This window comes from Brassica napus, chromosome C6 (genome assembly GCF_020379485.1).
Source record: "Brassica napus cultivar Da-Ae chromosome C6, Da-Ae, whole genome shotgun sequence".
In the NCBI taxonomy this organism is placed as follows: Eukaryota; Viridiplantae; Streptophyta; class Magnoliopsida; order Brassicales; family Brassicaceae; genus Brassica; species Brassica napus.
This window is the reverse complement of record NC_063449.1, coordinates 12,013,698-12,070,222: the sequence shown is the minus strand read 5'-3', so window position 1 is coordinate 12,070,222 and position 56,525 is coordinate 12,013,698. Positions and strand designations below refer to the sequence as shown.

The following is a 56,525-nucleotide window of genomic DNA, read 5'->3' as shown; positions in this document are numbered from 1 at the left end:
TCTTCCTCATCTCTTTTTCCTCTTCTTCCTTAGATTTCGGCTCATGTTAGGAACTACATCTCCTTGGCTTGGATCAGTGTTTAGTCGTCTTTGAAGTTGTTTTCCTCGTCGTTAGCTTACCATCGATAGTCCTTTCTCGTCTTTGTTTCCAAGATATGGTTTTTGGGGATCTGACTTCTATAGCTCAAGGACGGCTCAACGATTTGATGATTTCGTTTTGTCTACCCTTCCATCTATGTTCCCTCATCTCGTTGCAGCTTTCATCGCTGTTTGCGTCTCTGTGACTCTCTCTTTCGCCATGTTTGTCACTCCAGGTTTGGATAGTGTTCTCCTCTGAGTATGCTCTGTAGATTTGGAAGATTGTTTTTGGTCTCAAGTCTAGGCTCTGGTTTCTCGGGGGTTGGCTTCCGTTCTCCCTCATTCAGGTTGTTCTCTTCTTCCCTTGCTTCCCTTAGTATAAGTATGCGGTATTAGTCTCTTGGAGCTTTGGTCCCTTCTATCCAGAGCTTTGTGGTTCTTCACCGGTATATGTGTCTTGTTTGTGCTTGTTTAGTTTGTGAGGTGCTTCTTACCTCTTAGCTGGTGGTTGTGCTTATCTTTCGTTATGTATGTCTCTTCCTGCTTCGTGGTGATTTTTTCTTTCTGTTGATTATTCTTCCTCTAACCCGCTTTCTTGGTTCTTTGCATTGGTCCTTGATCACACTTTTTCGTGTTCGAGGGATTGCTTTATCTCAAGATTATCTTTCTACCTTTTTCTGACTTTTGATTGTTCTGGCTAAGACACTTTATGATAAAGTGGGGTAAGTTTGTTTTCGTTCTTGATCGCCTTTGAGCTCTGGACCTTTATTGAGTTAGTGTTACTTTGGCATTTTTTCTCTGTGATTATGGAGGTTTTATGTTTAGATTATGTGTTCTCCTTTAGTTTGGTTAATATCAAGATAAATATATAGTTGTAAATGAAATAATGGAAAATAGTAAACAAAAAAATAGCCAAAGTTTATGTTATTTTAGTTGTGAATAAATTAAATATTTAAAATACATTTATATTTTTTTTACTTATTTCTTTATTCGTTTTTTCAAATTTTTGAATAATAAAATAGATTATCAAACTTCAAATGATGATGTTTAGTGTGAGAAAGATTAGATATGACATAATTAGAAAATAGTGAACCAAATTGCAATAATCTAAAAGAAAAAGGATCTAAAATGTAAAAAGACAAAAAAAGAGGACACAACTCAACAAATCCTCCTTCCACATGTCATAAGAAGAGAAAAACGTCTACTTTATATATATAGATGTGAATTATTATTTCCATGGTTCATATTTTTTTAATAATTTTTTCGGTTGAAATTATTTGATATTATGAAATTCAACCTTAGTTTCGTTGAAGTTAACTAAGTTTCATAGTTCAATTCTTAAAAAAAAAAAAAATTAAGGCCATTTATCACTCAAACTTGATGTGATATGGATAATCATACCATAACAGAATAACCGACAAAACATAGAGCCTTGTGAAAAGATCGAGAAATTCTAGCTAAAAAATCAGCAGTCTCATTATGTCCCCGAGGAATATAGGATATCCTGAAATCATTAAATCTTCTCTTCAGTTTTTGTACCTCGTTTAGGTCTGTCAAGAAAGTCGGCCATGCCTGGGACTCATTTATCATCACTATCAGGTCTTTACAATCAGTCCCAAAATGCTGACATGTTGAATGTTGTAACATGCTGTCCATTTCTCAGTTTAGCGCTTCCAGCTCCGAATGTGTTGCATGCTGGAAATCAGGGTGGGCAAGATGGTTGATGGGAGCTTGAATGGATCGACCAAAACGATGATCGGGTGGGCGATATGATTGGAATCAAGTTATAAACCTGAAACAAATGCAAAACGTATGAGATGCTGATGACAATAAAAAATAATAAGAGTAATGATATGAAAGAAAAAGGATAGATAAGGTGGAATCAAGCTGCTGGATGTGTATCACTCTCAGCTTGATCAAAGAATGGACTTGAAGTGGATTTGCGGATGAAGGTTTGATTGAATCTCTCAATCTGATGGAATGATTGAACGAAGTTATTGTCTCTCTCAATCTGTGTACTGAGCTTGTTTGAATTGCACAAACAAACTAGACTCACGAAATCAATAAGAAAACAAAGAATCTCTCTTTGAATCCTAAAGACCGATATTTTATACAAAGAACAACTTTGATAAAACTGAATAATTTTTTTTTAAACTTGGTGATTGAGGGTGCTTTCTACAATGGATGACATTGAGCTTATATAATGCTCAGATACAAGACTCTAAACGTTCTAAAAAGATAGAATAAGAAAGAAATGAATCAAAGCAACAAAATCGGAAACTAGCTGTTGGAGAGATTGATGGGATTTTGGCTTGTCAAGGGGAGCTTGAGTAATCTTGAATCTGGACGGTTTAAGGGGATAAGAGAGATTCCTTGGGATCTTCTGGATGTCTTGGAAGGTGCTGATGTCGTGCATAAACTCAAAGAAAAAGAGCTGTTGGAGTTTGAATGCACGAATCTCCAAATAAGGCAGTTTTGTGTTAATGAGGATCCTCCTGATCCTATGTGGGCTGGTGCATAGGATCATAGAACTCTTCTGGCTCGTGCATAATGTCTTTTGAAGGCCTTAATTTAGTCTGGTTGTCTTCTGGTCGGAATTGATTGGCTTGGAAGAGATTCAACCTAAAGATTGTTCAATCTTTCCATATATGGCTCCGGTTTGGTTTAATGACTTCTTCAAGGATCCGCCTGATCTCCTGGGTTTTGGTGCAGCTAAGGACTTCTGGAATACCTACTGATTGGTTGAAATGATCTCCTCATCGCCAATTCCTGGTTTGAAGCTGATTGAACCGGTTAGCTTCCAATTGAGGCGAGTGTAGAACTGGTTTGGCCGGTTCTGGCAAATTGATCATAACTTCTGATTTCCGTGTCCATTTTCCTGATCTTGGGCTTTATGGAAATATGAGAAATCCCTCTTGAATGCTATTATGGTCTTTGCTTCAGGCTGCTCCTTACTTGGCATTTTTAGTGCACGTATGTCCTGGTTGGCTCCTTGGCTGGTTGAGTAGGGTTTTGGGCTGACCTCTGGTTCAGTTGCTGATCTGATGACCGCATCATACCTTCCCCCTTGACAAATTTTCGACCTCAAAACTGGATAACCTGCACCAAGATGGGGCAAGTCAGCGTTCATTCTCTTTTGAGAGTTTAGAGTCTTTCCTTGATATAATTTTGGTTTAGTGATGCATGATGCATCTGGTGGCTCTTCTTTGGAAAATTTTGAAAGGATCACACGTCTCTGCTATGTTTATGGCCATTGCATCTCTTGTGGACTGGATGGTCCTTCAAATTTGTGGTGGCCACGTTTCTGATCCTCTTTGGAGTTGATCCTCCTAGCAACATAAGATAATCTGGTAGGATTTTTTTAAAGCTTTCTTCTTTGCAACCTGAAAAATTCTCAACTTTTTGGACAAAAAGCAAGTGCATTATATCTGTGTTTGGACACTGATAAAAATAATTTGAAATTTCCAGACTTACATTGATAGCTTCCACAAGTTGAAGAATGATTTTCTTCTTTGGACAACTTGTTTTTGTTTGCTGCCTTCTCTGCAACTTTTGACTTTGGTTTTTATGAACTTCTTCTTGTATTATTCCTGGATCAAAACTTTTTGGCAAAGACAAGTGTATTATACATGGATAATCAAGTGTCTTGGACGTTTTAAGATCAGAGAAACTTACCTTAAGCCTTGGCATTTGAACAACACTTAGTTCAATTTTAGGCTTCCACTTGTGAGGTAGTTCATGGCTGAGCTTATGGTCTGGTTCTTTCCTTGGAACTTCAGTAAGCATATAGCTTTCATTTGTTCCCCCTATACCAAGAGCAAAAACGTCAGCCCTTGTATCTAAAAGTGTTGTTAGATACTTACCTTGGTGTGATACTTTGACTACTGGTTTTGCTTCTTTAAGCAACATGGACTGCATTGTGTCTTGAACCAGCTTATGGTCCATCACAAGGGTGACGCCTGGTGGTTCCTCTCCTTTGAATTCTTGTTCCTTAAGTCCTGTTACAACACCTTTTGACAGAGACAAGTGCATCACACAAGAATTTTGAACCAATAAATCAGATTGAATAAAACTATCACTTTTCATAGATAAATCTATTTTCTTTTCTAGTGATGTTTCTATCAATACTTGCTTACTTGGACAAAATACAGCAAAGTGTCCTCTTTGATGAAATCTATAACTTGTCTGATCATTTAAATTTTTAGAGTTAGAAGACTTGCCTTGGCTTGTTGCCTCTTCTTTGTTTTGGTTTGGAATCTCTTTATTCCTTAGATTTAAATCATGGACAGCTTTTGATTCCAACAAGGATGTTGAGATCGTGTCTTTCTGGACCTCAGGACCTGTCTTAACATTCTTGGACAAAGACAAGTGACTCATACCAGTGGGAGATGATTTATAAAATTTTTTATCAAATATAGGACTTACCTTGGCCTTTTCTTGAAAAATCGGTTTGTCTGATTTTTCTTTGTGTCTGGCCAATGTCTCTTGGCTGACAAAGTTATTCTTCTCCTTGGCCTTTGGGACTTCATAAGGCTGGTATTGATCATATAAAACCGTCGGCCTCTGGTTTGGCCGAATCTGGTCTTGATGTATCAAGCTTCTATGGCCTCCTTTTGGTACATCTCTCTTTGCCTCTTTAAACCCATGGTTAGAGAACCTCCTTGGGTACCTTTCTCTAATATCTGGTGATGGTGATGAGGATACATACTTCCTGATCATGACCCATTTAAGATCTTCCCAGTTGGTGACAACCTTTTTTGGACTTTTACCTTGTGAACAATCTACTCTTTTCCACCATTGGTATGCCTTTCCGGATAATTGTTTGATGGCCTGAGCTAGCCTCTCATTCTTTGGCACGCCTTGGTATGAAAACAAATCATCCATGGTTCTTTCCCATGATAAATAATCATCTGGCCAGCTACTACCTGAAAAAGAATAAATCTTAACTTCATTAGCAGATTTAAATCAAGATAAAAATGAGTTAAGTATTATGAGTTGAAGAAGTATGGTATGGGGTGATCCATGAAGGATCTGGTGGCTTGGGCTCAACATAGCCAGCCTATGGTGCATCTCCAAATCTTCTTTCTCCATGTGCTGGTCGTTTGCCTTGTGGCTTATTTCCTTTTCCCAACTGAGCAATCTTATCATTGAGCTCTTGTATAGCTGCTAAGTGTTGGCTCAGTCTGGTCTTCATGGTTTGGCCATGTTCTTCCTCTGTCATTGCTTCCTGAAAACAATCTCAAAGAGCAAGTGAAGATATGGGAAGTTCTGGTCGAACCAAAATAAGTAACCAAAATGCAATCTATTAAAACCAAACCGAAAATATGCCAATGTGAATGAAATCAATTATGTAAAATTATTTTTCTTTTGGTTTTCTCAATGAAAACACGAAATGAATCAATATGGAATGATATTAAACAAATATGGAAAGAAAATATGGAAAAAACATAGTAACAATGATTTTTTGTTTTTGAATTTTCTTGATATGCAAACAATTAAACAACCAGTATGCAAAATGATATAAACTATGCTCTTAATAACTTTTTTTAATTTTATTTATGTAAGAATGAAATGAAAACAATATGGAATGGTGATAAACACAATGAAATAAATATGAAATGCAAAACTAACACTTATATATTTGTTTTGAATTTTCTTATACAAGTAACCGAAAATGGAAACTAATATGTATGCTTGAACCCAAAATGATATAAAATAAGCTGAATGATTTTTTTTTTTGGAATGCAAATAATAAACTTATGAACCAAATATGGTATGCACGAAATTAATAAAATACTATGCATTTTTATTTTTATTTTTATGCAAGATTCAAGCAAGAACAAATATGGAATGCATAATTTCTTCTTTTTTTTAATGAATGCACAAAATCTAAAAATGGAGAGTGGAGCTGGGGGAATGAATGCAAACAACTAGACAAGAATTTCAAAAGAATTTAGTGGATCAAACTAGACAACTCCTTCAATTTTCTTTTTTTAAGAACAATAACAATGCAAAAACTGTTTTTTTTAATGGATTTTCGGTTTATGAATGGAAAAACAAATGCAAGAAATTATGAATGATGCAAGGATAGAATGACCTGATTCAGGAGTTTGAGCTCTGATAGCAAATGTTGCAGGCTGGAAATCAGGGTGGGCAAGATGGTTGATGGGAGCTTGAATGGATCGACCAAAAAGATGATCGGGTGGGCGATATGACTGGAATCAAGTTATAAACCTGAAACAAATGCAAAACAAATGAGATGCTGATGATAATAACAATAATAAGAGTAATGAAATGAAAGAAAAAGGATAGATAAGGTGGAATCAAGCTGCTGCAAGTGTATCACTCTCAACTTGATCAAAGAATGGACTTGAAGTGGATTTGCGGATGAAGGTTTGATTGAATCTCTCAATCTGATGGAATGTTGGAACGAAATGATTGACTCTCTCAATCTGTGTACTGAGCATTTTTTATTTTCACAAATAAACTAGACTCACGAAATCAATAAGGCAACAAAGAATCTCTCTTTGAATCCTAAAGACCGATATTTTATACAAAGAACAACTTTGATAAAACTGAAGAAATTTTTTATTAACTTGTTGATTGAGGGTGCTTTCTACAATGGACGACATTGGGCTTATATAATTCTCAGATACAAGACTCTAAACGTTCTAAAAAGATAGAATAAGAAAGAAATGAAACAAAGCAACAAAATCGGAAACTAGCCGTTGGAGAGATTGATGGGATTTTGGCTTGTCAAGGGGAGCTTGAGTAATCTTGAATCTGGACGGTTTAAGGGGATAAAAGAGCTTCCTTGGGATCTCCTAGATGGCTTGGAAGGTGCTGATGTCGTGCATAAACTCAAAGAAAAAGAGCTGTTGGAGTTTGAATGCAAGAATCTCCAAATAAGGTAATTTTGTGTTAATGAGGATCCCCCTGATCCTATGTGGGCTGGTGCATGGAATGAACTCATAGAACTCTTCTGGCTCATGCATAATGTCTTCTGAAGGTCTTGGTTTAGTATGAATGTCTTCTGGTCGGAATTGATTGGCTTGGAAGAGATTAAACCGGAAGATTGTCCAATCTTTCCATATATGGCTCCGGTTTGGTTTAATGACTTCTTCAAGGATCCGCCTGATCTCCTGGGTTCTGGTGCAGCTAAGGACTTCTGGAATACCTCCTGATTGGTTGAAATGATCTCCTCGTCGCCAATATCTGGTTTGAAGCTGATTGAACCGGTTAGCTTCCAATTGAGGCGAGTGTAAAACTGGTTTGGCCGGTTCTGGCAAATTGATCATAACTTCTGATTTCAGTGTCCATTTCTCCTGATCTTGGGCTTTATGAAAATCTGAGAGATCCCTCTTGAAAGATATGATGGTCTTTGCTTCAGGCAGCTCCTTACTTGAGTTTGAATCTCTTTCTATAGTCGGGTACTCGCAGATGGACAGGCTGAGAAACTTCTAACTTGTAAAATTCATAACTTCTTGCTCCGTGAATAGTTTGGCCCGATTCTAATTGGCCTGGACTCCTTCTTGACTGTAGAATCCATAAACATTATCCTCGTGATTTAAACCCTCCTGGTTTGTAAGATATGGCATTTTTAGTGCACGTACGTCCTGGTTGGCGCCTTGGCTGGTTGAGTAGGGCTTTGGGTTGACCTCTGGTTTAGTTACTGATCTGGTGACCGCATCAGAATGCAAAGCGGATTCTCTTCGTCTTTGATTTCTTAACCCATAAGTTATGTGTGTCCAAAGCTATCTTCCAAACCCATCGACATCCACTAAAGATTGATGTAAAGGTCCAATAATCATCTATCACTACAAGAAATATGTACATTGTTAGCACTGAAAATATAATATATTAGATGTTTGATAGCTAATTCATAAATGCTATGTATACGTCAATCATCATAACTACCCTTTCTACGATAGCATTTTTTTGGTATGCTACCATAGATTCAGATGCTATAGCATTTACTCGAATGATGTCATTTAATTTATTATAGCACCTCTACTTTTTGTCAGAAATTGATTATAATTCATATTTTGTTCCATGATTGATCCTTCTACAATAGCAATTGGTTATTGCTACTATATTTGAGCCGTAGCCGAGCCATCATTATTATATTTATTTTTTATCAATTGGATTTATATTAAAAAAATATTCAAGATATTCATAAAATAATTGTTTATTATCACAAGTGTGAGTAACAAACATGAAATTTACAAGCTTTCTGACACACGGAAACTTTCAGTTTCTTAGACAAGAGATATCTAAACTAGTGACATCTACAAAAAGCTTAATTACCAAGACTTCGGTTGTTGATGCCAACAAACTACCTCTTCTTTTCATAAGAATCGGGACCTGCAGTAAACCCAAAACAAGACAATAATCAGAATCCAGAAATATGAACACAAAGTTTATAGTAAGCATAACGTTTAAGACAAAGAGGGTCATGAAAACCTTACTGTAAGGAAGACATTCACTCCTTGCTAAAGCTTGATTTCGACTCCATTTTACTGTAAGGAAGACATTCACTCTTTGTCATTATCAGTACTAACATGTATATTCTTTTAGGTTGCTTAGACAGATTATGCCAAGATCCCAAAAACTGAATTAAACAACTTTTGGGTCTGTTTCGATCGAACATACCTCAAGACAATTCTTCCAAGCGATAACGACAAAGTATAGCCTCTTATAACTTGAAGAACCCTGAGAGAACATGGGGGCTTAAATAAGCAATAGTGAAAATTTTAAATAAAGAATCTGAAGAAAGAACAGAGAAAGAAACTTAACTGATTAATAGAGCAGTGCGTTGGAAGAGATTAGTCAGGATGAGACATGGGTACTCCCTCTTCCTAACAAAAAACATAATGTCACTTAGATGATTTGTCTGTGTAAATGTGACCAGAAGTTGGCGAGCAATATATTGGCTAGTTTCGATTGTCCGTCACCATTACACTGTATGAAGGAAAGAATCTCACCTGCAAATTCCAGTCATCACAGTGGAACTGTTTTTTCTCTGTCTAAAACAGGACAAACAGGAGCAATGATTAGAATCAAACACCAAGAAGGAAGAAGATGTTTGACAAAGAAGATTACCAGAGAAAAAAAATAGATGTTTCTAACACAATATTCGACGCAACAATACAACAACTAGTGGAAGTTTGTCTATATCATCTCACAGAAGAAGACCATAGTAGCATTCTGCAGAGTCCATGTAAAATTAATCAAGAACAACCTGTTAAGAGACTTGTGTCTAATCTATCAGTACCAGTGAATTATGTATACTCGCGTAGATAAAGTTTCCAAACCATGGACCTTCAGCCCCGAGAATGTTTTGCGCCAAAACAGACTCCATCCAAATTTCAGACCTTTATGTTCAACTCTAGTTGTTAACCATAAAAGACAGTGAATAAAGTGTAATCAAGTGATGAGAAGTGGTTCATACCTTGAGGATCTTCTTCTTCTTCTTATTCAACAAAGCAAACACATAATTCTTATCATATACCAGGAAGCATTTCTAACAGCCTCCACCAATGGTGATGTCAGCAATCAGACGTTCAAAAACTAGGGTTATAGCTAAAGTTTGTGAGGAAGATTCGAGATCGGAGACAAACCTGAGGGGTTAGAAAGCACGATTTGGTGTAAGAGAAGAAGAGGCTCTGGTTTTGAGAAATTGAGAGAAGAAGAGGCTCTGGTTTTGAGAAATTGAGAGAGAGAAGTGAGGGTGGAGCGGGGACGAACAAGTCCGCTTCTTCTTTCGTCATCTCCGACACCACTCCGCTTCTTCTTCTGTTGTCTCCTCTTCTTCCTCTTGCCATCTCCAAGCAACGTCTCTCTCTCTCTCTCTCTGACCTTTTGATATGTGTCTAAATCGAAAGTCTGAACAAGAAAGAAATCACCTTATAAAGGAGCCACCGGGACAAAAATCCTAGATCTAGGAAAAACAATTCAGATTCAGAACCGGAAAACAATGGATAGATCGAACAGCGTGCCCAGCAAATTAGAATCCACATTAGCAATGATGTATGAGTCACCCCATCAGTTGGTTCCTTTGCTACTTTGCTGTGGTTGTATGAGCCATCCTTCTGAATAGTTTTGTAAGCTCAAGATTCTGAGCGTGTTCGAGCTGAGCTAAGAGTGTGTTACACAGTCCGGTGATTGTGTAACACAGTATTGCGAGTTTGTTACGAGTGATGACGTGTCACAAACTTATGGAAATAGAAGATATTGCTTGGACGTGAAGCAAAGAAGATCTTCTAGTTTGCAAGATTTTAGGAAATATAATATTGTCTTTTTCGTGTCTACTTAATGAGATAATCTAAGAGAGTTTTAGGTTAAGCATTAAGAGAGAAAAAGCTAGAACAAGAGGTTTGTTCTTGTCGGCTACAGAGATCAAGTAACAAGTGTTTAGCTTGGGTCTCTGTGATTTAGAGATTAGAAACTGGTCTGTCGCTAGTCGTGTGTAACTGAGCATAAATCAGATTAAACAGATCTAGGGGATTGTTTAAAAGGTTTCTAATTTACAAGAAAGTGTTCTTGAAATCTCTTGTGTGTGAGTTATAATTTGGGTGTCTCTGAACTTTCATTTGGTATCAGAGCGGGAAGCCTCTGTGGTATCAAGTACTACTTACAGGTTGAGATCCTGCGGATTTCATGGACACCATGAAAGAACTCCTACACACTCACAAGCTTATTATGCTTGACAGTACCAACTTCGGTCACTGGAAGGTGAGGATGCAACACATCATCAGAGGAGTTGATGAGGATGCTTGGACGTCTGTAGAAGATGGTTGGAGTGCGCCTACTGTCATCATGGAAGATAAGACTGTCGGTCCAAAACCTAAAGATCAGTGGACTGATGGTGAGAAGAAAGCATCAAAATTCAATTCCAAAGCCTTGACTGTCATATTCTCATCAGTGGACGTTGAGCAATTCAAGATCATACAAGGATGTGAATCTGCCAAGCAAGCATGGGATACACTCATTAATTACTTTGAGGGAAACACTAGTGTGAGAAGAACTCGTCTTGATCATCTTGCCTCCAAGTTTGAAAACCTGAGAATGAGTGACGATGAGCCAATTGATGGATTCATATGCAAGATCAGTGAACTGGCAAGTGAAGCGTCTGTCCTTGGAAAGAAGTATGAAGAAAAGGATCTGGTAAAGAAACTGCTAAGGTGCTTACCTCCACGGTTTGAAGCTTATAAAGCTGTACTTACACTGGCTGTAGACACAGATGAGATGAAGTTTGATCAACTCTCTGGCATTTTGAAACTGCATGATCTTGAGAAAAACGACCGACAATCTACTAATCAGAAGAGCATTGCTTTCACAGCCGAGCCCAAGGATGATGGTCGAGTTACTAAGATTGAAGAAAACCTGAGTCTAATGGCACGAAACTTCAACAAGTTTATCAAGCGTATGGAGAAAGGTGGTGGTAGATTCAATGGACGCTACCAAAAGGATGATTATGAAAGGAGTAGCTCTCAGCACTCAAAGCATGATTCTAGCAAGAACACAAAGAAGTGTCATGAGTGTGAAGGTTACGGGCACTTCAGGAGCGAGTGTCCCCTTGCTAAGAGAAAAGAGCAAAAATGTATTGAGTGTAATGGAATTGGGCATACACGCAGTGAGTGTCCTAGCATTCTCAAGAAAGAGAAGTCTCTCATGTGTTTCAGTGACACTGAATCTGAAAGCGAGAATGATGAAGGTGAGCTGCATCTAAACTTCATGGCGTTGATTGGTCAAGAAAGTGGAAAAGATACTGATGTTGACAGCGAGAATGACGGTGATCTTGAGCAAGATCTTGAAGCTGAGTACAAGTCCCTCTTCAATAAGTTCTCTGATCTCAGCCATGAAAACCTTGCACTGCTCAAAGAGACTGCAATGCTGAAAGCTCAGGTTAACATACTGGAACTTGATCAGCCTTCTATCAAGACGAAGGAGTACTCGATTAACATAGAATCAGATCAAGAAATACTTGCACTCAAGAGAGCTATGACAGAGCAGGAACGAGTTCGCAAGGAAACTGAAGCTCACGTGCAAAGGCTAAGTGACCTCTTGGCTATGGAGATCGATCGAAGCAGACTATTCGAGAGTCAACTTACTGAAAATCACAAGAAGGTTCGAATGTTGTCAGCTGGTACTGCATCTCTTGATCACATACTGACATTGGGACAGTGTCCAAGTCTCAACATTGGCTTGGGATACAAGGGATCCACCTCCACATCTACAGAAACAAAATTTGTGAAGGAAGCTCCTAAGGAAGAAAAGAAACCTGAAGAGAAACGAGCTCATGTTGAAAGAAACAAGGATGTTCTTCCCAAACAAAGAAGACGTGGAAACGGTTGTCACTTCTGTGGAAAACGAGGACACAATGTTGGGTTATGTTATTTTCGAAGACATCAGTATGAGAGAGCATGGAGGTTGAACTTGTGCTTCACCGAACCAACTACTTACGGTTGTGTATGGATAGCCAAACGTGATCTGTATCCGAACTTCAAAGAGAATACTCATTCTAAGATAAACACCAGTTCTGTTAAGTCACACTCTGAAGCTGAACATGATCTAGTTTGCAACCTGGTGCGAGTGCAAGTAGACACAGAGATCGTGAGTAATGTTGCTTATACCTCTGCTGAAGAAGCATCACAAGCGCAACTCCCATGGTATTTTGATAGTGGTTGCTCAAAGCATATGACTGGAAATGAAGACTACCTTGAGAAACTCGAACTCATCAGAGGTGGAAAAGTTACTTTTGGAGATGGTGGACAAGGCAAAATCCGTGCAATTGGAATAACCTCCAGACCTGATGTGCCTAAACTCTCAAATGTTTACTTTGTTGAGGGTCTTAAGGCAAATCTGATCAGTGTGAGTCAACTTTGTGATGAGGGATTAGAGGTTATCTTCAACAGCAAGGAATGTCGTGCCGTTGACGCAAGAAACAATGTCGTGCTAAGGGGTATTCGTTCCGGAAACAACTGCTATCTTTGGAGACCTTCTAATGTGTGTTTTGCAGCTGCTGAATCCAAACTTGATCTCTGGCACAAGAAACTGGGTCACATGAACACAAATGGACTCTTCAGACTCGTAAATGCTGAAGTAGTAAGAGGTGTCCCTGATTTGGAGAAACAAACAGAGACAGTATGTGGAGCATGCTGTCAAGGAAAGCAAGTCAAGGTACAACACAAACAAATTTCAGAGATCAGATCTACACGGATATTGGAACTGGTTCATATGGATCTCATGGGTCCTATAACTCCTGAAAGCATTGCGGGTAAGCGATATATTTTTGTATTGGTCGATGATTTTTCCAGGTATACATGGGTGGACTTCTTACGCAACAAGTCTGATGCCCTTGAGAGTTTCAGAATCCTTGCTCTTCAGCTCAAACAGGATAAAGGAGGAATCATTCAGATCAAGAGCGATCATGGCGGTGAGTTTCAGAATGAGCAGTTTGACAAGTTCTGTCACAGTCAAGGTATCCGTCATCAGTATGCCGCTCCAAGAACTCCTCAACAAAATGGGGTTGTGGAAAGAAAGAATAGAACATTGCAAGAAATGGCTAGAGCAATGTTGTGTGGAAACAGTGTTCCATCTGGGTTCGGGGCGGAAGCAATCAACATTGCGTGCTATGTGATAAATCGGGTCTATGTCAAGCCAGAGACCAAGACTACTCCCTATGAAATTCTCAAAGGTAAAACACCGAACCTGAGTCACATGCATGTGTTTGGATGCTTGTGCTACATTCTGAATGACAAAGAACATCTGGGAAAGTTTGAAGCAAGAAGTGACGTAGGGATGTTTCTGGGATACTCAGTGAACAGTTCAGCCTACCGTGTGTTTAATCAGCATACAAAGTTTGTAGGCGACAATGTTAACGTAGTCTTTGACGATAGCATTGGATTCTATGAGGCTCGTGTAACACAGACAATAGACGGTGTCACGCCAAGTTCCTCAAGACAAGCTGAGAATGAAGCTGAGAATGAAGTGAAAGAGGAGTCTGAAGAAGACGATGAACCTGAGATGACCAAGGTCGATCTTGATCAAGGAAAAGTACACAAAAACCACTCCTCTTCAGACGTGATTGGCGGACTGCTTGATGAAAGAGTTACAAGAAAGAAACAAATCGACTTCAAAGAGATGTTAAAGTTGGCGTGTTTCGTGGTGAAGATGAATGAAGTGGAATGCTTTGTGTCACTTATTGAGCCTAAGAACATTCAGGAGGCATTGGATGATGAATTCTGGACCGAATCGATGCATCTGGAGCTTGAACAGTTTGAACGACTTCAAGTGTGGGAACTGGTACCAAAACCAAAGAATGTAAACATCATTGGAACCAAGTGGATTCACAATAACAAGACTGATGAGGAAGGGAATATCATTCGAAACAAATCGCGGTTAGTTGGACAGGGATACTCTCAGATCGAAGGAGTAGACTTTGATGAAACCTTTGCTCCAGTTGCACGACTTGAATCAATACGACTACTGTTTGGAATGGCGTGCAATCTGAGAATCAAAATCTATCAGATGGATGTCAAGAGTGCCTTCCTAAACGGTGTATTACAAGAAGAAGTCTACGTAACACAACCAAAAGGGTTTGAGGATCCACATTTTCCGGATCACGTTTACAAACTCAAGAAAGCTCTCTATGGGTTGAAACAAGCTCCACGAGCTTGGTATGACCGTCTGACGGAGTTTCTGTTACAAGCTGGTTTTCAAAGAGGTGGTGTGGACAAGACACTGTTCGTCGGAGAAGATGGAGATGACATGCTGATCATTCAAGTTTACGTGGATGATATCATCTTCGGAGGAACGTCTAAGCAAATGGTTGATGACTTCGTGAAGACTATGACAAAGGAATTTGAAATGAGTATGGTTGGTGAACTGAGCTATTTCCTTGGACTTCAGGTCAAACAACTAACCGATGGAATCACAGTGTCACGGAGTACCTATGCCAAAAATCTCATCAAGCGATTTGGAATGCAGACAAGTAAGACTGCAAAAACTCCTATGAGCACAACAACCAAACTTTCCAGATATAGCGATGGGAAACCAGTTGATGAGAAACTCTACTGAGCCATGATTGGAAGCCTTCTTTACCTCACGGCGAGTCGTCCTGATCTATGCCTCAGTGTGGGGATTTGTGCTCGCTATCAAGCTAAACCAAAAGAGTCTCACATGAATGCAGTAAAGCGTATTATCAAATACGTGAAAGGCACCCTTGACTTTGGTCTTCATTATACATTCGAGACTAATGTGAATCTTGCAGGTTTTTGTGATGCTGATTGGGCAGGTTGCTTAGATGACAGACACAGCACATCGGGTGGTTGCTTTTTCTTGGGAAACAACATGGTCTCATGGCATAGCAAGAAACAAAACTGTGTCTCTCTATCCACAACAGAAGCTGAATACATTGCACTAGGAAGTTGTTGCACGCAGCTCCTTTGGATGCGACAAATGCTTGTTGATTACGGTATCACCTCTGCCCCTATGCTTGTTCATTGTGATAACATGAGTGCTATAAATCTGTCTAAAAATCCAGTTCAGCATTCACGTACTAAACACGTGGATATCAGACATCACTTTGTGCGAGAGTTAGTGGAAATGAGGATTGTGATATTAGAGCATGTCCCAACTGAGAAACAACTTGCAGATCTCTTTACCAAACCATTGGATCACAACACCTTTCTGGGTCTTAGAAAGGCGTTGGGAATCATGGAACTCTGATTAAGACCTGGAGAAGGGGGAAGAGTCACAGTAAAAAGAAGAGTCGATGGACTCCGTACGTCGATGCTACTCCCCCACTAACACCTTGAGTCAACAAGTTCCGCTGTGTAAGTTTGTTTATCTGACTCTGGTTAACTCTCTCTTCTGATTCACTGGTGAAGGGCACTCACCTTGAACTGAGATGTTACCCCATTTTACGTTTGAGGTATTGATCACTGCTTGGATTGAATGAGGAAACACATAAGAGGGTGAGTGTTACATAAGGATAAACGTGTGTCACACGAAAAGGTCAAGAAATAAGACTCGTGTGCAGTCTCATGAAAGAGATGTGTTACTCAACAAAGAAATCAATCGTGAACAAGGCCTGGAATGATAGATACTCATGATGGAGCTGGGTGTTACCCCACTTTGCCTCTAATCTTGATCACTGTCTTGACTAGGCAGGCATGTTACCAATCTCTTGGGATAAATGTTTCGGAGCAGGGTGTCACTCCACTTTGTCTCTGGATTCCATCTCTTTCCTAACAATGGAGTTGTGTATTCATTGCTTGTAAACTGATGATACGTGGTTATTTGTGAAGATGGAGAGACAGACGCACAAGATACCTAACATGTGTTTCCAGACTGTACAGAAGAGTGTGAAAAACAGAGTTGGGGTTAACTGAATGAACACAGCAGAATCTCGTTTGTGACAGCTACTCGGCTGAGAAATAGCTACAGACTTGGGTTGACTCATTGATTTCATTTATAAAAGTTTTGGTAGCTAGATGTGTGGCTAAATCCGTCTTCAGTGACTTTACCCCCGAGATGCAGGCATCATGTTCGTAGATGCCTATGTGTATATGCTGGTTATGTTACGGGACTGGCTCATATCACAATTCACATGACTCCTCTGCTCTTATACGACTGTAAGTGAAGTCTGTGCTCCTGGTTACATGTGTGTATAATGCATCAGTCTTATTGCTTTACACACAGGGTTTTATTTATGATTATTTAATTCAATAAATGGAACTTGATTTGGGACTAATGCTTTAAATTGAGTTCAATAAATGGAATTAGGGTTTTCCGTGTGTCACTCCCAAAAACAGCTTCCGCCACATCTCTTCTTCTCTCCAAAGTCGAAACATGCAACCTTCCCGCAGAAGCTCTCGATTGTCTGAGAAAGTAACATCTGCGCCGGTTTCCTCCGCCGCTGGGCCCTCTGAATCTTCCCGAAAACGAGTCCGCAAGCAGCGCCGAGAAACAACTCCGTCACCACCTGCTGCAGTTACCTCTTCCTCTGATGACGAGGTTGAAGCTTTCCAACCCAAGGAGCCACGCTATCAAGCAAGTCGTGCGTCTTTCCAGGCACGAAATCAGGAGAATCCCGATTTGCTTCGCTCGCACATCACACCGGTCTCGAGTCGGTTTGTCACAAGCAATGCAGCTGAAAGGTATGAAAAGTTGGCTCCATGGGGCTTCGTGATTCAACAAAGGTTAGATGTGAATGATGAGAACTTATCTGATGTGAAAAGAGTGGTAGTTAGGTCCGGACTGATCTATACTCTAATTAACTGCGATTTATTTCAGCCAAATGTCGTGAAAGAGTTCATTGCGAATCTGGGGGCTGCTGAGAATAGAGAGGATGGCGTTTCTGTATTTCTTCGTGGATCTATGGTAGATTTCTCACCTACACTGATCAATGCTCTGTATCTGATTCCGGGATTTGAAGAGGACCCTGACTACATGACTGCTGACATCGACATTGTGTGCTCGTTTTTGACCGATAATCGAGTGCAACGTTGGGAAGACATGAGCTCCAAATACCTATCTCGGAAAAATCAGGTGCTCTACAAGCTCGTGTGTTCCAACTGGATACCTACGACTAACTACACTTCAATGAATCAGGAGCGACTCAAGTTCCTCTACATGCTTCATCATCACAGGAGTTTTGATTTTGGTCAGTCCGTTTATGATCAGATCATCAGTTTTCCAGCTAACGTTAACACTGACAAGTCTCGGAGGATCATCTTCCCTACGCTGATTCAGCAAGTCATTGACTATCAACGAACTGTGTTGTCTTTTGAAGAAGATGATGAGTACACAGGATATCCGAAGCTCGTTGTCAAAGACATCAAGGCAGGTCGAGGACAGGGTGCTGATGCTCGGTCTGTGGATCTTTTGGCTGACATTGAGCGAACCATAGCTGATCTGAAAAACATTCGGATTCGCTTGAGGAGTAAAGGTGTCATACTTGTAGTCATTTCTTGAATTTTATGCGTCTCTAATCTTGTTTGTTTTATCTTAATGTGCATCTACTCAGGGGGAGAATACCCGCAGTACACACAACAGCCTTCACGGGATGAGGAGGTTGTAATGGAGCAGGACAGTGATCAGAGTGAGAGCTTCTGAGCGAATGAAACTCTGTAGTGAGAGTTTCTGAGCGAATGAAAGTCTGTAGTGTTTACGATGTTGCTATGTTGCTTGGATGTTGCTTCATATGTTCTTTTGAATTAATATGGATGTGTAATCTGACACTCTTAAGCTTATCAATATGTTGTGTTTCTGGTTTCTCGAATTTCAAATTTGTTTAATACAGGGGGAGAATGAGAGACAGTAATTCAATAATGCAGGGGGAGCTGCGATCATGAGATGGTGGCTAGAAGAGCTTGAATTGACTCACTAAGAACAGCACTACATTAGCAAGACATTGTTCTGTGCATACGACAGGCTCTGATCATGTGCTATTGGCGACAACGATATCTAGTTGATGTTAGGACAGCTGGTTCTAAGTTGAGTAGAGTGTCACATTCAGATAAAAAGGGGGAGAATGTAAGCTCAAGATTGTGAGCGTGTTCGAGCTGAGCTAAGAGTGTGTTACACAGTGCGGTGATTGTGTAACACAGTATGGCGAGTTTGTTACGAGTGATGACGTGTCACAAACTTATGGAGATAGAAGATATTGTTTGGACGTGAAGCAAAGAAGATCTTCTAGTTTGCAAGATTTTAGGAAATATAATATTGTCTTTTTCGTGTCTACTTAATGAGATAATCTAAGAGAGTTTTAGGTTAAGCATTAAGAGAGAAAAAGCTAGAACAAGAGGTTTGTTCTTGTCGGCTACAGAGATCAAGTAACAAGTGTTTAGCTTGGGTCTCTGTGATTTAGAGATTAGAAACTGGTCTGTCGTTAGTCGTGTGTGACTGAGCATAAATCAGATTAAACAGATCTAGGGGATTGTTTAAAATATTTCTAATTTACAAGAAAGTGTTCTTGAAATCTCTTGTGTGTGAGTTATAATTTGGGTGTCTCTGAACTTTCAAGTTTATCGTTAATTTTTTTTTTGTAAAGATACCAAATTATCCATGGATAAAAGTCTATCTCCATTTACAAGTCTTCAATATTTTTCTTCCTACGAAAAAAGATAATCCATGTTAGTGTATATCATGGGCACATGAGACATATTTGGATGAGAGGGTGTAGCGGCAAGAGACCATGCTTAAGTGGACATTCAAAAATAACATGATTTACATACTAATAAAGTTCTCTATATCTTGGACAAATATCATCACGTCACATTTGGAGACGATTCAAATTCCTTGTCACTACTACATGTCATGTGATTAAATAAATAACAGATTTTTTTAGGAGCATTTACCTTCCAAGTGCCAAGCAAAGGCTTTGAGTTTTGTGATACTCGGATTTGTGTAGATAACATCTTCTTTAGCCTTGAGTATATGTATGGCAACCCATTTCCTGACTTAAATGTATACATACTGTTAGGGAAAATTAATTCAAGAGCAAGAACCTTCATGTTAGAGCAGGACGCCGATCTCTTTGTTATGGGTTCCAGCTTTCAGGTTCCGGCTTCCAGGTCAGATGATTCCTCTTGTCTCCTAGTAAAGAAGAAAACTTACAGACTCAAAAATGTCTAGCACATCAAACACTCTCGCCCGCTAAAAGAAGGCCAATCGACAACTCCCCCGCGCAAATTACAAACCAAAGCACGGAGGCAATCAGATAAGGCTCTGATCTTAAAATATCTGCAATCAACATTCAAATAGAGAACGATGGCTAGGGTTGAAATTTCTTATCGAAACTTCATTCACTTCAAAGAAAAAAAATATTATTTTCTCCATTCATCTCTACGCGGAATCTCTGTGAGGATTTTACAGTTCGTGTGAGGATCGAAACAGAAACTACCCTCGAACCCAATATTCCTCTTGGTAGAACAAATATTGATCACGTTAAAAACAATCAACAGAACCTCCCCCCTCCCCACTTCTCGGGAAAGCACCAGCAGGCCCATGATGTGGCATACCAAATTTGGGGTTATTTGGAAAAAATCTATCCTCAGTCAGCATACGACTTCGGGCAAAAGTGACATAATGGGAAACCAGCCCGCAAGTTTTGAAGAAAATCGAGTGTTCGCACAGAAACCTAGGCTTTGCCCGCTCCAAGGATTTGATAGCTGTCGGAGCCTACAATCGTATCTTGCCAGGAACGTTGAAAGACTGACGAAGAGTGATTAAAGCATCGTCCATCATCTTTAATCGAACGTGAGGGACAAAAAGCTCTCTTTCTTGAATCTTGATGGTTGTGTGTCTCGCCATGTGAGAGTAGAGAAATAGAAGAGGAAAAGTCTATTAATTTTAAGAAAGTAGGAGATATCGTTAACGGAGGAGACGTTGAAGTATAAATAGATGGACATAAAACCTTGAGGTCGCTGAAGTTATCAAGAACATGAGAACTCGCACCACCCATAAATCTCAAAAAAATAAAACCATATATTCGATGATTGGATAAAAACCATCCGATTTCTATAACTATAGATCAAACGGTCATAATAAGCTTTGGGTCTTGTCAAATCCAAACTGACAGATGATGTGCTGGTTTATCTGCCCTTCGAGACGTCGTATCTGATAAAATCAAATCCACGTTGGAAGATTACCTCGAGGAAGACACCATTGATCATTGTGGATCATTCGATCAAAAGTAATTAATAATCATCCAACAAACAAAATCAAAGCGTGTAATAGGTGTACCGTGTTATTGGTTTATATATAGTATTTATAAATCTAAGTAAAATATACACATATGGAAATTTGAGTCTTTGTATTTTTAACTAAAAAATCAAAACAAATCCAGCCTCTTAAAGGCCTAATCAAAACAGATTGAAATGGCAATGAAGACATGATCATTCAGCTAAACCCATCTATTCATGCCTAAAGGCTTACCTCGCAGCCCGAGACAACGAGCTTAGATACACAAAGTAGTTGGAACAAACTGAGAATTATAAAAACACAAGACCAAGATCATTATTGATAGACTCTTTTCGACTTACTCACCCAATATCTAAAATACTTCCTTCTGAATTGTTTTATGTTTTGTTTTGTTCTCTGTATTTATTATATTCATTGTCATTAATATTAAGTCACGTTCTTGCAAACTATTTTAGAGATCCGCTCATAAAAAACTTTTCAACCATTTCCCTAATTTGATTCCGTTCACATTAAAATTATGATTGAGGGTTTAGCTCCCACAATCATTAAACTTAATTGTGTCTGTACTTTTAAGCTTAATACCAAATTTAATATAACTTCAACTCTAATTAATCTTAGGTCAAAACTCTACAGAATCAGCTTGAAGAGAGCAAATAACCTGAAAAAATTGCCTTAATTTTCAGTTTCGTTGTTGATCTCCACACCAAAAACTATAATTATAAAACCTATCATAGCATTATTTAGTTTAGAACTTACAACACAATTAAAGAGATACTTATCTGTGTCTTATGTGCGTGGAGAAATTTAATCAAATATGGCCTTTTGTGTTCAACTTTACAGATATGATGAGAAAATATATATGATCTCTTACGAACTAATGAGGAAAAGTTTTGTTAGTTGACTGACTCGACACTACTAATTCCTCTGATAATGGATCTAGTCTGTGCATGCTTCTTGTGAAAAAACCCGGTAATTGAGGCACTGGTAAAGTAATTGTGTTGCTAGTGAGCATTAAGATGATAGTTGATAACATTGGACGGTCATCTGGATTATCTTGAACACATAAGAGTGCAATATGGATGCATCTAGTGACTTCATTACGCTGATAGTTTCTTCCAATTGCAGGATTCACCAGCTCTAATGGTGACCCCTTCCTCCAAAGCCTCCAAGCCTAACAAAATAAAAAATCAAGAACCTTGGTCATGTGTTTACAGATGTTAGATTGATGGAACATGAGGACTTTATTAATTTATGCTCACATAAGTGACCAAGTTTCCACAAGTACTAGTTTCATCCATCTTGTAAACGCCACTATTTTTCTTGCCGCTTATAATCTCAAGAACTAATACTCCGAAGCTGTAAATGTCAGATTTCATAGAGTATTGACCATGCATTGCGTACTCAGGAGACATGTAAGCACTGAAAACATAAAACTTTGGTTAATATTAATATGCCATAGAAAAAGGTCTAACAAATTCTTTGTGTGTTTCAGCTATTGTGAAACTTACTAGGTTCCAGCAACTCTGTGGGTATTGCCTTGAGTTTGCTCCATTCCAAAGATGGTTGACAATCCGAAATCTGAAATTTTTGGGTTCATGTTGACATCTAAGAGAATGTTGCTGGCTTTGAGGTCACGATGAATGATTGTCAGCTGTGAATCTTGATGAAGATATAAAATCCCTCGAGCAATCCCTCCAATGATCTTGTAACGCCGAGTCCAGTCTAGCTGACTTTGCTTTTCAAGGTCTACAAAATTCAATGTACGACCAATCAGTCTAAAGCTGAGGAAGAATCCTTCGAGTTTGAAAGAGAATCATACCGAATAAGAAGTAGTCAAGGCTTTTGTTGGGAACAAACTCATATATGAGAATCTTTTCTTCTCCTTCCATACAGAATCCAAGAAGCCTAACCAGGTTCCTATGTTGAAGTTTTGACACAAGAACAGCCTCGTTCCTGAACTCTCTTGTGCCCTGCCCTGAATTTTTCGACAGTCGCTTCACAGCTACTTCAGTCCCATTTGGTAACTTACCCTATATAACATTGAATAACACAAAATACCGTACGTTGGTTACTTTTATGACACCTATATTAACTTAAAAACTGTAAAACAGAGAGCTCTTTACCTTGTAAACCTCACCGAATCCACCTTCCCCGAGCTTATTAGTGCTTGAAAACTTATTTGTTGCAGCTTGGATTGTCTTAAAATCATATTGAGATGAATTCTCAGTTGAAATTGCACTATCAGCTGTAAAGCAAGGATACTAGTTATGCTTATTATTTTCTTCTGCTAGAGAAAACTATAAAGAGATGGAACAAGTAACTAACTTTCAATCTCAGTTCTTCGGTATGATTTTCTCCTCCGGCATAGAACAAGACCTAGAACAAGCACTATTAAGATGGTAACAAGAATCGGAACGGTAATGGCCGCAACAATTCCAGCTGAAATTCCTTTGCTACTTTTTTCTAACAAATACAGAAAATAAATGTCAAATATTTCAATTGTGTTTTAACAGTAATTAATTTATCTGTGAAAATACTTACCATTGACGGTCGTGTTTTCATCTCCATCGCCTGCAGCTTGTGGCACATTCACAGGAGGAGGAGAAGAAACCACCGTAATGTTTTCAAAAGACGCCTTAGAGTATGTATACAAATCCCAACGGAAAAAGCAGCTACGCCCCATGACAACGCCTCCTCGCTTTTGACCACAGCATGACTGGTAGTCGCTTGCACTCTGTCGCAGACAATATTCACAATCACCAGATGAAAGATCCGGTGTGCACTGCATCAATGCATATATATCCTGGAAAGTTTCTAAGGCTGCACTATTTGCTGTATAATAGTTATCACTAGAGGACGGCGTGCTTTTTGTTGTGGAGGCTATATCAATCATACGAACAGCCAAGTCTTCCCATATTTTCGTGAACTCTGTTAGATTTGAGGTTAGATCTCCAGTGTTGGTGAGAGCTACACGCGGATCCAGATTTGCAGAACTGGATATAGATGTGTTGGAGTAATGGACAAGGCAAAGCGTGGGCTCACCTCGCCACCAATATGCTTCTGTTTGGTTAGGACAACTCTCCATCAAACCATCAGATGCGGTCTTGATACAATCAGAACAGTCCTCCAAAGTTGATCCTGGGATGCACATCCCTCTTGTGTAGACACGGTTCGGTTCCTGTCCGATCAAACCGTTGTAGAAGAAGCCGTCTTGATCTGTGACGTTGAAAGGAAGAGAGGAGAGGATGAGTCGGCGATTTGCATCGTACGTGCCGTTGGATCTGAAATTCCCATTGTTCATACATGTTTGTGCTGAAACTGATGAACCACCAAAGCTTACGAGGACAAAACAGAGTATTATTGGAAACAAACTCCTCTTCTTCATTTTTCTTAAGAGATTACAGCAAAACCAAAATCAGTCTTTTTAGTATTTACGCATCTATGTACGTGTCTTACCAGCTTATGGAATCTCCGAAATTTCTATTGTTGATATCGACGTGAATCATGCACATACGGTAGTCAAAGCGAGTGTCAAAAGTCAAATTTAAAAGTCAAAATTCAAAGTTAAAAGTCAAGAGTTTTTTTTCTTTGTTCACACTAATAATGTTGAAATTTTCAAATGTGGACTCAGAATGACACGAAGTAATCCCCGGAACTATATTGGCAAAGTAATTTTGCCACAAGTCCTCTTTACAATCAATTACACAAAACAAATATGACATGACTACTGAAATTGATGACATGACTTCCGAAAAAATATGACATGGATAATTTCATTTAATGTTGATTTATATTTTTGGCAAACTTATTAGAATATGGTAATAATTTATATATTACATTTAATATTGATATTTCTTTTTGGTAAACTTTTTTTAAATATGGTAATAGCTAATACATCATCTATAAAATAAATATATCATATCTAACATTTCAAATTTTGGAATATTATTATTATTGTATAATTATACAATTTGTATTACTAAAGGTTTCAAAAATTTCTACAATTTTTTTAAAAATTTAAATATCTTATCGTTAGATCATTAGTTTTTAATATACCTACAAATTTTATAAATATTGTTTAGCCTAAATTTTTGATAATTATACAACTTTATATCATTTTTATTAGTTTTATACAAAATGATTTAATGTATATTAAATCTATATTAAATATTAGTAAGAAAATAGTAAAATGTATAATATTTAATAAATTTTATTTTTTAAATATAAGTTAAAGTATCTGGCAGTGGCAGGTGGACCAAAAGTATTGGGATAATGGGTTAGTGCCATCAGTTCCGCACATTAATCGGTCTTGGTTAGAAAAACAGGCCCACAAATTAACCTCTCTCAGCCTTTTTTTTTTTTGAGCAACCCTCTCTCTCTCGATTAATTGAAAGGAGCTGTAACTTTATATTTTTTATTTAGAAATAAAACTGTAGATTTTTTTTGCTGTGGCTGTAGATAATTTTGTTGTAAGTTTAAAAAGATTCAATAACTTACATATAAGTTTTCTAAAGCAAAAAAATAAGTGCTCTAGATTTATGGCTTTCCACAGCTAAAAATAAATAAAAAGAAAAAAAAAATCTTTACAAAGCATGATTGGCAAAAATTTGGGCTGTAGAAATAATTTAAGCTCTAGAGAGATCTTACAACACTTCTAAAACACTTGCCAATCAACCCCTCTACCTTTAGAGAGAGAGTTTTCTCTCTAATCATTGTTAACACTTTCGGATCTTTCAGAAGGATTTAGAGATTCTACCTTTTTGTTTGTGATATAATTCAATCTCTTAATCGATTTTTGTTGTGTTTTTCAAGCTATATAATCGGGCAGTGCATTCATGTTTTTTTTTTCTGTCAGCTGTCCATCTAAATTAGTTCAAGTGGTGGTCAGACCGAAGAAAACCTCCGTCTGGCCGGATCTAATCTATATGAGAAAAAATAAATATAAAATCTGAAAAATTAAAATTTCAAACTTGAAAAACTTTCAAAGTTAATAAAATATTTTTAAAATTAAAAATTAAAATGATAAAAGAAAAAGCATCATTGAGATCATTTCCCTTAGGGACTCTTCTGCTGGATCTTTTGGACTAAGAGCGTAGATCATTGGAATGATTGTTGAAATCTGTCGTTGAATTCTTGAAAGAAAATCTTGGTAGGAAATTATCTTTCCCTTTGATGTGCTTGACCTCAAATTTTCATTGTGAAAACCAGCTCGCCCATCTGAGTAATTATGCTTGAGACAAGAACTTCTGTTTGAGCTGTACCATCTTTGGAAAAGATGATATGTCCATTTCGATAAGGAAATGTTGGCTCACCAAATGAAATTTGAATTTCTCGATGCCTCTTTTTACTGCAAGAATTTCTTTGTACGTGGAATGGTAGTGTTGCTCACCTTCTTTGAAAACTCCACTCTTGTAGCCGTAAATGTGTGGTTTCTCTTTTTCATTTCTTCTGGTAGAACATCACCCTAATAGCAATCACTTGCATCTGTGTGGAGAATTCTTTTACCATTAGGCGGAATCTTCAGTGATGAAAGTGTCTTTGAAATCTGCTTGAGTTCTCTTACTATTTTAGTACACTTCTGGTTCCATGGAAGAGCATCTTTTTTGAGTTGAGCTGACAGAATTGACCTAGATTTTGTAAGGTCATGGATGAAGTCAGCCACGTAGTTAACAATTCCAAAGAATTGTTTTACTTGGTTGAAAGTCAGTTTTTCATCTGGAAATTCATTTAGTTGTTATTCAATGTAGGGCTGGGGATGGTATCGTCCTTATGAGATATGCATGCCAAGAAAATCAATTCTTTTTCTCCGATGACCATCTTCTTTTCCAAGAGCATGATTCCATATTGTTGGATGATATCATGAAATTTATTCAATAGGCGAGTATAAGAGTAAATGTTTAGAGATAACAGAAGAATAACATTAGTGTAAACCAATGCATTTTGGAGGATTGGCTCAGATATCTTGACCATGGCTTCCTATAATAGTCACTACAAGAAAACAGCGGCATACTGAGGGAAAAAATCGTCGGTATGTCGTCAGAATAACGCTATTCCGACGACATACCGACGAAAAAAGTCCTCGGAAATAACTCCTCGGAAATTCATCTTTTCTCGGAAATTTCCGACGGAATTCCGACGGAATTCCGAGGAAACCCTATTTCCTCGGAATTTCCGAGGACCACAAGTTCCTCGGAAATTCCTCGGAATATTCCGAGGAAGATGTCGTCGGAATATTCCGAGGGATAAACTTCCTCGGAATATTTCCAAAATTAAAAAAAAAATTATAAATTTATTTTTTTAAATTGAAATTCGAAAATATAAAATTAAAATTGAAATAGAAAACATATTTAAAATACAAAAAATAAAAAAATAGTTTTTATAAATAAAAAAAATGTTTTATAAATACAAAATTAGTTTTAATAAATATGAAATCATCTTTTTATAAATACAAAATAGTTTTTATAAATACAAAAAATAATAAAATAGTGTTTATAAATCAAAAAATGTTTTATAAATACAAAATTAGTTTTATAAATATAAATATTTTTATAGATATGAAATCATCTTTTTATAAATACAAAATAGTTTTTATAAATACAAAAAATAATAAAATAGAGTTTATAAATCAAAAAAAATATTTTATAAATACAAAATTAATTTCAAAATATGAAATCATCTTTTATAAATCCAAAAAACGAATTTATATACAAAGAAAGGTTTGTATATTTAAAAATAGTTTTTATAAATACAAAAATAAAAAAATAGTGTTTATAAATCAAAAAAATGTTTTATAAATACAAAATTAGTTTTAATAAATATAAATATTTTTATAAATATGAAATCATCTTTTATAAATCCAAAAATCGAATTTATATACAAAAAACGTTTTGTAAAATCGAATTTATATAGAAAAAACGTTTTGTAAATACAAAAATAATGAACAATTTATAAAAAAAGTTCTAAATCAATTCAACACAACCAAATCACAATTCTAAACCTATTACACAACAAATCACAATACTACCCAATCACCCTAACAAAAATCTATCAAAAACCTTCTAAAATCATCAAATCTACTTAAAAACCTAACAAATAGGACCTAAGAGAGTGGGATAGGGTCCTTACATGATTTGTAAGAGAATGGAAAGGATTCGCCGGAGAGATCGTCGCGAGAGAAGGTGGAGAACGCCGGAAGGAGAGAGAGATCGCCGGAGAGGAAGAAGAGAGAAATGGGGAAGAAGATGCGTTTCGAGTTTATAACACCTTGGGTCCGACGGATATTTTCCGTCGGAATTCCCTCAGTATTTTCAATTTCAATTTTCGCGAAATATTTGGCGGCTTGTTTGCCCGGTTAAATGAAAATATTCCGAGGAAATTCCGACGGCCACTTAAATATCCGTCGGAATTTCCTCGGAATATTTTCATTAATTCGAGGAAAAAGAATATCCTGTGCATGTATTTCTATTAATTTATATTGTTCCTCGGAATTTCCTCGGAATATTCCGAGGAAATACTGAGGAACTAGTGTTTGGGGTTTCAAAACATCAATTTTTTTGCCGTATTTCATTTCTTATACAATTGTAATGCATACCATTGAGGATTCTTTGTATAGATGAGCATAAACCATGAAATAACAAATTTCAAAACGAATTGTAAGTATTCCCTTTATCGTTCATTAAAGTGTATAAGTGTTTCTCTTATGTTGTGGGGATTTCGTTCATACAATCGGAAAAGTGTTTATTATAGGGTAAGGAACAAATTTTTGACTTCATAATGAACGTAAGACACTTAATAAGGGTTATATAGGTGTTATTCAAACCGCAAAACGTTGTTTTCGGTTTAAAAACCCTATTTCCTCGGAATTTCCTCGGAATATTCCGAAGGAATTCCGAGGAGACCCTTTTCTTCCTCGGAATTCCGTCGAAATATTCCGAGGAAATTCCGAGGAACTAGTGTTTGGGGTTTCAAAACGTCAATTTTTTTTTATAAACAAATCGATCGATGGATTTATGTCCAAAAACGCATCGATCGATCACTAAAATGGACCAAAGCGTAACAATGTGATCGATCGATGAGATTATCCCATCAGTCGATCGAGGATATCAAGTGTTCCTCGGAATTTCCTCGGAATATTCCGAGGAAATTTTGAGGAACTAGTGTTTGGGGTTTCAAAATCTCGAATATTTTTTTATAAACGGATCGATCGATGGATTAATGTCCAAAAACGCATCGATCGATCACTAAGATGGACCAAAGCGTAACAATGTGATCGATCGATGGGTATATGTCCAAAAACGCATCGATCGATCACTAGTTCCTCGGAATATTCCGAGGAACACATTTTTCCTCGGAATTTCCTCGGAATATTCTGACGGATTGATATTTCCTCGGAATTCCGTCGGTATATTCCGAGGAAATTCCTCGGGAAATTCCGAGGATTTCATTTTCCGTCGGAATGTCCGTCAGAATACCGCTGTTTTCTTGTAGTGAGGGAAGGAACTATCTTTAGACCATACGACATGAACTTTGAGTGGTAATGGCGAACAGGAATGCATAAACCCGTTTTAGGCATATCTTCTGGTTTGATTCCCAACTGCCAAAATCCTGCCTTCAAAACAAATTAAGAGAATACTTGTGCATGAGATAGTTTTTTGAATAGACTTCTTGGTTTAGTAGAGGAAACTTGTCATCTTCAAAAAAAGTTATTCAGTGGTTGGTAGTTGATGGCCAGTTTCAGTTTTCCTCGAACATTCTCTGCTCTTTTGTTGGCATAAAAAGCTTCACATGCCCATGGTGGTAAAGTGCTATTCTCAATGAGACCTTCTTTCAGAAATTGATTAACTTCCTCAAGTGTGAGGTTGTAGTGATCTGGATTCATGTCTAGGTCGCTTGCTTTTGTTGGATTGATATCTTCATTCTTCTTGAAGAGCAAGGATATGAAGAAGTGTGGAATCTTCCAAAGACGCGAAGATAACTTGGTGAGGAATTCAGAGTGAGAGGTGGCACATGATGTTTTGGCAATCTCTTCTTTGATAAGATTCAAGATATCCATGGGGGTAGAGATGAGGGATGGTCGTCCAAGGCAAGAGGTGGTTTTTGTGTTTAAGACCTTTCGGGTGCCATGATATTCTTTTGAGACTATGGATGACGTCAAAGCTAAATATAAAGTATTTTACGGGTAGTTCTGACATGTATACTTTGGTTTTAATTGTATATCCACGAAAGAGTTGGATGTATATAGGCTTACCGATGAGAGAGATGGTGAAATTCTGACCATTGGCTGCTCTAAACAGTACCGCACATGAATTCCAGTGAGAGGATGGAAGGATGTCTAGTTTGAGGATGGAGGAGACAACACCAGTGTCAAAATAAGCTATGACTGGCATGGGCTTGTCATACTTGGTTGGGAAGATTATATCTTTGCAATAGGAGATAGTTGGGACACATATGCTAATTCATTTTCTTTGGTTGCTCCGCTTTGCAGATGTCAAGTGTGTATAGATCAAATAGCATAAAGTGGTCGTCTCCATCGCTCTCTTCTTCTTCAGAGTCACATTCATCTGAAGAGTCATTTCCTTTTTCGATTTCCATAGCAAGTATGGTTTTAGCACCTGGTTCATCATCGAGGAAAAATATTGATTCAACATCGGAGTCAACAATATCTTTTGGTTATCCAGACAATGTTTGGCATAATTTTATTTCTTCTTGCATATGTATCACTTGTCTGATTTATTGAAGCCTCGTCTCTTCTTTTTTTTTCTAAAGAATTTATATTTATTTCCACTAGGCAGTTGATGGTACTTCTTCTGCCATTTGCTTCTGGATTTTTTTTTACCAAATCTAGATGAGCATCCACACTTTTTCTACTTGCACTTGATCACGAGTTCAGGCTGGTCACATGCTTTTCTTAGAAGCTTCCCTTGTTCTTGTAGCTATTTGAAAAACTTATGGTGGTTACACAGTTTTTCGAGTGCTGCAAGTGACAATTAATATATTTCCCCCAAAGAGGCTTGATTAAGCATCATGTTTTTGAGATATAGCATACGTGAAGTCTCGCTACCAAGATTTTATGAGAGAGAAATCAAGTATGTTTGTTTGAGGTTGACATCGTCAATCCTATTGAGAGCATTAAACTTTTTAGGCGTTTTTTCATAATGTCATTCAAAATATTTTGTCTTAAAGGAAAAGCACTTCATGCTGAGGTACTCTTCCCTCGCTTGGATAGTGAAGTCATCCCATGTTCCAAGGAACCGCGTTGTGGATGTAGCCAATCAGCGCGTCAATTGTTAGTTTAAAGTTGCACAAACACAAAGATTATAAGAACTTCTCTTCTTATTAGATTTAGAAACTCTCTCAAAACTAAATCTTTCAATGTATTTCTTTTGATGGAACATCTCTCCATGAGAACTCTTTATATAGGAAGAAGCTACATCTTTTCCTAATAATAATATGGAAACATTCCAAAGCTCGATATGTTTTCCTTTTTCCTTAACCCATCAAACTTCACTTTAATGAGTTAACTTGCTCCTCAAGTTAATTGGAATTATCCAACATTCTCCCCCTTAATTCCAACTTGAATCTTAGGTATGTTGATCTTCTTAACTCCGATGAACTTGCGCATTGCTTCGAACTTGATCCTTGCCAATGGCTTAGTGAGTATGTCTGCCTTCTGTTCCACTCCAGGTACGTGCTTCACTTCGATAAAGTCGAACTCCACACATTCTCGAATGAAATGGTACTTCGAGAGTATGTGTTTGCTTCTACCGTGAAACACCGGGTTCTTGGTGAGGGCTATCGCTGGCTTGTTGTCAATCTGCAACACGACCTTCTTGTCTTCTTTGTTCATGATCTCGACCATCAACTCCTTTAACCAAATTGCTTGTTTTGCAGCTTCCGTAGCTGCCATGAACTCCGCCTCACATGAAGAGAGTGCCACTGTGGGTTGCTTGCACGATGTCCACGTGATCGGCGATGTTCCTAGGTAGAACATAAACCCTGTAGTGCTTCTTGCATCATCAACGTCTATGTTATGGCTGCTGTCACTGTAACCTGTAATCTCCGTTGTTCCATCCCGTTTGAAGAAGAGACCATACTCTGTAGTGCCCTTTATGTATCGTATTAGATGCTTCACTGCTTCTCCATGACTCTCTCTTGGACTCTGCATATATCTGCTTAATACACCAACCGAAAACGCCAAGTCCGGTCGTGTATGAAGAAGATACCTTAAGCATCCTATGATGCTTCGATACGATGTTGCATCAATCTCAGGCTCCTCCTCTGCCTTTGATACTTTCAAACTCGTGTGCATCGGAACATGAGTATAGTTACATGACTCCATCTTCGTCTTGACAAGTATACCTTGCGCGTATCCTTCTTGTTTGATGTGAATGCCATCAGCTCCTTGCGTTACTTCTATACCAAGATAGTATGTAAGCTTCCCGAGGTCTGACATCTCAAATCTTCTTGACATATCATCTTTGAATTGCTTGATAACGTTGAGTGAAGTCCCTGTTACAAACAAGTCATCAACGTATATAGCTATGATCAGAAGCTCCCCCTTCTGTTTCTTTTGATATACCGCAGGTTCCTTGGTGCACTTCGTGAACTCCATCTCCTTGAGAACACGATCGAGTTTGATGTTCCAAGCTCTCGGAGCTTGACGCAAATCGTATAGTGCTTTGCTAAGTTTGTACACATGATCCTCCTTTCCTTTCTCCACAAAGCCTTCTGGTTGAGTAACGTATACATCCTCATTTAAGTCTCCATTCAAGAACGCAGTTTTCACATCTAAGTGATGGATCTCCCATCCATTAGTTGCTGCTAACGCCAAGAGTAGTCGTATGGTTTCTATCCGAGCAACTGGTGCAAATACTTCGTCGAAGTCTATGCCTTGTTGTTGCACATAACCTTTTGCAACTAGCCTTGCTTTGTATTTGATCACCGTTCCATCTGCATTCCTCTTGATCTTATAGATCCACTTCAAACCTATCGGTTTCACACCTGCCGGCTTCTTGACGAGCTTCCAGGTTTTGTTTTTGATGATAGATTCGATCTCTGCCTTCATTGCATCGATCCAAGCTTGTATTACTGCAGCTTCGATGTAACTTTCTGGTTCACCATCGATGGTGAGCAAGAGTCTGCCACTTTCAACTTCAGCGAGTAGGATGTAATCATCGAACCGCTTTGGTTTTCTGATGTTACGACCATATCTTGATGTTACATGCGGGTCTTGGTTTGCATCGTTGTTCTCTACTACTTGCTCTTGTTCATATGCGTCTACAGCTTCTTCTTCTTCATTATTGTTTTGCTCTTCATGGTGTTGGTGATCTTGATGCTCATCACCATCTCCTTCTTCTGTAACATCAATATGAGGAAGCTTGAATGATCCTGGTTCTTCGTCTACGTTTGTTGATAGTGTGGACCAATCCCAACTTTTCTTCTCGTCAAAGATTACATCTCTACTAACAACTATCTTCTTCGCGGCCGGATCATAGAGTCTGTAAGCTTTTGAGCCGGGCTCTGTGCCTAGGTTGATCACCATCCTTGATCGATCATCCAGCTTCTTGAGATGAGGACTGTTGATTTTTGCAAAAGCTACACATCCAAAGACCCTTAGATGCTCAATGTTCGGTTTCTTAACATACAAGCTTTCGTATGGAGTCTTGTCTTCCAAAGCCTTTGTAGCAATGCGGTTTATGAGATACGTTGAATGACGTACTGCTTCTCCCCATAGCTGATTAGGTATCTTCATAGCTTTCATCAAACTTCTAGTCATCTCCATTAGTGTTCTATTTCTTCTCTCAACCACACCGTTTTGTTGCGGTGTATACGGTGCGGTGAGATGTCTAGTTACACCGTTTTCTTCACAAAAACGAATGAACTCAGAAGATGTGAACTCTCCTCCTCTATCGGTGCGAAAAGTCTTGAGTTGTAGCTTCGTTTGATTCTCCACGTACTCCTTGAACTTTTTGAACCGATCGAACGCTTCACTCTTCTCTCTTAGCAGCATCGTCCACATATATCTTGAGTAATCATCAATTAAGACAAATACATATCTATTGTTTGCTGGTGTTGATGGTGATATCGGACCGCACAAGTCACCATGTACCAACTCCAATGCGTGTGATGCTCGATACTTTACTTTATGCGGGAAAGACTTCCGAGTTTGCTTCCCAACTAAGCAGGCGCTGCACACATCTTTCTCGTGTATCACCTGAGGCATCCCTACTACCATCTCTTTGTCTACCATATTCTTCATGACTCCAAAGTTCACATGTCCTAGCCGTGCATGCCACGTCCTAGCCGTGCATGCCACGTCCATGTAACATCAGTTTCTTGTATTTGAAGACACTTCGGATATTCAACCTCCATTGGCGTCTTGTACAATCGGTTTGGTTGCCTTGCGACTTGTACTAATAGCCTTCCACGGGGATCTTTCAGCATCAGTAAGTCTTCTTTCATATTGACCTCACAACCCATCTCGGTTGCTTGTCCAAGACTTATGATATTGTGTTTAAGACTTGGGATGTAGTAGATATCTTTGAGTGCTCTTCTCTCCCCTGTTTTTCCGATGAACGTGATCGAACCTTTCCCAACAATCTCGATGTTTGATCCATCACCGAATTTGACTTTGCCTTTGATGCTATCATCTAGGTTTGAGAAGAACTCTCTCTTGCCTGTCATATGGTTACTTGCACCATTGTCAAGGTACCATATACTCGTATTTCCATCGCATTCATCAAACCTCTTAGGAAACACTCTCTCTTCGTTGAGGAATACTACTTCATGCATATATAATGCATCTGCTTCTTGTGTTTCCGTTAGGTTAGTTTCTTCTCTTGGTCGTGTAGGACAATGTGACACAAAGTGCCCCATCTTGTCGCATCGCCAACATCTAACCTTAGAGTAGTCCTTCTTGGTCTTGTCTGAAGCTTCTCCTCCTTTGTTATGACCATCAGAAACATTAGACCTTCCTTGTCCTCTTCCCCTTCCACCATAACCTCTACCTATGCCTCTTCCTCGCGAGTTGTTATGGCTTCCACTACCTTGCATATCATTCTTTCCAAACATGAGCTTCGATTGACCTTCATCTTGGGTTTCTTCTTTGATGCGTTCTTCGAAAGCCTTCAATCTCCCAACAATGTCTTCGAATCCCGTTGAATTTAGATCCAGCACTTGTTCTAACGAAGCTACGATGTGAATGAACTTCGTTCTTGGAAGTCCCTTCAGAAACTTCTTTACCAGCTTCGATGCTTTCATTATCTCTCCTAACGCGGCTGCTCTCGATGCTAAGCCTGAAAGTTTTCCTGCGTAGTCATCCACCGTGTCTGTGTCTGTCATCTTCAGTTTGTCGAACTCAGACATCAATGTTTGTAACCTTGCTTCTCTCACGCGATCAGCACCTAGGTTACGGGATTTGATAGCTTCCCAAATCTTCTTCGGTGTATCATGTTCTACAATCTGAAGTATTAGCGCCTCCGGGACTGATTGAAAGATTAGAGCAATCGCCATATTGTTCTTCTTTGCATCGTTACTCCCTAGATCAATCGTATCCCAAACTTCGTATAAACGAAGCATCACTTTCATTCGCATCGACCATACGGTGTAGTTGGTCGATGTTAGCATCGGACATCGTATGTCCTTCTTCATCTCAAGACCTTTATCACGTGCTTGAGAGTCGTCTCCCATGTTTTCATCGAAGTTACAACTCCTCTTGTAAACGACCTTCGAAACCTGGAGCTCTGATACCAATTAAAGTTGCACAAACACAAAAATTATAAGAACTTCTCTTCTTATTAGATTTAGAAACTCTCTCAAAACTAAATCTTTCAATGTGTTTCTCTTGATGGAACATCTCTCCATGAGAACTCTTTATATAGGAAGAAGCTACATCTTTTCCTAAGAGCGAAGCTACATCTTTTCCTAATAATAATATGGAAACATTCATAAGCTCGATATGTTTTCCTTTTTCCTTAACCCATCAAACTTCACTTTAATGAGTTAATTTGCTCCTCAAGTTAATTGGAATTATCCAACATTAGTGACTGGCGTATTTGGATTTGTAGATATTCACAAAGGCTTATCCACATAAGTCTGAGACGTCCATACAACTTTGATACCATCCTGTCGATGATTGTTGGAAGACTTGCAATTCTCTCTCCAATTTATTGGGGGGGGGAGAAACCAGAATGTGGTTCCGCATGGATTTTTTTATTCCATTCTGATTGAATGTTTGATCTCTGATGTTCTCGTCTGTTTTCAGAGACATTGCCAATACTTTCCACATCTTCTTCTTCAACCACTGTTGGTTAATGCATCATGAAATTTGGTATAAAGACTTCTTCGTATTTAGTTTCAGATTTATGGACTTTCTCTCATGTTATTATCCATGCTTTGCAACCTTTTCAAGAACGGTAATAATTGGACTACTGGCATGTTCGACCATGAACTGGGGCTCACTCCTCGCGGGTAGTTCTTGGAACTTTGAGATTCTGGTGCAGAGTCTTTTGGAGGTTTTGGAGGAACATGTGACTGTGTCTTTTTTAGGGAAACATACAATTATCTTTTTATTGTGATATATTATTTTTCAACAACACTTATTGGTAAAAAGGTAGAGGATCCAAAATGGTTTGGGTCTTGTGAGAAAGAGATGGGTTGTGTTCGGACCATATATGGTGGATGATACATTGGATATGGGGTGAGGAAATCATATGGCATTTATGTTTGTGTTTTGGGCTGGTTTTGTAGTGATTGTAGTTGGGCTTTAAGAGATTTTAACTCTGGCTCTTTTTGTAATATGAGTGAAGAGGGTATGAAAACAGTGGTTGCCAGGTGGAGGAGTTCTTGGTGGAGAGATGATATTTTTTGCTTATTTTTTTTATAGAAATGGCTAGAATAGTTACCTTTCAATCAATACGACTCAAAAGATGGTTTAGATTCACTGAGTTTTTCGTATGCCAGTTTAGAGTTGCCTCGGCTGCACTGATTTGTTGCATTGAACCATTTGAATTTTTGGTGTTTGGATTCTTGATTTTCCAAGAGTGTGTTACATTGTTGTGCTCAAACTTCAGTGGTGGAAACATTGGTTCTTAGGACGTCGAGGGGATTAACATGTAGCAATCTCGTACTTCATTTTGTTCAGGAGTAAGAGCTGGATATAATACATATTATTCAAAACTTCTTCCATTAGATTCTCCAAGAAGGCCAAATTCTGGATCTTCTGCTTCATAACGCTCTTTCAGCTTATGCTGGGATGATTTGTGTCAACTCCTTTTTTTTGTTTTGGAGTTTCTTATTCATCTGAATCTATTAGGCATTGTTCAAAATCACATACATCAAAGAACTTATGCCCCGTTGAATCAGAGAATACATATACTTGTTTCCCATCTGAATTAAATGAATGGATTGGGATGCCGGTTAAATATTCTCTTATTTTTGGAGGTTCTTCACATGGGGAGATCATATTGATGCAAGTGAAAAATCTGAGGGACGAGGCTTTTCATCGTCTAGCTGGAGAGAAATTCTCAACACAGGAGACTTGGGTGTTAATAAGAGAAGATTATACTCAAAACAATTGGGCAAGAGGTATATGGTTTTCGCAGGCTACTCCTAAGTTTGCTTTAATGGCTTGGTTAGCTATGCTGAATAGACTAACGACAATGGACAGAGTTGCAAGATGGAGTCAAGGCGTGGATGTTACCTGTGTTCTCTGCAAGAACGCTGGAGAATCCCGTAATCATTTGTTCTTTGAGTGTACCTACTCCTCTCAGTTATGGGAACATCTTATGAAGGGGATTCTGAGAGATGCTTATACTAAGGACTGGTCAGAAGTTGTGGTGATTCTAGCAAGGTCTGATAGTGACAAGAAGAGATCATTCTGTACAAGATGTGCTTTCCAAGCCATTGTACACACGATATGGAGGGAAAGAAACAAGATAAGACATGGGGAAAAAACTTTACCTATGGAAGTGGTGAAGAAGCTTATTGATAAAGGAGTTAGAAACAAGCTAGGCTTAATGAGATTAAAAGGAGGGAAGAGAATGGAGAATGCTCTTCAATATTGGTTTAGTACAAGAGTGTGATTACTATGAGATCCTTTTAGAAGTAAAGTTGTTAAGGGATAGGATTTTCTTTACTAGGGTTTACACTTTGATGTAACAAGGCTTTTTTGATGAATACAAATTTAACATTCATTCACAAAAAAAAATAAAAAAAAATAAAGAAAAATAAAAAGAAAGCTATTTCGATGGCTCCGTCTTTTCCTCTATGAATGGAAGAGTCCACCAATTGAATTGGGATACTGCTTTCATGGATCTTCTCATAATTTGTAACCCATGACTTTAGAAATAGCTTGACAAGCTTGTTTCTAGGGATTTTCCGTGAATATGGATGCATGAAAAATTGTGTTGAGATTTGAGTTGAATGAGGATGCCATCTTCTGTACTCGCGAGAGACTTAAGTCCATCGCATGGTTTTGGACTCAGTAGGCCATTTTCTGGTGAAATGTTGAAGCATATGTGTTTCCAATTTGTGGAGCGCCAGGATTTGCAACTGGATTTTCATATTTTGGTAGATTTGGGGGTCTTTAAGTGCCACTTTCAAATTTGGGAAAAGTGTTACACACATTGTACCCACATTTAAAGTTGCCTGGAGAGTTGCAATACAAGCATTCTGGTACTCTCTGAATCTCGTGTCAAGTAGGGCCACCCTTGTTACTACTGGTAGACCTTTTCTTCCATGGAGAGTTAGCGCCAATCGAATTGATCCATAGTGAAGATGTAAGTAACCATCAGCTCTCAATTGATGAATCATTCACTCATTGAGCTTGAGAGGAATCATCTATTCAGCTTCTCTAGATGAGACCAGATGTTGTTGTAATTGTGAGGCTAGGACGAGTTCTTTAGCAATATTTTTGTTTGGATCAAACACGTGTTTTATGATTTTTGGTAAAGTGGAACTGGGTTTGCTTTATATGTTTTGAGTAGAGGTAATTCTGTAATAGGGACTTTACTATCATCGCTCACATACTACATATAAATAATCTATTTTACTAGAGGCCGTTCTTATTAAATATGTTTGGGTTGGCAATGTAGAAGTACTATCCATGGTGTAAATGAAACCATAAACCAAGCAAAATGTTTACGGTTTTTATCTCTCACTTGAAGTAACAATGATACATAAGTTGTTTCTATTAGAGTGAAGCGCTAAGAATAAAGTGAAGAGATTCATTAAGTGTTTTGCTACATAACCGAGGCAATTTCTTTTCTCTTTTGAAGCCTCAAGGTATTCGAGCATTATGACCTTATGAATCTTTCTCTTTAACTGTGTAGGATTTCTGATAATCCACTAAGTGGAAACCACATAGCATACCTTCCATACTAGCTTACAGTTTGAAAAAACTTACGGATATTAAAACTTTGTAGGAGACATAAATACCTTAGTTTACACTGCCATGGCTCTGATACTAAATTTATAAACACATAGTAGGTACAACCACAAATGAAGTGTTTATGATCAAAACTATATTTATAAAGTGTTAAAAGATAAACAAGAAAGGTTTACAGCAAATGATATTTTTATTTTATTAAGAACACTCAAGGATATTATAAAGGACTCGAAAGACTCTTTAGGACTTAGCCCACTCCACTCACTTGGCTTGAACCACAACACACTCAAAGCCTCCTTATTTATAGTACAAGGTCTTACAATTCACACCACACAATTCATATCTTACATTACACACCACACCTAGTTGGTGTTGACTCTTTTCACTAATATATGCCACAAATGGTTGATGTTGATATAGATAATATCAACAAAAAGATGAAAATAAAAACAAACATATTCTCTTATCATTTACAACTTTTATTTATAGTTAAGCTCAAAGAAGTCCAAATCAATTATTGGTTTGATAACCATTTAAAGTGCAACGACATCAAGATTAAAGGTTTAAATTGTTAAATTTTTGTATTAAAAATAATCAAAGATCTATTGTAACAAGATTGTTGGTCTAGGGGTATAGAGGATAAATCTATTTTTAATATGATTGATTTTTCTCAATTTTTCTGTATAAAATAGGTTAGAAATATAAGGGCTGTGATCGGTAAATATAGGAGAATATGAGAGTAATAAAAGTAGAGTAATTGAGTGAAAAAAATAGAGAGTAACAATATGAAAATAAAAATTACATCTAGCGTCTCTCCTACATAACTATAGAGGGGAAAAGTAACTCACTTTATCTTTGATTAAATAGTGACTAGAGTCCCAGTGTTAAAAAACCATTGACTAGAGTAAAATATATAAAAATGATAAAAAAAATCATCTGATTGCCTTTTGGTTATACAGTAGCTGAACTTCTGATTGGTTTATTTTACACAGTAGCTGAACTGAGAGTAAAATCTATCTAACTGGATATATTATTTCTAATTTACGACAACCCAACAGAACCAAGACTGGTTATTTCGAATCCCGGTCAATGTCTCTATCTCTAGTCATATGTTAAAATTTAGTAGAATAGAATATAACTCTCTGGATCGTACATCGTAGACATTTTTTTCTCAAGGATGATGGATTTGACGAAGCTTAGTGAAATCAAAATCCGCATCGATGAATGCAAGTCAGACCCTTCCCTTCGTTCTACACTTTTGCTATCATTTTTCGGGATTATCTCAAGAGGTACTTCCTTTTTTTTTTTTTAGCAACTCAAGAGGTACTTCCCTTTTACCTTTTTCTCTCTCTTTTCACGTTGATCTAATCGTTTACTTATGCTTTAAGTTTCTCTCGTTGGTTTTAACCTTTTTCTGTGTTTTTGTTGCTTGTTATGTACTGTCAGTCGCTTTGTTCTTGTGTGATTGTTTTTGGGATTCTCCATGATTTCGGTCTTGGTGCTAAACTGCCTAATGGGGGAATAATATCAATTTCTCTTAATGAGGCAAAATTCATTATGCCATACTCTTACTAATTCTCACGTACTCTTGTCTATTCTCATACTCTTCATATCGATGGTTAATGTCAAAACTTCCCCTCTCATCCTTCGGCTTCGCCATGCACTCAAAATATTCCTCAAAATTAATTGAGTTATGGGGCCCGCTCATTCCCCTTCTTTGTCTCTCTCACTCCTCTGTTGGGTTTCCTGGCTTTCATCGAGAGAATCGGGAGAAATCTGATCGATTGAATTGAGTTCAAATCACTCAGTCGGGTTTCCTCGCTTTCATCGAGAGAATCGGAGAAATCAATCTCGATTGAATAGAGTTCACTCCATCGGATTTATTCGCTTTCATCGAGAGATTCAGAGGATTCTAGATTGAATTTAGTTTAAATCACTCCGTCGAGTTTACTCGCTTTGATCGAGAGAATCAGTGAAATCACGATTGAATTGAGTTCAAATCACACTGTCTCCTCGCTTTTATCGAGAGAATCGGAGAATTCTCCATTAAATTGAGTTCAAATCAACTTGTACTTTCCTCGCTTGGATCATTGAGCTATTGATTTCCAAATCAATTCAACTTCAGGTAAATTCGGCATTCTCTTGGTATGTATCTTAAATCGTCGTAAAACCTCATGTTTTGAATACACCATACATGATTTACAAGATTTGTAGTTGTGATATTAGATAGATAGATGATTTCATATTTGTGTTCACAATTAACTAATTGGGGATCAGTGTAGATGGTCTGTCTATCAGGGGAATCCTCCTATTATGGAATTGGATAATCAACAACTAGTATAATAATCATAAGGAACTGATAGAATGTCGGGAATCAAAGCTGATTATTATCTTGAATTGAAGAGGAGAAACAACTAGAACTGAGAAACTTGGTAAGACTTGGTTAGATTAGACGGTAAAACTGTAAAACTTAGATAGACAAAACTGTGTAACAAAGTATAACTTAGTATAACTTTAACAGCATAATTGTATAACTAGGTATAACTTAGTATAATTTTGATGGTATTATTGTATAACGAGGTTTGACTTTAATGGTGTAATTTTTTTATATTACACACAATGTGTTCTTCTTCTTCAAACATAAACTTTTGATTATGATGGAAATTATTCGAAGTCCAGAGATGATTATGAATGGATTCCAACCGATGGTCGTTTGTATACTATATCTTTTAAGACATCATCATTGGAGGATATCACTTATTTGTTGTTGAAGGAGAGGATATGCAGGAAGATGGGTATAGATCCGTATACGAAGATGCTGAAATTTAGTTACATTTCATTGGTAGTGGAACCTAAGAGGCAATCATATATTTTGGATGATAAAGATGTGTTTGTTTATTTAACATCAGTGGATAAAGAGCAAAGAAGAAGTATTTTACATGTAGAGGACATCAAAGAATTGGAAATAGTTTCAATAATCGAGCAACTATCAAGAGTTGAGAAAGAAACCTCATATGGTATGAACTATAGTGTGAGTGAGAGTGGATATGGAGAAGCAGAGGAACACAAAGAACATCCACACAAGAAACATAAGAGGAATTAGGTTGTAAACCTTTCAGTTTTGATGTTTGTTTTTTTTATAAGGGAAACGTTGTAAGACTTGGTGAAACTTTTTCTTTACTGGTATAAGTACGATATGTAAACTTAGTAAGACTTAAATTAAAAATTTAAAGATACGAAATTCCAAACTTGTTAATAAGTCATGCAAGTAGTAGGATAGTTATTTATGAGTTTTATGATTTAATCGTAATTATTAAATTTTCCATCTCATTGTTTAATTTGTATTCATATAAGAAAGACATTGTGTTCTTGTTGCTTTTTCTTTAATATTCACCTTCTTACATTACAAAACTTATATATATATATATATATATATATATATATATATATATATATATCACAAAACGAAGTCTATTTTTACATGATGACAAGAGAAATGAATCTAGGAAACAAACTATAATTGGTATAACCATAAAACCACTCATTCAGGTACAGTAAAACTAAGATAATGTAAAAATTAGTAAAGTAAAACTATTTCTGTAAAAATTCGAACTTGGTGAAACTTCAACCACGAAAACCCTTGAAAAATATTCAAAATTTATCCCGTCCAACTTTTCGAATTTTCCCTCCCACACCCCAGAATCGTCGAAGAGAAGCATTAAATCATTTTTCTTGGGTTTTCCCCATTATCTGTCAACCACATTCTCTCTCTTTCCCATTTGAGATTATTCCTCATTTCTCTCTCAACCCCATTCTCTCTCAGCCCCATTCTCTCTCAACCCCGAAACCCCGACAGAGCAATGGAGAGCAATGGAGAGAAATATTTCCATCTCATCTTCCTCGACTGGTGGTCGGGACGAGTAAGAACTGCGGAAATACCGACTAAGTGTTGGTGCGGGGCGGGTATCACCGAGGTCATCTCCAAATCCACTCCGAACCCATATCGCCGCTATTATCGGTGTGTTTATGCGGCTAGAAGGAAGGTACATCTGTTTAGGTTTGATGTTGACACTTTCGTTTAAGTTGTCTGATAAAAAAATTGAACAAAATGTTGTAGCTTATGGACGACAATCACGTCTTCAAATGGGTAGATGAAGCTTTCACCGAAGAGTTACAAAAGTTGGACTACCAAGTCCTAATGCTAGAATAAGAAGTCCAAGTTCTCAAAGCAACAATAAGGAGTGAAGCTCCCAAAATTAGGCCTATGATAATGATAGTAGGAGGTAGTCTTATTATTCCTATTGTCTCTATCGTTGTAGCTCTAGGAATTTGGATGTACAAGAGTTAAGTGTTAAGAGTTAATGAAAAAGTTAAACTTTATATTTTATTCTAAGTTTTACGAAGTTGGACAAGTAAAAAAGTAAAACTTTAACAAAGTGTGACCTATTTATACAAACACAAACTTCAAGTTAGTCTATGTTTTACGAAGTTGGACAAGTACAAAAGTAAAATTTTAACAAAGTTTGACCTAATTATACAAACACGAACTTCACGTTATTCTAAGTTTTACGAAGTTGGACAAGTACAAAAGTAAAACTTTAACAAAGTTTGACCTATTTATCTTATTTATAACAACACGAACTTCAAGTTATTCAAGATTTAACGAAGTTGGACAATTACAAAAGTGTAACAAACCAGTTTCAAGACACAATAGCAGCACAAACATAAGTTTTAAGAGCATTCAACATTCACATACGACAAACGTACTAACAAGTTTCCGCAACATTCATACATAAGATAAAACTTTACAAAGGCCCCACAGCCCCGTGCATCCGAACATAAGGGTCATTGTTATTGAGCGATTGCCAGAACTCCTCAACCTCCTCCAAACGCGGATTGAATCTGAAGTCAGCTAATCCACCATATGTCTCAAGCCATAGTTCAGGAGGACCAAAACAACATGTATGAATGAGTTTAGGAAATGTTTTATTCAACTAACACATTTTAAACTAAACACATTATATAATACCGATTGTTCAGAGGATCGATGATCCGGACTTGTGTATACCACACAGCAGTTAGTGTATATGGAGAGTTTGTTGCTTTGAAACCTGGTAAGGCACTGCCAACTTCTACCCGAAATATTTCCACCCATTTTGCCTCTTGTTTCTCTAGGCCTCTAAATCTCTCTGCAGTTAATTCATTAACGATCATCTCCATCTTGGCTTCCTGCATAAATCAAGTTTAAGTCTCAAGTTTTTAGTTTGCATTTTCGTATATTAATAGATACTTGAGAGATGATGTATTTGCACTTAGATCTTCATCCGCTAGGATATAAACCCAGTGGGATCCTCCACTGGTAACATATGAATAGAACGAGTGAATCCTGAGTATTTTCACTTATAAACGCCAACACGTGAGACTATCGTTGTATACAAATTCACCAAGCGCATTGTAGTGTGCCATATTTGAGAGACGGTGAGTGGTTTCTTTGCTTTTCTTTTTGGTGATTTATGCAGACGGAGATGGGAGAGAAGGAGTGGTTTCAAGAAGGAGACGATTGAGTGGGATTTAAATTTAATGCCATTACAGAAGAGAAATAGTCAGAGCTAATAATGATTATCCCAAAGAGAGGCGACTGTTGCATTTTCTACTCGTGTCTCTCCATCAAATCAATTAAATGGAGGAGAAATTACTTGTTGTAGTTGGGTAAGTAGATCATTAAATTAACCTTATAAATACCATTTTCAGCTCTTCTCTCTGACTAATAACCATTCTTAGCAATCATCATAAAATTTCACAAAGTAAACTAAGTTCTATAATCTAAATTAGTTGATGTTTTACTAAGTTGATCAAAATTTTACAATCATCATCATTAAAATTTTCACTTAGTTCGACAAACTTATACAATATTATTCAATTAAAGTTTTACGAACTTATAAAAAGTTATATTATATAAATATAATGATGGATAATGATCTCTTCGATACTGTTGAATTTACTACTTGTGTTTTTCCAAGGCGTCCATCAAATCACAGTTAAATGGAGGAGTTACAACTTGTAGTTGGGTAAGAAGACCATTAAATTCATGGATTTATCACCTTCTAATAAACCTTATAAATACAATTTTAATTTCTTCTCTCTGACTAATAACCGTTTTATTTTATCTCTTCATTAAATTTTAAGCAATCATCATAAAATTTCACAAAGTATACTAAGTTATATAATCTAAATTAGTTGATGTTTTACTAAGTTGATTAAAAATTTACAATCAGCATCACAGTTATATTTTCACTTAGTTCGGCAAACTTATACAATCTTAATCAATAAAAGTTCTACAAACTTATTAAAAGTCATACTTGAAATATAATGATGAATGATTATCTCTTCACGACTGTTGAAGTTACTACTTGTGTCTTTCCAAGGTCTCCATCAAATTACACATAAATGGAGGAGTTACAACTTGTAGTTGGGTTAGGTGATCATAATAAAATGGTTTATCACCTTCTCCAAATAAATAAAACGAATTTCTCTCCATATACTTGATAAAACGACTATCTCTCCATAGCGAACTTCAACTTGGCTTCTCTCCTCCTTCCATGCTCATAAGATTCTCTCCAAGGTAGCAACAACCATTATCCGAGACTTTGGTAGTGCAAGAGTTGCTTTCCCCGAGTTTAATGCAATTGGCAGAGAAAATTACTTTTACAAATCTGCAAATCTCATTTTCATGAATGACAAGACAGATGAGGTCAATGCTGCTAGCACATTCAGACTTAAGTCCTACAATTTGGGTAATCCAGAGGCCATCTACTTGCAAGGTATGTATGAATTCTTCATCCTCCATTTACTTGATGAAGGAAGGGAAAAAATTCATCTTGCTGCAGAGAGAGAATGCTTGTTGGCCAAATATGTAGATGGTATGATGAACTTAGCATTTAGCGTCGATGATAGAGGATTGGTTCACAACTATCATGGTTTTACTTGTTGTTGAGGTCAAAATCGGTCACGACGGAATCAATGTCTGAAAGTCCGTAAAAATCAGCATGAACGTTTTTACGAAAAGTAATCTTCGTAAAGAAATCTTTACGAAGAGCCTTGCGGTAAAATCTTGTTCTAATCTCAATCGAACCACTAAATACTAATTGTCCGAAGGCAACAGACACGTATCCAAATCGGCCACGGACAAGCTCAAGTATGGCCATCGGACCATGCACAAGCAACGTAGCGACCGAGCACGAACACAGCTCGGTCGCAACGTAGCGACCGAGCACGAACACGGCTCGGTCGCTACGTAGCGACCGAGCACGCACACGGCTCGGTCGCTACGTAGCGACCGAGCACGAATACGGCTTGGTCGTTATGTAGCAAACGAGCTCAAGCCAAGCTCGGTCGCTACGTAGCGACCGAGCAAGCACACGGCTCGGTCGCTACGTAGCGACCGAGCAAGCACACGGCTCGGTCGCTACGTAGCGACCAAACTTTCCCAAAACGTCGATATGACACGAATCCATGCATTCTCGTCTACTCTTTAATGCTATCTCCCGTAGGCCATGGCTAAACCATTCTTTGTTTCTCATCACTCGAAGTCATCAGTCAAACTTTATGATAAAAACCGCAGGAAGTTTGTTTTTATCGAAGAAACCGTAATAAACGTTTCAAGTCAAAGACGGCCCAAAGAGACGTAAAACGCAACTCGAAGCCCACTTACGATTTCTTAACTGAAAACCCATAAGGCTTATGACGGTTTATGCTTGGTTTGTAAGACAAAATCAATTTCAAGTTTCCGCGGATAAATGTGAAGTTTCCGAAGATAATCACGGAGATCGGGAAAATTGGAATATCTCCATTTTTGAGCTATGACGGCTTAAGGGCAGAAGGGGAAAGGCGCAAACCGACCTAGGAGCAAGTATATAAGGAGTCCTAGGTGAGAGGCAAAGGGGATTCGAGACACAACAAACTCTCGGCACTTAGAAACTTTGAGGCATTATTCTCAACATGCTCTGTTTCTATGACTGGCACCCGATTACCAGACGAACGTCACAAGCAGTTCAATCTCTTGGTTCACTCTTGAACTACGTTCGGCTGGATCCTCAAAAGGGGTACATAGGCAGCCTTTCATAAGGTTCAGTCCGAACTCAATCAAAACCGTTTTCATATCTTTTTCGTCTTCAGTTATCGAGCTGCGACTCAACTAGGTTTAAGGTTTTTGGTTGCTAGAACTAGATAATTCGCTGAAAGCTCTTGCGGCCGAAGCTTTTATAATCTCTTGTAATGATCACAACGCTCTTACGCGGATTCGAAATAAGATCTACCTTTTCTATAAATTTGTTTTGTTATCGTTTCATATTTTCCACATTTATTTGGTCATTTGTCGTTGGCTCTCGCAGAGAATCAGGGATCTCAGGGAAAGTTAAGGTTTCCTGACTTTCCTCCGATTACGGAAATCGACGGTGTGAATTTCGGTTCTCACACTCGTGAATATGTTTATCGGATGTATCACATGATCACTAGTTGGGCACTCACAGGCCATTGGGGTTACGATAACATGAGATGTGTATGTCTCTATTGGAAAGAATATATCCCAATGTGTCATATGATTGTTGGTGCTCCAGAATAATAGAACCAGTGTTTGTAGTCTCCATAGATGGATCAAGAACACAATGGAAATGCGATCTTTGTTTATGGCAAAGTGCAGCTTAGGACTTATGCAATGTAATTCATTTGATTGGTCGTGAATGGCCAATTGGAAATTAGTTGTGTGCTTATGATTTATGACACGGCTCGGTCGCTACGTAGCAACCGAACTTTCCCAAAACGTCGATATGACACAAATCCATGCATTCTCGTCTACTCTTTAATGCTATCTCCCGTAGGCCATGGCTAAACCATTCTTTGTTTCTCATCACTCGAAGTCATCAGTCAAACTTTATGATAAAAACCGCGGGAAGTTTGTTTTTATCGAAGAAACCGTAATAAACGTTTCGAGTCAAAGACGGCCCAAAGAGACCTAGAACGCAACTCGAAGCCCACTTACGATTTCTTAACTGAAAACCCATAAACCTTATGACGGTTTATGCTTGGTTCGTAAGGCAAGATAAATGTCAAGTTTCCGCGGATAAATGTGAAGTTTCCGAAGATAATCACGAAGATCGGGAAAATTGGAATATCTCCATTTTTGAACTATGACGGCTTAAGGGCAGAAGGGGAAAGGCGCAAACCGACCTAGGAGCAAGTATATAAGGAGTCCTAGGTGAGAGGCAAAGGGGATTTGAGACACAGCAAACTCTCGGCACTTAGAAACTTTGAGGCATTATTCTCAACATGCTCAGTGTGGGAACCCAAATTCGCACTGTCGATTTCCGTTTAAATAAGGAAACTAGGAAAACCCTAATTTCCCAGAGGACCCAGATATCTGCTAATTACCACATGTCAAGCAATAAGAACACGAGAATAACAACGATAAGAATAAGAAATCGAAAAAGAGGGCAAAGTAGATCTTATTCCGAATCTGCGTATCAGCGTTTACAACAAGGTATAAGCCTGGGCTCGAGAGCTGTCGGCTTACGCTAAGTTTGCTCTGAAACGATCCTCCCCCCCATGCTCCTTGCCTGGGACTCCTTATATACTAGCTCCAAGGTCGGTTTACGCTTTTACTCTTCTGCCCTTAAGCCGTCATAGCATAAAAATGGAGATATTCCATTTTTCCCGATCTTCCAATTATCTTCAAAACTTCCGTATTTATCCGCGGAAACTTGACATTTATCCTTCCTTGTGGACCAAGCGTAAACCGTGCTGCGGTTTACGGGCTTTTGGTTAAGAAATCGTAGGATGGGCCTCGAGTCGTGTTTTAGATCCCTTTGGGCCGTCTTCCGACTCGACACGTTTACTACGAATTCTTTTCGATAAAGAACGAACTTTCCGCGGTTTCTAATCCGCGAAGTTTGATTGATGGATTTGAATAGCGGAAAACATGGACTGAGCTTGCTAAGGTCTTCGGGGGATAGCATTAGAAGGTTTGACGAGAATGCATGGATTGATGTCGTATCGATGTTCGGAATGCATTAGAAGGTTTCGTCTTCTTCCGCGCAGGTCGTTGCCTCGTGTCATGGTACCGAAGTCATGGCTCTTCTCCCGCAAGCCCTACCTGCAGGATCTTCCACGACTCCGATCCTCGTCGAGGACAAGGAGAAGGCCGCTGACTCTATGCCTCCTCCTCCAGCGAGAAAAGACGTCGTTCTGGCATTGCGTGCTCCTAGCGCTGTCCTGGCTACTCAGCCTAAGAGTCGGAAGAGGAAACTTGCCAAGAGTGGTGACGGGGAGAATTCGCAGCGAGGCGGATCGAGCCTAGCATCGGGACTTCGCGGAAAGGTTTATCTCTTGTTTGAATTCTCGATCGTCTTTTGTGCATTCTTTTTTCGGACTTAGTCTTAAGAATTTTCACCGTTCGCAGTTCATATCGTTGATCGATGGGATGATCGGCGAATGTGGTTCTGAGACCAGTCGCCTTTCCGGGGAGTTGGTGGAGCTTCAGGGCAGATGGTCCGAAACCGAGGCCATGTTGACGGCTGTCAAGGACTCTCACTCTGCGAAAGTGTCGAAGCTCGAGGTTGCGATAGGAGAGCTTAAGAGGGACCTTGGGAAGACGGCGAGTTCCTTACTTAAGGAAAAGAAGGCCAGGAAGGCCAAATCCTCGGAGGTGCGTCGACTCCAGCGTCAGATCGAGAGTGACGCGGGACTAGCGCCCCGTGGGATCCAAGAGGCTACGGATGCCCTTCGCGCGGAGTTTCAAGCTCGCTTGGCGAAGATTTCTGCTTCCCTGGGTTCCCTCGAGTGTATCCGGAGCAGGGATCTAGCTTTGGCGACGAGTGAGGGCGGGATGGCCGTGGTTCGGTCGTTCCAAAGTGAGACTCCCCCGACCTTGGAGGCCGAAGAGGCCCGACTGTCCGGCTGCAAGGGAGATATGGCGGCCGAGAATGGAGATTTCGGTCTCGTCCTGGCCGACCTGAAATCCGCGTGCTTCCTTCCGACGTGTTCAGAAGACCCAGAGGGGAAAGACCCGATGGTCGGAGAAAACGGAGGTGGCGCGGCTCCAGGCTCGGACGAGGCAGCGGGTGAAGAGGGGGCGTAAGTTCTGAGGATGACTTGGGTTAGATCTCTTGCGAGAGATTTTTTTTATGTTTTTATGTTTTGGCCTTGAATGGCCTTATTTATATTTCGGGACTGGCCGTGTGTGGCTTTGAATCCCTGCCGCTCTGCGGCTTTCTTTTTATGGTAAGATAATCGGATAGCGCTTTTTATGAGTTTGCGAATAGTGGGGAGGAAGGTGATGAGTTGTCGTCTCATATCCTTCTTCAATTGTGAAATGTTTCATTCGAGACCTGTTTCGAGAGTTCTTCCGCGAGATGTGAACTCTGCGGGGGTGCTGAAGATGTCGAACATAAACAAAGAGGCATGGTTTAAGAATCTCTTATCTTTCGATATCATGCCTTCGAGATGTTAGAGACCAGTGCGCTGGGTTTAGGGCAAGACCTAGGTTTACTCTCGGTTTAAGGATTGTGCGGTGACTAACCGGCTATCGCTTTTCCTGTCGCGATTTCTTCCTGATTCGTATCGATGTAAAGTCCGCGATAGGTTCTCGGCTTATACGACTTGTTTGATACGAATCGAGCATCTCTCCGGAGACCGGAAGTGCTAGACCAAAATTTCGGATTTCTTTTATAGCGCTATTATCCTTGTGTCGGATGTAAGAGAGTCATCTTCGTGAGATGGCTATGTCTGTTTAGGACGTTTTGTGAGTTCGATGTGATCAGCATCGGACTTGGTGGCGTGTGCCGTTGTTTCGAATTTTTTGCGCAAAATAGGTGCTAGTGTGTGCATATATATGTTTCTTTTGTGACGGAAGTTTCGTTCGTTCGAAAGAAATAAACTTTTGAGGCATCTTTTGCGACGTCTCGCGATGCCAAAGGTTGCTTCTCCTAAACGGTTGACTAATATCCGAAGACCTCGCACTGATTTTACAGGTGAGGAGGTTTTGATAAGTCGAAAACACCAAGAGCGTGGTAAGAAGTTTTTTCGATTTTGGGGAGTATACGAGTATACGTACCCACTCCCCCCTTTTAAATGAGGGGGGACAGCTGAATTTGCCTTTCGGCAAACTGCCTACGTACTCCTTGCGGAGATCAAGCCGTCTCGTAGTTCAGTGATTGCGGGTTGGTTTGTTTAGTGATAGTATTTTTTGAGATGCATTGCGTTCCAGGTTCTAGGAATTTTTATGCCCTGCATGTTGGCTATTTCGTAAGAACCTGGTCGGACGACTTTTTCGATTTTATAGGGACCTTTCCAGTTTGCTCCGAGTTTTCCCGCATTTCGTTCAGCGGTGTTTTGGAAAACTTTGCGAAGGACCAGATCCCCCTGATTGAACCTACGATTTCGTACGTTGGAATTATAGTATTTTGCAGCGGCGTGCTGGTAGTTTTGAATTCGGATAAGCGCTCGATCCCGGCGCTCGTTAATGAGGTCGAGATCATCCAAGAGCATAGCATCGTTGAGTTCCTCTCGCTCGGGTAATAACCTTCTTCGAACACCGGGAAATTCAACTTCCGCGGGAATCATGCATTCCGTGCCGTATACCAGAGCGAAGGGAGTTTCTCCCGTTGCTCGCCTTGGGGTGGTACGGTGAGACCAGAGGACTCCCTCGAGTTCGTCGGCCCATCTGCCTTTTTTGGCCTCTAAGCGTTTCTTCAGTCCGTCGAGAATGGTCTTGTTGATTGTTTCAGCCTGTCCGTTGCACTGCGGATATCTGGGAGTTGACTTGTTGAGTCGTATCTTCCATTTTTGCAGAATGCTTCGAATCGGGTGGAGATGAACTGAGACCCGTTATCGGTTACGATCTCGTAAGGAACTCCATGCCTACAGATAATGTTTTTCCATACGAAATTCTCGACTTGGACGTCCTTTATACTTGCGTACGAGTCCGCCTCTACCCATTTTGAGAAAAAATCGGTAAGGACTAGAAGGAAACGCTTTTGCTTTGAATTATGCAGAGGTCCGACAATATCCATGGCCCAGCGCATAAAGGGGTAGGGCGATGTGATGGAGGAAAGAACTTCGGCCGGTTGTCGGATGGTTGGTGCATGCCTTTGGTATTTTTCGCATTTTCGTGCAAATTTTTCGCAATCTCTGATCATTGTCGGCCAATAGTATCCATGGCGTTTGATTTTCACGGCTAGTGATCTCCCGCCGGAATGGTTGCCGCAGGAGCCGGAATGTATTTCCTCCATTACTTTTCTCGCCTTTTCTCCTTCGAGGCACGTCATGAGTGGTCCGGAGAATCTCCATTTGTAGATTTCGCCGTCCACTGTTACGTAGCGTGTGACCTGTGTTCGGATCTTGCGAGCTGCCCATTTTTCGGCGGGTAGTTGCCCGTCGACGATGTAGTCTCGAATCGTCTGAAGCCATGGGGTATCACAGCCGTAATCAGATTGCTCTGATGGTGGTGGTATGATAATTTCTTCTTCGTCGTCTTCGCCTTCTATGAGATTGACGACGATTGGTGGTCCGATGCTCGGATGTTCGATGAACTCGACCGGAATTACCCTTTTGAGTCCTGGATCGGAACTTGATGCTAGGGCCGCGAGGGCGTCCGCCTGGACATTCTCGGAACGGGGGATCCGCGTAAGGGCAAAAGAGTCGAAGTCTTGAGCTAGACCTTGGACCAATTTGAGGTACGCGTCCATCCTTTCGTCTCTGGCTTCATACTCTTCGCTGAATTGACTGGCCACTAACTAGCAGTCGCAGTAAGCGTGGAGATTACATATTTTTAATCCTTGAGCCAAACGTAGCCCTGCGATTAATGCCTCGTATTCGGCCTCGTTGTTTGAGGCATGGAATTCCAGCCTGAACGATTGTTCCAAGATCTCGCCCGTCGGAGAGGTGAGATGGATTCCGATACCCGATCCTTGCTTGGATGAGGATCCGTCGACGTGGAGGAGCCAGGTGGAATTTGGTTCCTCATTGGTTATTGTTCCCGTTGGAAGTTCGACCAGGAAGTCTGCGAGCACTTGTGATTTTGCGCTTGTCCTCGGTCGGTATTCGATGTCATACTCGCTTAACTCGACCGCCCACTTAGCCAATCGGCCTGATTGACTTGGGCTATCCAAAATTGTCCGTAAGGGAAAAGTCGTGAGGATGACAATCGTGTGGGATTGGAAATATGGTCTTAGTTTTCGGGCCGATGTTACGACCGCGCATGCCAATTTTTCCATCAACGGATACCTAGATTCGGCATCCAGCAAGGTTTTGCTTATGTAGAAAATAGGTTTCTGCTCCCCGCGTTCTTCCCTGATCAGGATTCCGCTTACGGCCGTTGCCGACACAGCGATGTACAAGAATAAAGGTTCCCCTTCCACGGGTTTTGCGAGGACTGGAGGGGTAGCTAAATAGCGCTTCAACTGTTGGAAGGCGTTTTCGCACTCCTCCGACCATTCGAATTTTTTATTTCCTCGCAGGATGTCGTAGAAGGGCAGGCACTTATCTGTTGATCGTGAAATAAATCGGTTGAGCGCTGCGATTCTGCCGGTCAGTCTTTGGACTTCCCGCTTATTCTTTGGTGAAGCCATCTCGATTAGTGCGTTGATCTGTTTTGGATTCGCTTTGATACCGCGGTATGTGACCAAGTAGCCAAGGAATTCCCCTGATGCCACGGCGAATCTACATTTTGTCGGGTTGAGCTTCATGTTATGGAAATTTAATTGCACAAAACACTCTTCGAGATGTGACACGTGATCTTTTGCTTTGAGGTATTTGATGAGCATGTCGTCGATATAAACCTCCATCGTTTTTCCGAGTTGTTTGGAGAACATTCGGTTTACGAGTCGTTGGTAAGTTGCACCGGCGCTTTTTGAGGCCGAAGGGCATTACCTTATAGCAATAAGTTCCGCGATCGGTAATGAACGCGGTCTTCTCGCGATCGGTAATGAACGCGGTCTTCTCGCGATCGTCGGGATTCATCCTAATTTGATTATAACCTGAGAAGGCATCCATGAAGGATAAAAGTTCGTTGCCCGCTGTTGCCTCTACTAATCGATCGATATGTGGTAGAGAGAAGCTATCCTTTGGACATGCTTTGTTTAGGTCGGTAAAATCCACGCAAACTCGCCACTTCCCGTTTTTCTTTTTGACTACTACAGGGTTGGCGAGCCAGTCTGGGTATCTTACTTCTGTTATCAACCCAACTTTAAGCAATTTTTCGATCTCATCGTTTACTGCGGCAGCACGTTCGGGTCCTAGCTTCCGCCTTTTCTGCTTGATGGGTTTGAATGTTGGGTCGATATTCAACTCGTGACATGTTATGTTAATGTCGATCCCCAGCATATCTTCCGCAGCCCATGCGAATGTATTGAGGTTCTTTTTAAGACAGGCTATGAGTTCTGTTCTTAAGGGCTCGCGGAGATTGGCTCCAATCTCGACGCAGCGTTCCGGGAAGGCTTCGTCGAGACAGATCGTCACCACGGGTTCGCATGTTGGCTCGCGTTTTTCGTCTAGGGCTGCGATGCTGCGAGATTGCCAGAAGAGTTCCGCTGAATCTTGACCTCGTGTATCTTTGCTGGAGGTCTTTTTCTCCACTTTTCTAGGAGTGATCTCGAGGATTGGTCTTTTTCGTTTCAGTTCCGCGGCGAAGCAAACCTGTGAGACTCTCGGATTTCCCCATATTACCTGGACTCCGTTAGGGGTCGAGAACTTGAGGCAAAGATGGTACGTTGATGGGATTGCGCGCATGGCGTTTAGCCATGGCGTCCCCATGATAACGTTGTAAGATGCGGGATGGTCAACGACTAGAAACTCTGTGACGTTCGTCACGGTTCCGGCTTTGACAGCGAGATTAATCAATCCGTAGGCCATGGTTATTTCCCCCGAAAGTCCCAGCAGTGGGCTTGGGTATTTTGTGACTTCAGATTGATTGATCCCCATTTTTTCGAGCGTTTCTTTGAAGATGATATCGGCCGAACTACCGGTGTCGATAAGCACCCTAGCGACGTCGATATCTCGAATCGTCAACTCGATGACAAGGAGGTCGTTTCGAGGTTTGGCCCGATCGACCGTTGCTCCCCCCTTGAATGAGATGACGTTCGCGCACGTCGAGTCTTGCATATCGTTTCTGATCGTTGAGTGGCTTTTGCGGGTTAGATTGATTCGTACGGTCCCCTCCTTCTAGCGCCAAACTGTGGGAACCGAAATTCGCACTGTCGATTTACGTTTAAATAAGGAAACTAGGAAAACCCTAATTTCCCAGAGGACCCGGATATCTGCTAATTACCACACGTCAAGCAATCAGAACACGAGAATAACAACGATAAGAATAAGAAATTGAAAAAGAGAGCAAAGTAGATCTTATTCCGAATCTGCGTATCAGCGTTTACAACAAGGTATAAGCCTGGGCTCGAGAGCTGTCGGCGAGATTTCTAGTTCTAGCAACCCTAAGACGGCTAAACCTAATTGAGTCGCAGCTCGAAATAACAAAAACGAAAAAATTGCCTAAATTGCTCTAAGTGCTAAGTTTGCTCTGAAAAGATCCTCCCCCCATGCTCCTTGCCTGGAACTCCTTATATACTAGCTCCAAGGTCGGTTTACGCTTTTACTCTTCTGCCCTTAAGCCGTCATAGCATAAAAATGGAGATATTCCATTTTTTCCGATCTTCCAATTATCTTCAAAACTTCCGTATTTATCCGCGGAAACTTGACATTTATCCTTCCTTGTGGACCAAGCGTAAACCGTGCTGCGGTTTATGGGCTTTTGGTTAAGAAATCGTAGGATGGGCCTCCAGTCGTGTTTTAGATCCCTTTGAGCTGTCTTCCGACTCGACGCGTTTACAACGAATTCTTTTCGATAAAGAACGAACTTTCCGCGGTTTCTAACCCGCGAAGTTTGATTGATGGATTTGAATAGCGGAAAACATGGACTGAGCTTGCTACGATCTTCGGGAGATAGCATTCGAAGGTTTGACGAGAATGCATGGATTGATGTCGTATCGATGTTCGGAAGGGTTCGATCGCTACACAGCGAGTGAACTTCGGCTCGAGCCCGGTTGATACGTAGCTACCGAGCGGGACGAGCGCTCAGTCGCTACGTAGCGACCGAGCCTTGGCTTGAGCTCGGTCACTACGTAGCGACCGAGCGGGACGATCGCTCGGTCGCTACGTAGCGACCGAGCGGGACGATCGCTCGGTCGCTACGAAGCGACCGAGCCTTGGCTTGAGCTTGGTCGCTACATAGCGACCGAGCGGGACGATCGCTCGGTCGCTACGTAGTGACCGAGTGGGACGAGCGCTCGGTTGCTACGTAGCGACC

General features: G+C 39.4%; 2 protein-coding genes and 1 long non-coding RNA gene across 6 annotated transcripts; 1 reads left to right on the top strand and 2 right to left on the bottom strand.

The window, feature by feature from the left end:
• Positions 1-8,248: 8,248 nt before the first annotated feature.
• LOC106414756 lies at positions 8,249-20,577 on the bottom strand. Of its 4 annotated transcripts, none has more exons than XR_007325405.1 (7): positions 19,446-20,575; positions 19,143-19,199; positions 9,063-9,963; positions 8,875-8,936; positions 8,731-8,790; positions 8,547-8,597; positions 8,249-8,442 (listed from the first exon to the last, which is right to left on the bottom strand). It is a non-coding gene; the product is annotated as an uncharacterized LOC106414756 (long non-coding RNA). The 4 variants fall into 4 exon arrangements; XR_007325403.1 differs by lacking the exon at positions 19,143-19,199 and having other exon boundaries at positions 9,063-9,104; positions 9,181-9,963; XR_007325404.1 differs by having other exon boundaries at positions 19,143-20,577.
• A 904-nt stretch (positions 20,578-21,481) lies between these two features.
• Positions 21,482-24,326, bottom strand: LOC106414754 (cysteine-rich receptor-like protein kinase 11). The gene is made up of 7 exons (XM_013855347.3): positions 23,332-24,326; positions 23,116-23,253; positions 22,914-23,035; positions 22,610-22,820; positions 22,299-22,536; positions 22,050-22,209; positions 21,482-21,961 (listed from the first exon to the last, which is right to left on the bottom strand). The coding sequence occupies exons 1-7, from the start codon at positions 24,173-24,175 to the stop codon at positions 21,665-21,667; spliced, it is 2,010 nt and encodes a 669-aa protein (XP_013710801.1). The 5' UTR covers positions 24,176-24,326; the 3' UTR covers positions 21,482-21,664.
• A 12,873-nt stretch (positions 24,327-37,199) lies between these two features.
• LOC111203643 lies at positions 37,200-37,871 on the top strand. Its single transcript, XM_022697570.1, has one exon. It carries the CDS (start codon positions 37,200-37,202, stop codon positions 37,869-37,871), a length of 672 nt encoding a protein of 223 aa, XP_022553291.1.
• Positions 37,872-56,525: the final 18,654 nt, after the last annotated feature.

Excerpts from the sequence above, each read along its gene's own strand:
- LOC111203643 (XM_022697570.1), top strand. The coding sequence starts at position 37,200 with ATGCCGGTTAAATATTCTCTTATTTTTGGAGGTTCTTCACATGGGGAG.
- LOC106414754 (XM_013855347.3), bottom strand. The coding sequence starts at position 24,175 with ATGAAGAAGAGGAGTTTGTTTCCAATAATACTCTGTTTTGTCCTCGTA. Across the intron at positions 23,036-23,115 it reads CCGAAGAACTGAGATTGAAA|CTGATAGTGCAATTTCAACT; the intron begins GTTAGTTACTTG and ends CTTGCTTTACAG. Across the intron at positions 22,537-22,609 it reads CCTTGACTACTTCTTATTCG|ACCTTGAAAAGCAAAGTCAG; the intron begins GTATGATTCTCT and ends TGAATTTTGTAG.